This window comes from Opisthocomus hoazin, chromosome Z (assembly GCF_030867145.1).
Source record: "Opisthocomus hoazin isolate bOpiHoa1 chromosome Z, bOpiHoa1.hap1, whole genome shotgun sequence".
Classification (NCBI taxonomy): domain Eukaryota; kingdom Metazoa; phylum Chordata; class Aves; order Opisthocomiformes; family Opisthocomidae; genus Opisthocomus; species Opisthocomus hoazin.
Genome location: NC_134454.1, coordinates 56,587,876 through 56,656,348, shown reverse-complemented (window position 1 = coordinate 56,656,348; position 68,473 = coordinate 56,587,876). Strand labels below are relative to the sequence as shown.

General features: G+C 42.2%; 1 protein-coding gene across 1 annotated transcript; it reads right to left on the bottom strand.

The window, feature by feature from the left end:
- Nucleotides 1-7,944: 7,944 nt before the first annotated feature.
- Nucleotides 7,945-37,405, bottom strand: MARCHF3 (membrane associated ring-CH-type finger 3). Its single transcript, XM_009935165.2, has 4 exons — nucleotides 37,368-37,405; nucleotides 28,452-28,659; nucleotides 13,300-13,509; nucleotides 7,945-8,245 (listed from the first exon to the last, which is right to left on the bottom strand). Exons 1-4 carry the CDS (start codon nucleotides 37,403-37,405, stop codon nucleotides 8,087-8,089), a joined length of 615 nt encoding a protein of 204 aa, XP_009933467.1. The 3' UTR covers nucleotides 7,945-8,086.
- Nucleotides 37,406-68,473: the final 31,068 nt, after the last annotated feature.

Sequence of the window (68,473 nt, the reverse complement as noted above, 5' to 3'; positions counted from 1 at the left end):
TATTCCAGTAAAGACTTGTTTGGGCCAGTTAGATAGGACTGTTAATCTCTCCAGTCAGTAGTAAAAGAAAAATACTTTGTGTGTAGGCATTGGGAGTCTAATTCATAGTAGGAACCTGCCAATATAATCAAGCATGCTTGGTGATAGCTTTTGTAGAGCCTTTTTTTTTTTTTGACATCAGGATGATGAACAGTGCTGTAACTCTTACCTGAATGTGTAGCTAGGAGCTGCTACTTGAAACTAATTTTGTCTGTGAAGAGAACTTTCACTGAGTCTTGTGAATATTCTGGTAAATGAGTGCTCTTGTGATGGATGACAATGGGAGAAGTGCTGATTTTAGAAGTATTATTTTGCTGTTGCAAGTATTCCTGTAAACTAGCATGAAGAGCGTTGGGAAACACAAATGACCCTTCTGGGGAGTGTGTGCGTGCATGTGTGTTTGCTCTAAGCTTTAGAGTGAAACATCCTACCACCAGGTGGAGATCTTAGTATTCAAATACTAAAAAAAACCCACCAAACCCAATGCCCCCATAAACTTCCTACGCTTCCCTGCAAGTTCCATGATAACTTTCGAAAGTTTCTGCTTTACTGAACAGAACAACATCTGTTCTGCCTCTTCCCTGTCTTGCCACACTGAAGTCCAGAAGTGCATTTTGATTACTGAAAGGTAGGGTGGACCTTTCCTTGCTGTACTGAAAAACAGCAGCCTGGAGCTTGTGGAGGGGTATGCATTGTGTCACCATATGCAGCAAATGCCAGTTTCTATGGGAATACTAATTTTTTTTCTCCTCTGTCACACAGTGTCCGAGAGCTCTTGTTCCTGTTAGTGTGGAACTGCGTTCAAAATACACCACCGCAGCTGTTGTGGTTACTGTCATAATCTACACCAGTCTGAGAGAGAAGAGGCGCTGGTGGATTTGGGAAAGGCACCTGGCCACTGAAAAATGAGCTAATTGGCTATATGCCTCTATATGTATATTATGTATATCAGTGTATCATTTTGATACTGATTTGAGGGTTTCCAGGGTGAAAAGGGTGTTTCATGGGGAAACTCCAGATCTGTGAAACAGTGCTTTTTATATTCATACAGCACTGTAAGCAGTATAGGTACTTCTAGTAAAAAAAAAAAAAAAACAACAAATTTGCTGCTGCAGAAGTGGCTACATGGTAATTGACTGTGAAGTGTTTTTCTCCAGGCAAAGAAAGTAAGTAGTTGAAGGGGAATACAAACTTCTAAAGCTCTTGTCCCAACTAGAATGACTAGTACTAACTGCTGATTTTTATAAAGGCAATGGAGGCTATGTATGATGTATGTGAATGCTTATGTAGCCTTTTCTGGTATATGATGGCTAACCTCAAGGAAACACTGGGACACTTAATTATTGATAATATTCAACTAGATCCATCATAGGATTATGGCAAATGTTAGCTATTTTACCTCAGTTTTTGCTTAGTGTGCATTTATTGCTCCGAGTCCTTTGCTGCTTCTCCTCTGGTTTCCTTTTACGGGTTTGCATAAATACAGTACTTTGCATGATTAACCCCAGAGAAAGAAAAGTTGCATTTTGTGGCATCGGTAAAGGCACATTTCATCCTAAGCTGATTCTTTGATAGGATTTTCCTACAGTTGTAATTAGCTCTTGTATGTGAATTTTCATAGCTGGTTTCACTGTTGCATTTTATTAACAGAAAAGATTATTGGCAAGCAAGTCTGACCTTCTCCCTAATGCAAGTCATGGAATGAAACTGTAATGTTGGTTTTCTCTGCCGCTAGCATTTTGTCTCTGAAGGTGGTCTGGCTTATTGTTTGTAATGGGATGTTGTAGATAGAATGTCAACATTGATTCTGTATTTTAAGAAGTTTTATTGGGAAAACGTTTTGGACACTTATGACAGAGTTGAAGAAAACCAGTTCTATAACGTTTCAACATCAAAGGGAGGAAAAAATGTTTTGTAGCATTGCCACAGTGAGGTGTAAGAGGCTGTCAGTAAAAAATTTGAGAAAGCAATCACAAGTACTAACAGACTTGGCAGCTGTTGAGAGATGTACCTCCTGATTTTAGAAAAAGATTTCTTATGTGGAAATGCATTTGGAAATTATATTTGCAATGTGGAGTAACAGCAATGAGGTAGTATGCAGTGTGGTGTCGTCATCAGTTACGTTACATACTATATGTCCATACTGTAGGCTTGCTTGTTTTATGGGCTTGTTTGATATTTACAAAGTTACGGGCCTCTGTTGTACTGTTTCCATTGTCTAATAGTTTTTAAAGATACTTTTGAATACCTCAAACTAGTATTTGGCAGTAAATAGGCAATACTCAGTTCTGCTTGCAAGGAAAATTCTTGTTTAATTAACCATCTGTGTGTTAAATGGAACTTGGTTTCATAAACAGTAACAGATGAAAAGCGTAACAGCGAATTTTTTTAAATTTACCTTCATTTGAAAGGGAGAGCTTTTCTTCACAGAATCACACAATCACAGAATGGTAGGGGTTGGAAGGGACCTCTGTGGGTCATCTAGTCCAACCCTTCTGCTGAAGCAGGGTCACCTACAGCAAGCTGCACAGGACCTTGTCCAGGCAGGTCTTGAATATCTCCAGAGAAGGAGACTCCACAACCTCCCCGGGCAGCCTGTTCCAGTGCTCTGTCACCCTCAGAGGGAAGAAGTTCTTCCTCATGTTCAGACGGAGCTTCCTCTGCTTCAGTTTGTGCCCATTGCCCCTTGTCCTGTCACTGGGCACTACTGAAAAGAGTCTGGCCCCATCCTCCTGACACCCACCCTTCAGATACTTGTAAGCATGTATTAGGTCCCCTCTCAGCCTTCTCTTCTTCAGGCTGAACAAGCCCAGCTCCCTCAGCCTCTCCTCGTAGGGGAGATGCTCCAGTCCCCTCACCATCCTTGTAGCCCTCTGCTGGACTCTCTCCAGTAGTTCCTCAACTTTCTTGAACTGGGGAGCCCAGAACTGGACACAGTACTCCAGATGAGGCCTCACCAGGGCAGTGTAGAGGGGAAGGAGAGCCTCCCTCGACCTACTGGCCACACTCTTCTTGGCCTTCTTGGCAGCCAGGGCACACTGTTGGCTCATGGTTAACCTGTCGTCCACCAGGACACCCAGGTCCCTCTCCACAGAGCTGCTCTCCAGCAGGTCCACCCCAAGCCTGTACTGATGCATGGGGTTGTTCCTCCCCAGGTGCAGGACCCTGCATTTGCCCGTGTTGAACCTCATCAGGTTCCTCTCTGCCCAATTTTCCAGCCTATCCAGGTCACGCTGAATGGCAGCACAGCCTTCTGGTTCATCTACCACTCCTCCCAGTTTGGTGTCATCAGCAAACTTGCTGACGGTACATTCTAACTCTTCATCCAGGTCGTTGATGAAGAAGTTAAACAAGGCTGGGCCTAGTACTGACCCCTGAGGGACACCACTAGTTACCAGCCTCCAACTAGACTCAGCGCCGCTGATGACAACCCTCTGAGTTCTGCCATTCAGCCAGTTCTCTATCCACTTCACCGACCACTCATCCAGCCCACACTTCCTCAGCTTCCCTAGGAGGATGTTATGGGAGACAGTGTTGAAAGCCTTGCTGAAGTCAAGGTAGACAACATCCACGGCTCTCCCCTCATCTACCCAGCCAGTCATGCCATCGTAGAAAGTTATCAGATTGGTCAGGCATGATTTCCCCTTGGTGAATCCATGCTGACTACTCCTGACAACCTTGTTTTCCTCCACTTGCTTGATGATGGCCTCCAGGATAAGCTGCTCCATCACCTTTCCCAGGATGGAGGTGAGGCTGACTGGCCTGTAGTTCCCTGGGTCCTCCTTCTTGCCCTTTTTGAAGATTGGAGTGACACTGGCCTTTCTGCAGTCCTTCAGCACTTCTCCTGTCCTGCAGGACCTCTCAAAGATGATGGAGAGTGGCTCAGCAATGACATTCGCCAGCTCCCTCAGCACTCGTGGGTGCATTCCATCGGGGCCTATGGATTTGTGGGCGTTCAGATCGCTTAAGCGATCCCTCACACAGTCCTCCTCGACCAAGGGAAAGTCATCCTCTCTGTAGGCTTCCTCTCTTACCTCCGGGGCCTGGGATTCCTGAGGGCCTGCCTTGGCACTGAAGACTGAAGCAAAGAAGGCATTCAGTAGCTCTGCCTTCTCTGCATCCTCCGTCACCAGGACACCCGCCTCATTCAGCAGCGGCCCCACATTGTCCCTAGCCTTCCTTTTGCTGCTGATGTAGTTGAAGAAGCCCTTCTTGTTGTTTTTGACATCCCTTACCAGCTTCAATTCCAGGTGGGCTTTGGCCTTCTGCATCGCATCCCTGCATGCTCTGACCACATCCTGTACTCTTCCCAAGTGGCCTGTCCCTCTTTCCACATTCCATGGACCTTTCTCTTCTGCCTGATCTCCACTAGAAGCTCCTTGTTCAATCATGCAGGTCTCCTGCCTCCTTTGCTAGATTTCTTTCTGAATCTTGAACAAGGAGCTCCTAGCGGAGATCAGGTGGAAGAGAAAGGTCAGCCTTTTCAGCCCTTTGTGCATGAGTGTCTCTCCCAGTAGCTTTTCAGATCAATTTCTGATGGTATTCATCACATCAAAGGCCAGTTGCATATATTGGCCACGATACCCCTTATGTACTGAGATGTCACAGTGCCCAATGTGATTTCCTACAGTGAAACTGATGCAAAGCTCTTTTTAATAAATGAAATGTAAATTACAAGTTTGAAGCCTCAGTCTGGCAGGACTATACAGTTGTGAGTAAAGAAAGAAAAAAATGCAAAAACCTGAACTGTCTTTGATCCAGCTCAGGCTGTGACTTATTCCAGCTGAACAGAAGGCTATGGTGTTTCTAAATCTTCAGTTACATCCTTCTGTATCAGTTTCTTCCACCCACTGAATGTAAAACTTCACTCACTTTGCATTGCATTCCTCATTAACACCGAGTTGTGGACTCTCTGTGGGTTTAACTCTACACACTTTGGATGGCAATCTCTGTCATCAGCAAGCAGGATGCGAAGGGAAGGAACAAAGCTGTTATGTCTGCTGCTTCTTGGAGGGTTTTTTTGGGTGGCTTAAGTTGCTGCTGCTTTTATCTCTTGCAGCTCAAAATACTGATTTGAATACTGCTCCTTCTATGTAACTTCTTACATGGAAAAGGAATGTAAATGGTAAGGCCAACTGCATGAGAAGAAAGCATGTTGCTGGGAAGGAAGTTGAGTGACATTTTTTTTTTTTAAAAAAAAAAAAGAGAGCTCCCCCATCCTTTCATTAGTTAATGTTTATTTTGTCTTAACTGGGAACTCTTCAAGGATAGCGTAACAAAGATGTCATTGTACTGCTAGGAGCTTTCCTAGCTGTAGCTGCTGCTGCAGTTAATCTTGTCTTTCACGTCTATTCAGATGAAAACGAGTATTACTGCTGTTGTAGAATATTTGCTGTAATGATCCAGTTTTAAAATTGTTAATTGAAATTTGGACTCGGTGTGGCACCAACAGCCTCAACTAATGGAGGAAAAAGCAATACTCGTCAGGAGGAGCCTTCTGTCTGCAAGTCTTTAGTTCAGAACAGAAGTGGGAATAACAGTTAATATCACCCACCTTCCTGTTCTTATGTTTTAGGAAAACCAAGGAGGAGTATGAAATGGGCTTTTTTCTATGGGTTTAATGCAAAAGGGTAAGTGTGTGACTGGATCTTTTCTGGCATTTTTTTTTTCCTTCCAAGAAAACGCAGGGGGACAATTGCTGGTGACTTCACCAGTCAGTTTTTCTGTATCTGTGCATCAAGCAGAGAAACTAGAGTAGTCATCTGTTTGCTAAACTGGGCCACACTTTCTCTCTGACTGCTTCAGTATGCCTTCTTTAGATTAAATAAGCTGTCTTTAAACAAAAAAATGAAATGTGAAATAACATAGTTGAGCTGGACTAAGGCCCTATGCTGATCTGTGTGCGTTTACCTTGCAGCTTGATTTGAGTAACTGTTTTTCTAGTTGCTACTTCATTCCGCATCATCCTAATCTTCTGTTTCATGAAACAAACCCAAGAATAGTACTTAATAACACTTCTTTTGTGGACCAGCTTTCTGTGGTATCTCCCAAAGAAGCAAAAGTAGCAACAATTCTGAGGAAAGAGCAAATGTGTCGGCATTGAGACACTGTCCGACAGTGTCCTGGCCCAGCTAGACTTGCTTTGTTTCTGTGCCCATGGCTAGCAGGTTTCCTTTTAACCTGGAACTCTCCGCTTACGTGCATGTTCCATCTTCTGCCTGCCCAAGCAGGCAGTTGCCTTTGGGAAGAGGGTTTGAAAAAAAAGCACTATGGGTTTTAGGCCGTCGCAGTGTTTGTGACATCCGTGCGTTCACAATCTTTTACAGCTCTGTCTAGAAGAGAAGCAAGTGTTCACTGCCAAACGTGACCAACCCCCGACCTTATTGTCAGACTAGTGAGTATAGATCTGCAAGTTCATGATTTTCTTACACATCGTGGCTTGCTGTGAAACTAGTTTTATGTCTGGATGAGGCTGCTCTTGCTTTATATGGGTAGTTCATTCTTACATCCTCATGAAATTGTCAGTTACAAAGAATACTGTTAAGTATCATGACTGTCGCTAGACTGGTCCAAAGACGGAATAAAGAAGCAAACAGATTGGGTTTTGTATACTAAGCTTTCTCCCATAAAGCGCACACAACATCAAATAAGCTCCTGTCTGATGGTAAGCACCCATAATATGTTGAACTATGAATTACAAATTATTAGCCTTCTTGCTATGTGTTCCTTTTTATTTCCAGTTTCTGCAGTTTGTAAAACAAAGCACATGGTGGCATTGCCATCTAGGCACATTTCTAAAAAATTAATTTATTCAAAGGGACTGTGTATCAATTTTGAATTCTAGTAACATTTGTTAATGAAATTTTGTGTAGTTCTGTAAAATAAGTCTCTCTACATAAGTGTGTGTCTCTTCTGAGTATGAAGAATTGCTGAATGAACCGGGCGGCAAACCAAGGGGAAACAGATAATGCCACCCAGGAGTAAAGTCTTGTCTTTACGGTCCAAATTCAGTTTGGTCACCGTAAGTAGGCTGTATATTACATTTTTTAAAAAGAGCCTTAGTCTCAGTGCTGCAACGAGAGGTCAGGGTTTGCATACACTCTGCTAAATCTACCTGTCAAGCTGAAAATTCTGCAGCTGTAAATAATGCTAATTTTTACACAAGACAAGTTCCTGCTTCCTAAAACATGTCTAATGATCTCATTCACTATGTAAGGAGAGTTTTCCTTATGAAAATAAGTCATACAATTAGAGTTAAATTCAGTGTAGTGTAAATGCAGAGGAAATTGGCTAAGTTTGAATTCACATCAGCAGAATGTGCACTTCAGTGCAGAATGTTATGCCTAATTTCTTGCTTCTAAGTGGAAAAAAGTACAATTATTTTTTTCCAGAGTGCTGTGTACTAGAATACTTCCGAGTAGGAAGATTATTACAATTTGTGTAATTTCTTTCTTTTTGCACATGCGAAATTTGTTACTGAAGAATTTTCCTGTCGGAACTTCCCTGCCACAGAAGAAACAGAGATCATTTTCTAATCACTTTATATCATTTAAATAATGTAGAACTCATTACATACAAAATTTAATAATCCAAAATATTGGTATAAAGGACCTGCAAATAAACTCAAATGGAGGAATGACATTGCTGTGCTTTAGAAAAGAAAAAGCAGCAGTGGTTACTGTCCAGCTATCTCAAGAAACAGTCCTGCAGGAATGGGAAATGACAAAACAAAGCATGTTCAAAACTTGTTTTCCATTGTTCATTATCATAGTTTAATATGTTGAACAACAAAAAGTTTGCATCCCTTGATGTGTGTATTAACACGAGTTTGTAGAATTCCATACAGTATCTGCTAAATAAACAATTTTGGCAGCTTAGCAAATATCATATGATTGCAGTGTCCATGATCTGAATTCAGTGATTTATTCCCCTGCAAAGAGTTTCTAAATCAGAGCAGCACGCTCCTGGGTTCTGGACGGTGTCGGACCCCAGTGAGTCTCAGGAAAACATCTTTTTAGCGCATGGCCCCTGTGCAGAACTACCCAAATCAAACAATTGTCTCCTTCGAGTTCCTTTTGAGGGACTGCAGGCCCAGCAGGGACTGCTGGTTGGAGGGGATGTTGGCAGGCTTTGGAATTAGGAGTATCACCTGCTGGTTGGTCCGGCGCCATTCGTTGTATAATCTGCAGTGATACCTAAAGGATACCTGGGGAGAGAAGAGAGACACACTGTCTTTAGAGTCACCGCGGTCCTCCAGGGAATCAGCTGGGGTTTGGGGGGAAACACCTTCAAGCGGAACAAAAAGCTGCTAAGCAGCTTAACTGGGGGGGTGTAAAAATGAGCACAAAGTGGCAGGCAAAGATGAGACCTGCCATGTTCCCCAAGTGGCCACAGCAGAGAAGAAAAGCAGCCTATGCCCTACTTTCTGCTGTTGCCCACCTCCCATTCCCTTTTGTAATAACATGAAAAATCTGATATCCTGCCTGTGTCTTTCCCAGGAGCTGGTTACTCCCAGCCACGTGCAATGAGGATGAGTTTGGGGTACTACCACGCTGCAAGTTGTTAAGCTGACAGAGAGACAGTGTAATTGGCTGGATGGTGGAGGCCTGCAGGTAGCTGACAGGAGTGCAGACACTGACAGACAGGGTTGTGTGCTCTGCCTCGTAACACGTCACTGCTGAATGCGTCAGATTCAGGATTGCACAGACGCTACAAGGCGAGTGCGAGACATCTGCCAATGTGTGTATCTCAGCTTAGTCTGTCTTTGAATTTTTTTTATTGTCAGCTAACTGATGTCAACTGTAGTGTGGTTCTGCTGTTAGTGGAAAAGAAGTGACTGACTGCTATGGATGTACCAGATAGCTTAGCTCTATATGTTTTTAAAATAGTTTGCTGCTTATTTTAGTGACAGCCAAGGGTAGTGGGAATTATGTCTGTGCAAGATGATGTACACGTGCAGTTTAAAAAGCAAAAACAACAAAACAAAACAACAGACCAACCTGTGAACCGCCCTGGGACCTTTTGGATGAAGTACGCCCCATGACAATTATTGTGTTCTTGAGCTGTGGGCAGGAGCGACCCATGCAGCGAGCACCGGAGGAACCTTCTCTCGTCAGCGGTTCTGTCTTCGTGTGCAGCCGGTCGTGCATCACCAGTTTGTACGCAACTGTGCCACTTCTGTAGGTCAGTGCTATTCAGGGGACAGAGGGTGCCATAAAGGCCGGAGGTAACACACTTGGTTTGCGCGGGTGGCGGGAAGGAAGATGCTGCTGACTCGGTCTGCAGAGAATTGGCAGTGCGGTGGAAAGGGGCTGTGCTCCTCACCTTCCTACACCTACAGCAATGACAGGCCGGCTGCCTGTGCAGCGTGAAGGGATACTGAATAATGCACATATCTGGGAGCCTATCCTTCCAAACCCCTTTCTTATTGCAAACAGGGTGCTTTTAACTAAATAATTTGTTTACCTTTCTGTAAAACCCTGCTAGGGACAAAAAAACACTTTCTGATTTCTTTTTATGTTATCTTTACACAGCTGTCTGCTGTTAACGAGAGAAACCTACAGGGCTTTTGTTCACTAACCATTTGCCCAGAGACAGCTCTTCCAACAGATGAACTGATTCCCCACCTTTCCGTCTCCTCTGCTCCCCGTGAAGGTAGAGCAGCCTGCATCTTCGTTCCTGTGGAACATTGTATCTGAACGAACATGAGAAATCTCTTTTTCAAAGGCACTGCAGTATAAGCAGAAATCATCTGGTAGAGGGAGGGCGGGGAGGGGGGAACCCCAAACACCTGCAGAGACGAATGCCATGCAAAAGGCAGTGGCTGCTTCAGAGGAGTGAACTACGGTTTAGGTTTTCAAGTAGCATCACATGAGATTCTTGGAGCAATTGCTGCATTGTTAAGCCAGGTTTTAACCTCGTGTTTGTTTAAGGCATTTTCATGGGATATTCTAGTTAAGTCTGACAGGTTGTTTACCATGGGTTCTTGCCCGGAGGCAGTTCCCAAGTGATGTCAGCTACTGAACGTCAGCAGAGCTACGGTCACCCACCCTGAGCTGTTACACTGGATGCAAAACTCTCCAGATGGCGAACAAAGGCCAGATTTACACTGGTCCTCGGCACACTGAACTCCTTTGTTCGACTCTCCAGTAGGACAGCAAGGGGGGGGGAGTGTCTGTCTTTCTAACTTACTCTGAATTAATTCGGGCTAGCCCGTGTTTAGAACCAGCAGTTACGTCATACTGGAAGCTGTAGGGGCAGATCCTGTTGTACTCCAGCCCGCTACCTGATCTTACAGGAGTCAAGATGACCTGTGTGTAAACAAAAACAGAGTGTGGCCCCGAATTCTTAGTTTAATAGCAATCTCTGGATTGTGTCTGAAGCTGTCTTCTTGGGAGAAGCAGGCTTTTTTTGTGTGCGTACATCAGTTACAGTGATTAAATGCAGAGGAAAAAAAGCAACAGTGTTTTACAGAATATTTGGCTGTTTTAGGGGAAGGGATAAAATAGCTTCTTGGATGCTAAAAACAGCATCTCTCCTGTTCTCTCCGGGAGAACTGTGATGTGTAAATAATCTATATGCCAGCTTTTGCCTCCAGAGAAAATAAGCTGATTTACTGGAAGTAAAATGAAGTTTTAGTTTTCTCAATTTTCCCAGGACCTAGGGGAGCATTATATCACATGTTGTGTGTAATTTACCCTGCAGCACTCAGTATATTCCCTGCACAGCCGTAACTAAGTGAGCAGTACAGAATTCTTCCATTTCCAAAAATTAAAGAGCAGGTGCTGCTGCAGCACTTGACAGGGTTAGCACTTCTGCGTGTGGGTCCGTTCCCCGCTGCAGGGCAAGGGGAGCCCGGAGCCAACCCAAGGCAAATGCAGGCTGGGGCTTTCCTGCATGACCAACGGGTCTCTGGCTGCTGAGCAGAGCTCGGGCATGTCCTCTGTGTGCAGGGTGCTCGGTGCCATTTGTAAAGTAGCTGTTTTAAATCTCTACCTTGACTTTGCAAATATGCCCTCTGAGCAGGTGTGTGAAAACACCGTCGTTCACGCCTACTGACCTCATCTGCAGACATACTTAAACCTCCTCAGAACTCCCACGTCCCATACTAATGCTGTGGGGGCAATGATGGCACCTTCTGGACCGTGAAGAGAGCCCAAAGAGAGCCCAAGAGTCCTTCCCACCACGTCTCCCTGCCGTGCCTGCTGAACTAACAAGGGTTACTGTGGCCTGAAAGCCTTCCTGCCTTGCCCTGCCTCATGAACACAGTGCTTCATTAGCGCTTCATTAGCCCATCCACCTCCTGCTGCTCTGAATAACAGATTAGAGTGGAATTACATCTTACACTACTCAGCAGACATTAAAGATTCTGTGTTTCAACTCTATCAACCAAGGTATGCATTTACATCAGGCTCACTATCACCATATTCTTCAAGTGCCTAGAACACATTTCTCCATATGCTTTTGGAGGGGTAAGAGTTATAAAGTGAATAGAAGGGATTTTTGTTACTTCCAATGCAAATACAACAGACAGTGTTAGGGACTACAAATGAGATGCTGCAGAAGTCTTAATGAGCAAGGTCAGATATGTCCATGTGTCATGAGTAATTAAATCCAACTACTTAGCCTGACTACCCTTTCCAACTTCCAGCTGTTTTTGGTGCTTGTGAATTACGTGTGTTAGGTAAATCAAACAGTGTTTGGCTTTCTAAGACAGTCATACACAAACGAAACTTCAACAATCTTTGCTTGAATACCTGACAGACGTATCTACACACAGTACTGCAGCACATACAAGTGCCACCTCACTGCTGGAGTAAATGGCCACCCTGTGAAAGGGGAGTGCTGCTGCTGCTGCTTCACAGAAAATGGAATTAGAAACAACAAAAACAGAAACTGCAGGAGACTGAGGCAAAACTCCGAGCTTTCCCTACTGTCATGCGCTGCTAAAAAAAGCCTGCAGTCCTCCACGGAGGAGACAGGGTTTCACTGTTATGAATGAAGTGAATGAGATGTTACCTTTCATAGCTTTCTTTGAGCTAGTTTTTAGGTGGTGTGGGCTTTTTGTGTCTCCCCTCACCTCCCTTTTTCCAAGCTTACTGTGGGCTCAGCACAGGGGTTTCTTGCTGTGGACTAGCTCTGTTAAGGCAGTTCTTGAAGTGTCACCTCCTCCACAGCTGGGGCTGACCAAACACTGCTGGAAGGGGTCAGCCATACCCACAGAGGGGGAGAGCTGGGTGCTGGCCCGCGGCATTCGTGGCCGTGCCAGCACCACAGGCAGGGTGCTCTTGCCCCCACCCAGGGCAGTGCAGGCTCAGACGAGCTTTTCCTCCCACACCAGCACAGCCCTGCACCGTCGTGCAAGCATCACGCTGTCGGTGTGAATGCTCCCCGTCTGCGTCCGCTGTTCTGCTCTCCTTCCTCCACCAGCGCTGGAGAGGTGACATCTCAGACTCGACAGTAACATGGGGTTTTCAGTGAACGACTAGATCACAGCTTGATAAACACTTGTTCTGGCAGCTGTCCTCTGGGTCCCCTTCATTTCTGCTGGGCCAACTGTTTGTTGGTGTGCTGGGGCCAGTAACTGATCTCAGTTTAACATCTTGGCACAAAACAAGCAGCTTTTAGGACGGATTGGCATCCAAGAGGCAGCACACCTGGGTGCAGGATGGGAGTAAGGCAGCAGTTTAATCTGCACTGCACAGGCAGCTGCATTTCTACAGACCTGGGTGTACGGTGTGTTCTGCCATGGACTTGCCACAGCGCCACGAGCACGAGGAATGGCAAAAGCATGGGATGCACCCCCATCTACCCCTTCTGAATTTTAAAATTGGTCAGATCTTGGATTAGAATAATATCTGAGTCCTCTTGTGGTAGCCAGGTTGTTCACCTAAAGCTTTTTTGGGCACTGTGTCTTCACCTTCTGCATATTATTTTTGATGAAATTCCCTCCTGTAGCATCTGTCTTGAACTCCTCTATGTTAGTTCCTTGTTTTCATCTCTGGTGTCTGGGATTTGGGAATTACTGACCCCAAAGGCAAACTGTCTTTCTGGTTTTCCAGAGAACTTGAGTGGTGTGGAACCAAGAGGTTTCTTGCAGATCTAACTTAAATTTTTCAGTGCAGAAGTTATCAGTGCAGAAGGTAAATACACGCAATGCTGTGTACAATGGTCCACCCACTCTACAGCAATCTGTGTAATTAATTTTCTAATTTGTTCCTTCCCTTATTCCTGTGAGTTGAATAGAAAAACAATACTTACTAGGGTCCAAAAGAGGTAAATAGTGAAGAGTGCGACAGTGAGTGCAATGAGGCCAACAGCTTCTAGCCTGCTACTAAAGTGCAGATGGTCCACTGCTCCTCGTAAACACAACCAGCCAGAGACGGTCGCCAGCGGAGTGATAAACAAAAAGCACACCATGTCTCCAAAGAGAGTCCGTTTCTCGTGCTGGGCACCTGGGTTCCTCAGCCACTGTAGGCAAAATGAAGACAAAGCAAGTGTCAGCACAGGGAGGACATTTTACCCAAGATGAGCTGCTCGCTTGCAAAATGCAGACCTGCCCCTTCGAGGAGGGAACATGGACCACACGCAGGACGTGGCTTTGGCTGTCCCTGAAGAGCTCCCATCTGAACTTCTCCTCTCGCTGCCTGCTGGTGCCCACCTTTAGCCATGCGTACCTACTTGCATCATTTACTCAGCTGTAGTAAAAGCTGCCTTGAGAAGGAGAAGCGTTTTGCGTAGCGCAGCCCCTGGGACTCAGCTGCTGAACTGTTTGAGAAACTCCCTTCTTAATGTGGAAAGAATCACATGCTCTCCTGACAACTTCAGAGTGCAGAAAATGTTTGTTAATATTTTGTATGCTATTTTAAATTTTTTTTTTTTACCTTCTGATTGTAACATTGGCAAACCCATCTTCAACTTGCTTTCAGATATCCGCATGAAAGCAGAGTTGAATGCATGCAAGGTTACTTTTATTAAGATGATATTAATCTTGCACAACAGAGTGCCTGAAAGTCAACTGCTGACGCGAGGGTTGATTGAACAGCTATCAAGCCCACATGCCCATGTTTCTATAAAACAGGGTTTTAGCCAGCAGAGGTGAAAAAAGTTCAGCCTACAACAGTACACTGAGACTTTTCAATAAAAAGTCCTCATCACTCAAGTTAATATTTGAACAGGAAGACTACCAAGCCCTGCAATTTTTACCAATGCAAGCCACAGGATTTGGTCAAAACTGCTCTGCGGCACCCTTTTACTTTTTTGCTTGCTCTTTGAGCTGACAACCGTGTGCGTGGTACTACCAAGGGCAGCAAGTATTGCTTACCGTGGCGCTGGGGAACCCCAGCCAGCCTGGGGGCTGTCCACGTTACGCTGGCCGCTGAGGGCAAACCCACCACGCGCGTGTCTGCCCCGGGGAGCCCCGCTCTGAGCAGCGGAGGCGAAGCCGGGCAGGGGCAGCAGCGGTGGAGTGAGCTGCGCAAGCCCGGCTGCCTGAGCGGATGGAGCTGGGCGCGGGGCAGGCTGCCGATGCCCCTCACGGGCCCTGGCTCTGAGCGCAGGGGACACGCTGAAGGCAAGGAAAGCTGCGCTCCTCGAGGGAGCTACTGCGTTATCTCTCATCAGAACAATGAGAAACCAAAGCCACTGCAGCTCTGTGCCAGCGGACATGGATAAGGGTCATGCATCTTTACACTGTCTGGCCCTCTCGTTCCTCCCAGCCTATTCTATGTGGCAGCAGAAGTCCTGTCTCTTTAGCTCCAGAAACTAAGGTTGGGAAGGCAACTGCATCCCTTCACCAGTTAAAGTCCTTTATTCCCATTCACCTGGGTCTTTTTTTCTTTTCCTTCTTCCCTGTTACAGTTCTACAGCAATGACCCAGAGGAACAGCAGGGCTCAACCATTTTGGCAAGAGAGGGCAAGGCTAGAAGTGTTGTGCAAGGTAATGAATATTTCTCATCTAGGTATCCAATGCCTCTGTTATTTTCAGAACCCGCTTCATCTTTTCCCACACCATGAAAACAAATATGGCATTTATGTCTCCATCTTCTCATAGGGTAAAACAAGAGTCAAGAAACTGAATGCAATCAGTAACAGGTAGTCACTAATCTGGCACTAGCAGCAAGATGCATATCAGTAGACAAATTTACCTCATACTCACCATCTCTCAGATGGAAATAGTAAATTATCTACTTCACAGGATTTTTGTGAGGTTTAACGGCAACACAGTAACTCAGCAGCCTAAGATCCATTTTCATGTATGATTTGGGAATTTAGGAGAACACAAAGATAGGTTCATAAACATATTTTTTGCAGGATGTAGGCTTTTAATTTGCTTGAGCACTTTTACAATCCTAAGGAAGCGGGAAGTGCTTCGTAACTGCCATGTACTACTACAAGCAAGAGGTTGCAAGGGAAGACACTAGTTAAAGAGGGAGGCTCAATATTGGCTTTTTCCTTTTCAAGCAGCATCTTAAGTGCAAGATTATTTAAAACACCAGGATACTGGGTGTGGTGGGTTCACCCCAAGCAGCAGCCTAGCACCCACACAGCTGCTCGGTGCCCCCCCCCAGCTCCTCGGTATGGGGAAGAAAACAGGAAGAGGCTGCAAGCAGCACTTTCTGCAGTGGAGCTTGCACAACATAAGGAGACATATATGTACATTTGAACAGCTTTTTATTTTACTGTATCTTTATAGAGAACGCTATAAAGTCATGTATGAAAGGCTCACACCACTTTCCTTGGAGCTTTCATTCCATTTACTTAAAAACACCCCCAAGGGTGCACGCTTAACGGTTCCAGGTTATATTTGGTTGCTTCTAGACAGGACCGATTGCAACCTTCAACTTGTTCAATTTCCACTAGTCCCTGTAATGTGAAACTGCCAGGAAAAAGAGAGGAACTGAAAGTCCCTAGTAGTGGAGATTCTGCTTTTAAAGGTGACTGTGAAAAGTTTTTGTGAAAAGAATTTGTTTAAAAGGTGCTTCACAAGGGAATTCCTGAGCACCTGCACTTCTTGATCTCAATGGGAACTGCAGCTGTTCACCACTTTCCCAGGCCAAACCTTAAAATGCCAGAATCTCCTTATCTCAGCGCTATGTGGTGACTGTCCCCCTGTAACTGGGTGGTGGAGAATGCACTGCAGCATTTCAGAGTCAAATTGCAGCCTGTTGTGATCCCTTTGGCATCCATGCAGCTCAGCTAGTGCAAGAAATACTGTTTATTGATCTGAGCAAGAAGGAAGCACAGCAAGAATACATAAATGCGAGGAAGCACACCCATTAAGGCATGTGTTGTCGTCTCTGCTCTATGACTTTCATGAGGCACAGTACAATGCATTTGAATTAAGACAACACTTTACAGTGTGCCCTCTAACTTGACTGAAAGTTTGAGCAAACAAAAATGGTGTGAGACAGTTTCACAGGCTGATGGCTCCTTACCCTCCTTATGTCTTGTCTGACCCATACAAACAAAGAATCAAACCCAAGCAAGCCAGATATTACATGAGGCTAGGACAGACGAAAGCAGCATTAAATAATAAATAAACCCCCCACCATTCTACGTCTGATCTTAAAAGCTGGAGAAATTTCAGTAGCCAGTTCTGAAGTGGAAGTCAAAAGCAATGTATAAGTAATTTCAATGGCTGTATGGATTTCAGTCACAGCATGTGTTTTTGTCCTGAAGTAGTATATATGTGTTTGTAAATCTGCTTCTGTTTAGATTCTAGGTTTCAGTCTTTTGTTTTGGAAATATGCGCTGTCAAGTTACTTTATAGCTAAAAAGCCAAGTCAGCAAATTTTTTGTGAAACTGAAACCCACACAATGATCCCAACAAAGCGCTGAGCTGTGCAGTAGGGACTACCCTGCTGGCAAAGAACGAGATGTAAGGCCAGATGCAGCTGTTAGATCTGCACTATGATACTCTGAAATCTGTCCGATTAAAATGCATCAATGTGCTGAATTATTTCTGCAATAAATTGAGACTCTCACAGTAATAATTTCCATTTTGGGAAAGAAAAAAAAAAACAACAAAAAAGGGGTCATGAAAGAGGTCATGTTTGAAGTAAAATGCTGGCCTGCCTGGCAAAGTGCTATTTTATCAAGTGCTATCTTAAAGTGAATAGTGACTCCTGTTCCTGATCCACAGGTGCAGAGCCAGAGTAACGAGATACAAATTGACTTTAGCAATGGCAGCAAGCACGAATTCAACAACAGGTAAGCGCAGCGCCTGATGCACAACCCAGTATTGGCTCGTGACTGACACAAGCAAAATAAATGCTGTGCCGGGATACTAATATACCTGGTGAGAATCCAGCCCCTCAAAGAAACCTGGGGTCCCACCTCGTCTGTCACAGCAACACACACCGAACTGGGTCTTCTCAGAGGCAAAACACATCACAAACCCTGAGCTGTGGCAATCAGTCTGGGCAGGGCAACATCTTCAGCCATGCGTCTTGGCTTAGCAAACATGTGCCTGAGCCCGCAGGCAGCGGTGAGCACTCCGCTGAGACACACCGGTGAGCTCCTCCTGTGCTCAGACGGCATCGCTTGAACTGGAAAACAGAAAGGGCATCAAGAAAAGAGCCCGCACCACACGAGGGGACTTCAAAAGCTTGACTCATTTATCTCAGTGTCTTGGAGATGGCCAAAAGAAGGGAGAACTGAAGGGGCAGATGGGTGAAGGGGAAGTGCGACTAAAGCTAATGGACAATGTTGGCTTAAGAACAAAGGGATAATAGTTGGCCATAAATAAATTTAGGGTAAGAATCAGAAAAAAAATCCCAGCCTTCAGAGGATCCATCTCTGGAAGAGCCTCCCGAGAAGAGTGGTGTAGGCTAAAACTCTCAAAGCTGACAGGGTTTTATGAAGGGACTTGCTTACATTTTAAAATCGAATTTTTGATGTACTGCATCTGATGTGAGAAAACAGTGTTAACACACCCGAGGCTCCTCCACCTCACACGCTGACATCTGTAATACACATACCAGGATTTGTTGCAGTTACTTCACACAGCAGAGTTGAATTTAAAGTATTATCTGCCCTAGAAAGATTAAATTGAGCTCTTGACCTCCATCAGAGGGTCTCCAAACTTCCTTCAAGTGAATGCAAACACTAGTGCTCAGGAACTTCATGTGGCTTTGCAACAGTCCCTAGGACACTTTTGGTCTATGAGCCTGCTATTGGTTTCCAAAATTTTACCTGATATTTAAAACTGTACGTGAAACCAGATCTATGAAACTGCCCAAAATCCACTTTCAGTGAGAACGTAGAGAGATGTTTATCTGACATTGTCAAATTATCTGAAACTTCAGACTCCTCTGACACGAGCGAATGGGCTCCATTTTCTTTTAACTGCTTTACTGCATCCTGCCTAGGCGAACGTAACTGGAGAACTGCTCATCTGAAAGGGGAGACAGGCTAGGGCAGCCGCGTGATGTGCCAGCGAAGGGGAGCTTGGCATTTGGAGAAGGAAATCATCAGAACCAGCAGTAACTGAGGACCAGAACACACTGGAGAGGCTCAGACTGGGAATTTATCTAACCCACCCAAAACAGCTGCCAGCAGAAAACTGCTGTAAAACACCTCCACAAAGTTTGAGCTGCTTCACTAATGCCAAAGGCCAAATCCTGGAAGGACTCACTTCCACAGGTCTAACTTCAATCAGATGACTCACAAATGATAAGTAAAGTATGTGTATAGTGTTTTCCAGATTAGATCCTAAGGCTACAGCCTGTTTCTGCTGGGAAGCCCTTCTTAGTTCATTACATTTTCCTTGGAAAACTGATTTTACATAACTGTTGCTGGAGTTACACCAGCAGCAATGAAGATTCCACAGAGTATGAAGCAAATCCACCACACTGCTTTTTACTTAAAGGTATTTAAATAGTTATAACATATGAAGCTGAGGGGAGAAGACAGGAAGGAATTGTCTTCCCTAAACGTGTTTCCCTTTGAACTAAAAATAGCTTATTACACATTGAACACATCAGTTCATTTTGTTCTTTTCACGCTGATATAGCTCTGCAGTGAACCTTGATGAAAGCAGTCTGTACACAAGCAAAACTGCTAGCAATTATTGTCATTTCGGGTTTCATGCCAGCAGTGACCAACAGGAGAATTTTGCCTTGGGCTTTAAGCAAAGAAAGACTGATATTGTCCAGTTTTTTTGAATGAAGGACATTTTTAAAGACCAGAAGGACCTTTCATTGGCAAAAAAACCCAAAACACAAAAACCAAAAAGGTTATATCTGAACAGTTTTGTTCAAATACTTTTTTACTTGAAAAATTTGGTTTAACCTTTTTCAGTTAAATGTTTTGAAACTAAGCCTAACTACATGTAACTCAGAGTAAAGTCTCCCAGACCAGAACGGTATGCATGTTTGTTTTCAGTGCAATGAAACATTTCGGGTGACTCAAAGCTTTTCTAGGTTGTTGTTTTGCCAAGGAAAACAAACATTTGACAGTTACTTTTCAGTTGAAAAAATATTTATTTTTCAGTTTTTGGTTTTCCTGCTCAGATGAAACATCCAGTTACTGGCACAGTGTTACTATCTTCAGTGGCTTTTGGGAAGGCCATGGTGACAGCTCACAGAGATGTTCCTCTGGTCCCAGAGACAGAGGCCTGTCTATTTGACAGCTAGAAACTAAAAGATTCAATGTCTGTAACTTCATTATGCTAATGTTATGGCCTCTTTGTAACTGAGCCTGCTCTTATTTAAGTTTAACCCTTATTTTAACTCAAGTTCTAGGGAACATTTCAATTGTGGATGTCTGAATGAGCCAAAGCTGATTTTTGAAATAGAAATGAATTTTATTTGTATATTTTTTTAAGTGAAAAAACTACATTATTCATTGTAAGGGTGCTGTATGACACACCTTTAATTTTTTTTGTTTAGTAAACAGAATAAACTACAATGCAGACAGCAACCAACCCTAGGTGGCAGGTAAGTGTAAGGAGACTACTGCAGGCTGTTGATATCACATCGTAAGTGAACTTGCAATCTAGACCTTGGGTAGTCTGCCAGCTGAAAAACAGGAGTTTGATATACAGTGCTCCACCGAATAGCAATACTACAGTGGCTGATAGCTGTGATGTTCAGTTTCTGGATTATACAACTTTAATGTCTAAAAAGAGGATTAGTAATTCTCTGATGGTGAAAGCAAACAACAGAGCTTGCTAAGTCATGCTATAAAAATTTACGCAATTTCTCGCAGGCTCAATTAAACAATATTGCATTCTTTAACATTAATGTGGCTTACTGCTATTCTGTTTTCCTACTATCCACTTTTAGTTCATATTTCGGGTGATGCTTGTATCAGGTAAATGATTTCAAGACGAGCCAAGAAAAAAATTTTCTGGAACTCTAGGAGAATCAGTATTTCCTTTGTTCCGTGTGTTTTTCAAAGCTCCTGTTCTATTTAGGATGAATGTATTCCCAATTAGGCAGACAAATGTACGGATTCAAGAAAATCAATCAACAAATTTCACGTTTTGCATTTCAAATCAAAAGAATTCACGTTTTGCATTTCAAATCAAAAGAAAAGCAGGTTTGCTACTGGCAACACATATTTCAACATATTGCAAATGTCCTGATCTACAAGATCAAATATATGGAAATTAAAGACATGATAGATAATAAATGTGTGGTAGCTCTCCAGAAAGACAGATGCAATAAACTTTTTCATCTTAGGACTTTTTTCTTCCTAGAAAAAGAAAACTTTGTCTGGCTCCTATTGGTAGTAGGAAATCCTACCAGTAGGACAAAGATGACAACCAGGCAGTTTAGAACTGTGTTACAGAATCATGATGTTCAAAGAAAAGTCACCAATACCATTATCTAAACCAAAAACAGCTGTACCTTTGAAAACCCGCAGCATTTTCCCTCATCTTGCTGGTCCTTAAAGAATAGCATTTGGCCTTTTCCAGAGCAGCTGTTTGCCCTCCGATTGCTCAGCTTTCTCCTGGGAACATTCCTCAACATTTTTTGCCCTGGATTGCCAGTCATTTAAATTTAGGAAAGACCAGTTACAGATGTGATGGCTTGAAGGCACAGTCTGTTCACTGGCAAGTAATTTTTGCTTTTCCCTTTTTTTTATTTTTTGGGGGGGGGGTGGGTGTTGGTTGCTGTTGTTTGCATTCTTGCTGTCAGTACTATGAGAAAGATATGTGCTTGGGAAAAGCCAAGCACTGTAGCAAAACTCTTCTGCAAAGAAAATAAAATAACTATTTCATTTATCTTTAAAGGAGAGACAACAGCTTGTTTTGGTTTCTGGATTTTTCCCCATTAGGAATGATTAGAGTATGGCATTTTAGGTGTAAAAAATGCATCTTGAATAGGTTATGTTTTAAAAACTATATGTGTTGGGGAGTTTATTGTTTATTTTTGTAATACTTTCCTTAACTCAGACATACTTCTACTGGAAATCTACATGGCTGCTTCAAATTCCCCAGTGTGACTTGGGTCTTGGTGGGGGCGGGTGTGTGTGCATTTTCACAGCTGAAGACAACTAGGCACAAAAGCATCTCCATCACCTTGCCCTTCTTATTTTGCCCTTTTTGGGTCAACAAAGGAGGGAGGATGTACATACTTAAGTTATCTGCTCCCAGCCCTAATGTGCTGTATTGACAGTTGCGGTTCTTCCAAACTTGGATTTATGAAAGTTTTCCTTGTTGGTGACTACACCGAGTCACCATTTTCCTTCTGGCTGTAAGAGTGATCCTTCTACAAACTACATGCAGCAAATCTGGTGTCTCTTCATTACAGTAATTTAATGTTAATTACTTGCTTCAATGAGCAGTGGAGACGAAAAACAAGTAAAAAGAATCCCAACAGATAAAACCAGCATGACTCAAAGTCTTGCACAAAAAGTAAATTTATATTTCAGTGTCAGGCTTCTGGAAGTTATAAATTACAATGTAAGATCATCTTAACTGCTTCATGCATAGACATAGGTTTTAGGTTTTTTTTAAATTTATCTTTTTTTTTTCCTAGCATGAGCTCCACAGCCAGCAATAAATTGGGAAAACCTGAAGTTAATTTCTGCCCAACGTTGTGATGATTATCCTAACTTTTTCACATAGTCATGTTGTTTTGGTTATGAGTTTTACATTGTTAATTAAGTGCTATCTGTTTGTTTGTTTTTCTGTTTAATTGCAAAAACAGAACCAAGAGATACCAAATCCTGGTTGGTTTAAAGCATATAAATAACTTACAAGCAATACAAGTGTGACTTTTAAGGTCACATAATGTTCTTACACCCTATTTATGTTGCAGCTGGTTGTTTTCTAACAACACTTCATTGTACATAAATACGTTTGTACTGCCATGTTTTGTGTCTGTTTCTGTACTAAGCCAAGTGGAAGCAACATAGATGCAATATCAAGATTGAAATGAAAATGATATACAGTACTTACATAAAGCTCGCCTAACCTTCATGCTGAAACATAGCAAAAGCATCTGCATGAATAATACCACATATTTTGAGAGTGGATTTCTTTCTGTGGATTGGCACCATTAAAAAAGCAGCGTATATAAAAGTGGAAGGTCTACAAAAGTCATGAACTGAAACTACTGCAGTCTGATCTCACTGTGTTTGTTCCAAGATCCTTGAAGGTTTGCCACAAGGCACATCAGGTTTATGCATATCAACCACCATATTACAGACTTTTCTTTCTTCCAGTGTCCAGAGTGTCTGCTACTTCAGCCTGGGTCCTCTGCATTAAATGTAGCCAGGTTCTCACTGGCAGTGGGGTGACCAAGACATGGGAGAGAGAAGTAGGGCTACTCAGAAACAGTTGCTTTTTTCTTCGAGGTGCATCATCCCTAGGCACATTCATAATGAGGGGTCCATGTGCCCAAGTGCACCTCCCACACACCTCTGACTTCCAGCAGACTGTACAGGGGTGCTGCGCATCTAGCACACGGTAGAAGAGGCCGGTTCAGACCTTACCTGTACTTCTTGAATCGAATTTTGCAGCATCATGAGCCCTGGGACTGACAGGAATGTGCATATACTGGTATGTGCATATACTGGTAATGTGTAAATAGACAACGTCTTTTGGATTGCTGGCACGTAGCTCCTTTTAACTGACTGTATGGCTGTAGCTGTCTCCAAACAATGCCCTTCTCTGAAGGAGGAGCTCTGAAATCAAGCGGAATGGCTAGACTTGCTCTGCTGATGCCTGACAAGCGCCTCATAGGCAACATGTTGTCTAGCAAAAATGTGACTCCAAATGGTAGCTCCAAAGATATTACAGAAAGCTTACACTCCAGTAGGTTATGTCTGGTTGATGTCAGTGCTTTCAGTTTTCTCTGCCACAGCTTGCCAGATGCTCTGAAGGGAGATGAACAGAACGACTCAGTGATCTTTAGTATGAAAAAATCTCTTCTTCTATCACAATCCATCTCTTGCTCCTTTACAACAGCATATCACGTTCTCTCCAGTGCAGCTGTTGTGAACAAGTTCACAAGTGACTGAGAAACAAGGAAGCCCCGGGTCCCAATGGGGATCTGAGGAGCATCAACCCAGCCTCTGAGCAGAAGTGCCCCCAGAAGCAGGCTCATCTGGAAGGAGTGCGACAGTTCCCAGTTAGCTCACTCCACAAGCAAGGCAGTGCAAGCACTGAAAGTCAGGTAGGGCACGAGGGGGCTCCGCACTTACCTGCAGCGCATTCGCCACCCATTTCACAAAATCTGTGCAGGTCCAACAGAAAGCAGTTCTTACTGGCAACTGTAAAATCACACAGGGCACATCTGATACATGTATGCCAACAGGATGGACACAAGAAACTGTAAAGAAGACCATCCTTTTGGGTGACCAACCTTTGACAGACACCTGTGGAGAAGGTGAAATGTGCGCATTCCCCAGTGTGTATTTCTTTGACTTGATGAAGGACAAGTCACGGAGCACCTCCAGCCAATGCAGCAGGAGGCAAAACACATAAATGGTGGATGGCAATAAACAAATCACTTTCCTTGAACGCTGAAGGAGGTGTTAATCACCACCATAATGCCAGATTCATGATTCAGAAACAGAATTCTTCTGTAAAAATAATCCGAGTTAAAAAAAGGAATGGACCAAGAATGTCTGAAGCTTCACACATGCAGCGTTCAGAGGATGGACCTACCTGACAAACTGTACTACCCTTCCCGGCTGGTTTTGGGCATCAAACAGTTGGTAGATGGAACATTTCCTGGGAGATCTTTCTCCGCCAGACAACCAAAACATGTCCTGTGACATAGATAAAGGAGTGTCTTCTTTATGAAGTATATAGTTTGAAACTCAGATGACCAGCAAGAAGCATATGGTGGAGAAAAGATATGAAGGATAAAAAGGAAATGGAAGTCAAAATTAATGCTATTTTTCCTTTACTTTTCCTTCCAAAAGAAATCCAGGAAGAAATCGGCTGCTGTGCATAACGTAAGGTGGGGAGAGAAAGCAAAGGTGAGCTACCTGCATTTTCCCATCCTAGGGATGATGTACGCAGGAGGTGGGACACAGCTGTAGGTAAGTTCCTTGTATCTGAGCTAAAGATCTCCTGTTTGAGTGCATGGGCCTGCATCCTTAGTGTGAACATGGGCAACCACTTAAAAGAAGGTAAAAAACCATCTTGCAACAAATTTTTATGGAGCACTTGCTTTCATTTCGTAATGAACTAATAGCAAACTACAGCACGGCAGGGGAAGAAGGAGAGGTGCTATAGCTTCAGTAGCCCGTTCCAATCAAATCGTGAAGCGCAGCAAGAAATCCTCTGCTGCTTTCGTAATAATGCACACAGAAGAGGAAGGAATACGGCTGAACAACCAGCCACGTCACTTACTGCTCCATTCATTTCAAGCCCACTACTACTGCAGCCTCTCCTGGGTGCTAACAGCAGGAATGAAGTCAGATAGGACACTTCTAGATAAAGCAAGTGAAGCATCTCAATTTGTTTCCGTTGAGATTTCCTTCCCACCTACGGCTAAGCCACTAAGATGCGGTGATCAATTCAGTGAAGGGATGAGGAGAAAACACAACACCGTGTTCTCTTCTATGTTTTGGTCCCTCTAAGGAAGTGAATAATACGTCTTTGAATAGTCAGAAATACCATTTTTTTACTGATGGAAAATCTCTGGGAGAAAAGATGAATATGATGATTGCTTCAAGCATTTTTATACTACTTGTCACTGACCAATGGACGGCATATATTCTCTGCACGAGATAGGGCCTGCTGAGGACTTACTGTATAAGCTTCTATAGACTACGCTCCACAAATTAATTTATGAGTACAATAGTCTCTCTTGACCTGCCAAATGCGTTGGTAAACTCATCATTCACCTCCACTGAAAGGACCATTTACCATTTCCATTATCTGTTTCACAGGAATCTTTGCAGAACTAATTATCTTACTAAATGAAGAGAACTTTGACTCCCCGCCCCAAACACACAAGCACATGATGGTGTTAAAAGCCGCTGGCCACTCTGGCTTGTCACTCGTCCAAACATTACAGCAGGTTTTTGTGAAAGATGGTCTGTATACCCTAAGTAATACAGAGAGACAGGCAAGACAGTGCTTTTAGGAGACAGAAGATGAGGGAATCTGGCAACTTGCATCTGCTTTAGTTATGCTTTAGGAACTTTCAGATTTGCTCTAATTATTTGCATGATGAGATCTTTGGATTTCACAGCATTGTATATTAGATAAGTGCAAACTTTGGGGACAAACTTAAATTATACTAACAGAAAACTGCATGTAATTCTTGATTACTGCACTAAAATACCGTGGGTATGGCAGCTGAGAAGCCAGAAAAGATTAGGTAGTAAAAAGAAAAACATCATTTAATGGTGTGCACTACGTTTCAGAAGTGTTCTTGCACCTGGTTCTCATTTGTCCTCAGCTGAGAAACAAAAGACGGCTTTATTATTATTGTTATTATTATTGTTGTTGTTGCTATTATTTATTACTGCTTTTGCTAAAAAGAAGCCTCATTTCATGAAGGAAAGATCAAGCGAACAGACTGCCCCAGCCTGGCCAGGATTGGCTTCACTTTCAACGTCCTCCAGTCACCATCAGCTCTGAACAATGTCACATCCCATTTGTGCAAAGCAGGCCTCATGAGAAGCTGTTGCAAGGCAACAGCTTGAAGAAGCTGGACTCTAAAATCAAACGGTTTACTTTGCACTAGCTCAGCAACGCTTATCGTTCTTTTCAGAAGGCAAACTCAGCGTGGCTTTGTCGTCGCACCAAAACTGTTACCAAAAACTGCGTGGCGCAGGCTTAGAGCAGCTGGATGAAAGAAGATGTCACCATCTTCACTGGAGAATGCTCAGTCATGAAGATTTTAATGCTCAGACACCCTGAGAACACTCAACAGCAGTGCTTCTCAAACTGGGACCAGCTTCTGGAAGAAGCTGGAATCCTGCTAGAGGCACCAAACAACAAACCAGAGGCAACTGAACACTTCAGAAGACTACAGGTCTTGTGCTAAATACTGTGTCATGTATCTCTTTTTTGCTGATCCTAAGGAAGAATGCAGATGTCCTTAGGCTTAGACACAAAACGCGCATGCCTAACTTCATCCAGCATAAAGCAATTTTGGTAGACTTCAACGAGAACTGCTCACCCCTTCTCTGCACAGGCCCCTCACCCACCTCCCAGCAGTCAGGTTTATCCTGTATCCTGGAAAACAGCAACTGTGAACTGGGATTTGCAAAGCCACGAATCCAAAGCTGATGGGCTCTAGTAACTATTGTATTAGTATATAAGGTATTCACTTGAGCAATAAAATGATTCTGATGAAGCACAAGGCTGGGGTCCGTGAAGTCATTCACCACATATCCTCTCATCTGTGAATAAAAGGAAAACAAGATGCCCCTCCTCCCTTTCATTTTCAACACCGTATCTGCTTCAACCAGTTCTGCTGCGGTTTGCAGGTACAATGAAGATGCACAGGAAGGACACGAACCCAAGCTTAGCATGTGAGCACCTGTGTCACCAACTGGTACAATAACATGCTTCTCATTACTTTTGTAAAATGTTACTATTTGTAATTCACTTTTAATTCCAACACAAACTATAATTTTAAAATATGTTTCCAAATTAAAATAGGAGAAAAGAAAGATCATTAACAGTGTAAAGATAGTTATCTTGCCTTTTTTTTTTTCTTTTCCTGAGGACAAAAAAAAAAACCTGGCAAACCTCATGCAGCCACTAAAGTATCTATCGTTGGCAAAACTTGAATTTTAATTGATAAGGGAGAAACAATTGTCCAATTCACCGTTAAGTCTGGTACACAGGCAAGAGGAGGCCAAAAGGTCACTCACAAATGGCTACACATGCCGGACACCGAGCAAGAACAATTCCTTCTTGTGGGCTTGACGTAGAAACCAGGTTTCTAAGGCTCCTCGGTTTGTTACCTCTCTCTCAAAAGCAAGAAAAAAAAATATTCTTGACTTAATATGCTGAATACTGATGCTTGTTTCGCATTCCACAGAAACTGTTACTTACCTCCCTTACATTCTCTACCAAGTTGGCTGGTATACCAGGAATTCACTGCACACTGTTCCCCAGATCTTCACTCATGTTCACAGTGAAGCAAATCCATCGATGCCATTCTTCTTACTTGTTTTGAATAGGTTCAAAATAAGGGTTTTGTTATTCCTGCCCTCATCTTGCCAATCCCAAAACTCACAGCTTGCTTTGGCTTTGGTGGAGCTGCATAGGCTTTGCGAAGCCTATATAAAAATGATACCCGTAAATGTAAAATTTCCACTTACTAGAGCAATTGTAATTAAACTAAACTAGATCCTTGCTGCTTTGAGAAGATAGGAAAGCTATAAAGAGGCTCCTCAATAACACTACTTAGACAAATCTGACTTGATGTTTTTGGGGGGGATAGGAAAGATCTAAGATAGAAAGACTCCCAAACAATGTTAATGGACAGCTCAGCCTTGGGAGGGCAGAAGCACCAAGCTACAGAGATAAAGAGGCACCAACAGGGCAATGAGACCAGAGCAAAACAACCTGGAAGGACACAGTAAACTGATCTTAGAACTGCGTTTGCGCAGAAACAAAGGTCAACCAGCAGACACTGTGATGAGGAGTATAAGCCTTCATCTTGAGACCCCAAAGACCACCCGAGGATGCTATCAGACAGGTGTGAAGGACATTAACATATGCTGATTGGTTCCTGGAAAATCCATAAATATGGTATAATGAATATGTATACTGTGATTGTATTTAACCTGAAATGACAGGGTGTTTGGCGTGCACATTTGGAGGAGAGATCCCCCGTGTGCCCGGCGCCGCAATAAAGAATAACTGCTTAATAGTCTGCCGAATATTGAGTCTTCAGTTCCAGCTTTTCACAGCATCAAAAACAAACACAATTTGTTCATTAAAGCCAAGCTTTTGGAGATGTGCCACAGGTACTGACCTCCACCAATGGCCTGGGTTTGCGCTCCACTGCAAACCTGAAGTGGCAAAGCTCACAGTAGCTGGTGTTTGAAGATGACAGCCAGTGCTCCAGGCAGGTGCGGTGAATAGTCCCCAGGGTCCCTGTACATTCACAGGGGGAAAGCAGGTCTTCCTGACTGCTGCCCTCATGGCAGATCCTGCACATTGGCCGGTCATTGAAGGGGCTGCTGGAGAAGGAAAAAAAATTGCTCATCAGTATAGAGGGCTGTGATGTAGCCTCTCTTCCTCTCTGTACGTCACGAATCAACAAGGTGGGAAGCATTTGCAGCTCGCATACTTTGCTCTGCAGTTAGTACACCAAGCTGCTGGGCTAATGGCCACAGGCACTTTGATATTCTTGTTTAAAGCATTTCTTCTGTGGGGGGAAGAAAGTGGAGAGCAAAAAACACATCAGAGTGGCAGATGGGAGACAGGCAACCGAGCAGTTCTGCACCTTTGTATTTCCCACCTCTTCACAGTGCAGCAGAGCAGCCACTTCAAGAAATCTCTAAATGCACCAGGCAAGTATTAAATCTGTCTCAGCTGGAGGTCACCTCTTAAGCTAGTGATGATCTGTGCCACCGCTCCTTACCTACAGGGCAGTATCTCTTATGCTAAGGATGATCCCCTGACCTACAGGGTAAGCTGTTCTCAGTGATCAACAGGAAAGGACTACTGGACCTGAAGCAGCAGCACCTTGCCCATGGGAATGTGAAGGCAGGGCCACAACCGCAGGCAGGCGTGTGCGGGCAGGAAGCTCCTGTCCCTGGGGAGGGTTTCCCTTTTTTCAGGACAACATCCACGAGCAGCTCAAGGAGCGATACTAACGGCACTGGAAAGCATGACTGTGCCAAACACATCCCTCTTATATTGCTGCCCGTGAATATTTCTCCTGCATTGCCTCCCCCAAAGCACCCACCTTCCTTGTGGCGGGGTGCTAACGTGCCAAAGGAGATGCGTGCTCCTCCTGCCTGTGAAAACCTAAAGCATCTGATTTTACATCCTGAGATTCTCTGTTTTACAGAGGAATCTTTTGGGAAAGGCAGTTGCGCTGCTTCCCAGAGTGCTTGGGCTTAGTGCCGTGGGAGGAAAGCAGGAGCAGGTTGCAAGCATCAGTGCTGCTGAACCATGGATCCACTTCACTGCAGCTCCAACTCACACCCACCCAACTGCCAAGCTGAGAAGACTGATCTCTTGGCTGAGGTCTTGGAAAAAAAAACTCTCCCTACCACATACACTTCAGGTGGTCTCCTCAGAAAAGCAGGTTTTGTCACTGTCTCTGACAAAACCTCGTTAGCGGATAGCATATGGTGGCACACAGCTGTTCCCCCTGTCCCTCTCCCAGCTCTTTGCAGGCTGTCCCGGGTAGACTTCACTCAACTGTAACTGCAGGAAAGTGTAAAAAAACCAGCCCGCTCCTTTCAGTCTGCCTGGCAGAACAGCATGAAGCTGTGCGTGATGCTCTGCACACACACCTGAGCTGTGCACAATGCATGCGGTTTAGAAAGTTGCTACAAGTCAAGAGAAAAAGACCTTTTCAGGCTATCAGACGGCACATGCAGCAGCAGTTAATAATTTCACTCTTCACACAAGTGAAGCAGTGGATTGGATTATGTTCGCTGTTTTGTGAAAATCCTGGGCTGCTTTAAGATCTGTGCAGTACTTCCAGCTTCAAACCAGTGAAGTCGAACTAAATTTTGACCCAAGTCTCAAGCTGGGATACGGCCAAACCCTGAGGGGTCCTCTTTCTTGCTTCTAATGCAAACAAAGACCTAACCCTAACCCTAACCCTAACCCTACATTTTAGTTTTAAAATCCATTCTGAAACTGTTTAACAAGAATATTCAGCAGCTGAGCAGCTGCTTCATTAAACTTAAAAAGCTGAGGCAGTGCCATGCTTACAGACCCATGCTACAGAATTATGTATTTCTTTCCTGGTTGCTTCACTGACCTCATTAAGTACAACAGCGGGTTTCTTGTTGCGTATAAAGTGACCATCCAAGCCTTTACAAACACATCCATCAGCCACTTGATGAGTTCAAAGCATTTGCTGAAGCATCAGATGATGTAACTAAATGCAAAGCTTTAAAGCACACCAGAAATACTGTAGCTATATCCTGGCAATGATGTTAATTCAAAATTCTGCATACAGTACTGCATTGATGTCCCACTTTGGCATAGCAAATACATGTTATCCCTTTCTACCTAACTCTTTTTTTTAAAGAAAGTTGGAAGTGACAACATATTTTCCTGATTTCGGAAGAATCATTTTCACACAAAATGTGCATGAAAGTAATACAATTGTAGAATTAAATAATATGTGCTTTAATACTGAACCCTGTGGTAAACAATGAAGATTAATTGCCCTGAGAAGCACAGAGATCCTAAGCAAATCTGAAGTCAAAGCTGACATTAAGGAATTGTAAATCTCAATATCCATAAACACCCCAAGTCAGTATTTACTTGTATGTACGTATTATGTTCTGTCAGAACATTTTTCACCTGAAAGAGGTGGAAATCTGTCACAAATAACAGAAAAGGAAGAACGAAGAACAAAAGCAGAAGGATGTGTTTAGATAGTATTTAGGGAGAGATTAGCCAGAATACAAAAATTTATTTCAGATGCCAGAAAATTCAGAGAAAAATGGCTGAATTTGGTATGATTGACGCATGTTTGAAGAAATCTAGTAATTAGCTCTCGGTTTTTTTTCTGTGTTACTGCTCTGACTCCTCTTGCATGTCTCTTACCTATCCAAGATCTATTTTAAGACTGTCTTAATCCTGTAATATTTAAACCAGATCTTTTCCCTGTTCTAGTTTTTCTGCTTTGCCTTTGGTACCTCTCTGTGACTTCCTCTTCTCACCTCCGTGACACCAGATCTTCTGGTGGGAGGTGGCAAAGTCTAATTGTCTTTCAGAGTGATTTTCCCATTTCAGCACTATCTTCCAACTGTCACTGATACGTGTATAGTTCTTGGGATATTTCTTCACTTTCTTGTGAAATTACTTCAATAAGCTTTATAAAAATCCCATTTTCAGGGTTGTTTAGTTATCACAAATTGAAAAATCATGAGATAAGAAGAAATCCTTTTTTAGTCTGTTATATATATGCCAGCTTATATATATATATCTCTCTATGGATTTATGGGTATCAGAGTAGAAGTAAAGATACTGCATACACATTCTTTGCACCATATGTGTGGAAAAAAAAAAGAAGCTGTTAAGTTCTCAGAGCTGTTCTGTGTACCCAGAAATTTCAGATTCCTGGCTGCACAGAGGTCAGTACAGATTTTCCTGGTGGGAGGACACAGTGGAACAGCATTCTATTAGTCATTGATTAGAGTGTCCTAGTTGTGATTTATTCCTTCCACTTTATTCACTGGCTTATGGAGTAAATATCCCTCGGCAAGAACTGCAAATCTCACATATGTTCTGTTACTTTTGCATTCAGTGCTCTGGTTTACAGACATGAAAAGCCAAAGTCTTATAATAACAAGTCTACTTTGTTCAATTTACACAGTTACAGATGCAGAAGATCACAGTAGTTTGGGGTCATTTACACTATTTCCTCAAAAAAAGTGCAGGCACTATACAGACAGACTTAGTAAATTAAACCTAGCTGTCACTGTGAAGCAAGAAATTACAGAAGGGAATGAGATGCAGTGTACTCTAGCAAATTATCTGAGGTCATAGAATCATAGAATCATAGAAAGTTTTGGGTTGGAAGGGACCCCTAGAGGTCATCTAGTCCAACCCCCCTGCAGCGAGCAGGGACACCGCTGACTAGATCAGGTTGCTCAGAGCCCTGAGCTCATGTTGGAGCTGGGTAGAAGATCCACGTGCATCCTACATACTTTGCCCCATAATAATTTCTAGAATGCTATTCTAGCAAATGTTAGGGATAATGTACTCTCTTTTTTCTCTCCTGATCTGCTGGACTTACATTTTAATGCTACCCCCAGCATTAAAATGTAAGTCAACATCACCTGATTATCTTGCCTCTCTTTGCCCTCTCCTCCCTCATCTTTTAAATCATTCCAAAGTCCAGACTGTTTTCTAGGGCTTCAGGAGTTGTTAAAGAGGTATCTGGAAGTATTTTTCTTCTGGACATTATATGAATGAATGCAAATATTCTGGAGAAGTGGCTTAAGCCCACAAACAAATGCCACCAAACAACTTCAGTCTTTGTTTCAGGGACAAGCTACTTCCGGGCTTAGTCAACTGCTGATTATCGCTAACAATAAGTCCCCACTGAGCCAAACAAATGTTTCTTTATATGCTGCGAGGTATTTATAGCATATCTTCTTTCCCTTGCTTGTATTTCTTTTTATGAGATTTATAACTTCTGTATCAAGAGAAACCATAACTCAACAAAGTGAGCAAGTGCCAGTGAGCAAGACACTGCTACTCTTACTGAACTGCACTCAAGTATGAGATGTTAAAAACTAGCATTACTGCCCTGAAAAGCAATTTAAATAAGCCATATGTATTTACAGGAAGCACCTACAACTGGAATCCTTGTTGCTTTCTTTCCTACTGTGTGTGAACTGACCTAATTTCTTAAACCCATAAAGCATTATCATGCTGATGAGTGTAATTATCACAGCAGACTTTTTCAAGCAGTGGTGCTTTTCTGCTGAAGCTGTGAGTGGCTTAGATTTGCATGAGTCAAAAAGATCTTATACTTCAAACAGTGCGCTGTTAAACAAATATTCACGTAGAGATTGTGTGTGAATCAGTCAGGTTTTTTTCAGCATCTTTGCTAAGAATAGCGCATATTGCATCTTTGGTAGACATACAGTTTCAAACTTGGAAATTCGTTCACCTTTCGTATTCCATGTTCCTACAAGTCACCCCATTAGTTTCAAGAAATGCAACTCAAGTATGCAACAGTCAGCTTCAAGACAAAAACACGCATGAAAAATCACTACCTTCCCATCTGGAGGCATCTTCCTAAGAAATATTGTCTCATTAAAAAAACACAGCCATTATAAAAAAAAAAACCCAGCTTTCAGAGATGTATTTTTGTTTCCTATTTAGGTACTTTCACATGGCAGAAGAATATTTCTCTTTCCACTCTATCCACATGCCACTGTTCAAGATCAACATTACAATCCAGTATCAGTTAGAAATGGCAAACTAGTTGTCCCAAAGGCCAGGAGTGAAACCTAGCCACTTACTGACACTGCATGACTTGACAGGGCCGTGTCTCCTACATGGGCCCATGATCGCCTTAGTCTGCCTAACAGATTCTGCAGGTACAAAGCAGTCTCTTTTGCACAGATTACTCTAACAGTTTGGCCCCCAGTGACTTGTGTTCATGGACAGATGTTTTACTCCAGGACAGGTCAGCGGATTTGGAGCACGGATACAATTCCGCATTGTACTGCAATCTGGAGGAATGGTGCACCTCGCAGAGAAATGTCTTCCACCTATATTTCTTCTATCAATCCTAGTTTGTTACTCAGAATGCAAACAGTTGCATTCTAAGTAACGAACAAATTACTGTTTGCGAAAGTTGTCTGCAATATAGTTATCAGAGGCTGTGTGAAAAACATGTTCTTCACTGGTTTCAAACCTATCAAACAAGTATTATTGTGTATACTATGCTTTGTTTTTTGAAATGGAGAATAGGAACCCATCTTTCTCTCACAGAGGTTTAGAAAATATTTTTATGCCATCCTGCCTCTGAAGACAGTCCTTTCTTTTAGTAGTTTCTCAATATAAAACATGTCTGTCTTCCAGTTGTCCCGATTTTGCATGATTCTTATAGAGATAAACCACTATGCATAAAAGACCTCTACTTTAATTAAGCTATTATTAGGGGTTTAGTTACAGCACGACAGAAGTCAGGACTGGTTGGCAAACCTCTGTGAGCCGCTAAATACCTAGGTGGTTAAGCTAGCTGTGACTAAGCTCCATCCCATTGCAGCTGTGTTAAGACATTCCAGAGACTAAAAGTGGCATTGCAGTGACTGAATGTCTTGCTTCTTTGTCTCTCAGATTCACGCTCCAACTGCAAAATGCAAAAGAACCTCCAAAATTCTCAGCTCTAGAGTACTGTGAAAGTGCCTAATTTTTTACTTGTTAAGAAACAATACAGGCTACTGTGAAGATGGCACAGCCAGAACCTTTCTAAAAGAGCAGGACACCCTGGGGCACCTGAACCTCTTATTTTAGTAACTCTGACACGCATAAAGGAGTTTTCTGCACATCATTTCCAAGGCATTTATAGCTGGAATTGTTCTAAACGTTACTTAACTCTTCCCTCCATATTCCACCACACAGAGCTGCATGGATTCCCTCCTGGTTTCAATCCCACTGAGGCTCCCAAGTAAAGAAACTGATGGGGTGACTGCCTGTTCCAGCTGTAGCCCTAGATGCTGTCCACCAACATGGGGGATAGATCCGTACATTTTTCAGCATGTTTCTTTGAAATCAGCTGGCAACTATCAGCTGATAGTTACAGCTCAGGAACCTTGGGCCATTGGCCCAGGCTCCTAACCTGCAGCTCCTGTCCCCAGTGGCATGCATCTGGCCATGCCCCATCCCTTCTGCATTTGCCTCCCCAAGACCCCAGATCAGCAGCTACTCTTACTTTTCTCTCTGGACTCGGTTCCAGTCCTGTTGTACGATCGTGTGTGTGTGCCAGGGTTGTTCTTTGAACTAAGACTTTACAGTAGCCAAGCCCAGAACTCGTAATGGGAAATGCCAGCTCTTCTACAGCCTTAGCAGATGTAAGGATCAGTAAAACTGGTACACTTGCTCTGTTTGTTTAAAAATAAAGAAAATAAAAAGGTACAGAAAGTTTCAGCAAAAATATCTTAACTCCACAGGAGGTCCACATAAGACTCTTAAATCCTCCAGAGTAAAAAATTAATTAATTAATTTCTGCAACTTGAGAAGATTAAATAATTCCTACATCTGATAGTCACACATGGCTTAGTAAACAGGAGAGTATACAGGAGACACAGAAGACGCTGCCTAACCCGTTCACTATGCAGGTGCAAAGCACTCACTGGCATTAAGCCATCAGTGAGAAAGGCAGAGGGGAACCGGCACCAGCGCACAGCAGTTCTGGGACACGATGACATGAGGAGGATGTTGGGGAACATTTTTGCTACTAATCCATAAAACGTGGTCAACAGCATTCAGTTTGTAACAGCTACAATACCACCACCATACTCTCCCAGGGAGCTATGAGGGACAACTGAATGCTGCAAGAGGAAGATGCAATATTTGTTGACCAGTTGAGAAGGGCAGTAAACTTTACACTCCTAGCAAGATTTCACTTTAAAGCATGTCAACATATAGAAAGTTGCACAATACCAAACCCCACTGATATTAGGCAATTTTAGTTTGGCTGTTTCAGTCCGCAGCTTACTAATTTTTCATGCTGTAGATAGCATTTTCTGCTCAGCTCGTCTGACTGCAGAAAGCTCCAGGGCCTCTTAAAAGCTACCATGCAGTAGGCTGCATGTAAAGTGTAATTTTATAAACAACTACATCAAAAAACTGAGAGCTAGTCTGAGGCAGCAGCACAAAGCAATTCAGCATGAATAGTCCTTAAGAGTCTTCCTATACTGTCCACCCGTAAATCAATGGTTTTTTTTGTAATGTACTGAACCTCGAACCACTTTTCATGAGAGCAATGGACTACTTTTTGGCACTGCAGACTTTAATAAATTGCTTTATATGTCTCCACAGCCACTAACTTAAGTCTCTTGCTTAGATTTTTCTTCTTTTGTTGATTGTCAAAATGGAAGATATCACATGATAATACATACCATAAGTACTTATGTTGGTGGCATTTTAGTCTTGCATTAACAATAAAAATGAGAAGACACAAATACAGTTTACAACCGATCTGGAAACAGTAACGATAACTTCTTTTCTTTTCTAGTGTTGGTCTTTTCTAGTGAAAATGTCTTTCTTCATAGGAGTTGGAACGCAAGAGTTGTCTGTCTCATTTTTTCTAGAAGACTTTTTGGTTTATTAGACAAACATGAGGAAGTTATCATTCAGCATACTAAATGGTGCTGTCAACAGATTTCCCGTCCTGAGCTGAACAAGCTGCTTCCAGGTTTTCTGGAGAAACGTGGGTTGCAGAAAACCACTATTTCCACAATTGCCCTTTGCATGAATGGGCTCCCTGCGCCTGCAAAGGCTGGTAGAACACAGGCATAAATAAAACAGCCTAATGTTCTTAATTGTACCCTTACTAAGCATAATCCAGGAAACAATTGTGTGTTTCTATATATGCTGGCAATTTTGCCTTTGTAAATTCCTGGCAACACGTTGGTATTGCGAGCCAGACTCCCAGCATTGCCACTAAATCTACACTTGCCTGTTGCACGCATGGGATGTACGCACGAGCTCTGCTGAAGTCCGTCTTTTTCTCTGCCTACCCAGCACTCCTTGTAACTCTGCTCCAGCTGCCCCAGCCCACACAACCGGCTGTTGCAGCTTCAAGCCTGGACTCCATTTGCCAACACAGGTTCTTCTGGTCTGAGGGCTCCCTGAGTGCCCATCTCCCTGGAGTGGGACGTACACGGGCTTCCGAAGGCACAGTTAGGGAAGGAGGATAGCAGTGTGAGTGGTGAAGGTTACTCTGGAAGGGGGTACAAAAGACACACTGCTCCACGATAAGCATCCTCAGTGAGGAAGGATGTAGTAGTTTTGCTGACAGTCTTGAGTGGAGGAGTCAAAATGATGAAGTATTTTCCAGTTTCTTTACCCAACATCCTCTCTGCTGCTTGCCCCTACCAAAATTTTTTACTAGGCTTCCTTAACTGAGAAAGCTGAGAGTACTTGGAACTGGAGGCTAAGGCTTGCCTACACCTATTGCTGGGTGACTACTCAGGCTGAATCCCAGCAAACGGAGGAAGGCACTCACCTTAACACATTCCTAAATTCCCATTTTTTCATTACCATGACCTCTTCATACTCCCCCCCCCCTTCTCTCTCCACTGCTGCCCACCAACTTTCTGTTTATTCTGGCCCTGTTTAATGACAAATTTTTGAGGACAGTGAGATGAAGCTTCCCCCAGGCAACTCCTTTCTCTTCTGCCAGCCTAGCTGTGGCTGTGCCTGGGGAGCAGGTCTGACGTGCACCAAGCCTCTGCAGGCTGCAGCCACATTGCTTGAGTTACCTCTCCAGAAGAAACCCAAAGCTACCTTTATTAGGAGACCAAGTCTAAGGCTGCAAAATGATGATTACTGCCAGAATTATGCTAAGTGCTGGGACAGTGCTTTTCTCCATTTCTTTCGATTAGTGGGTACGAACTGGGAAGTGTGACTTCCCTCAGAAACAGTGTGGCTTAATGAATGAATACAGGTCCTGAGGTCTGAGCCAGAATGAATCTGAAGAGTGGCTTCCTCCAGGGGGGTGTGGGGATGGTACTACCCTGAGTCACTGTTCCCAAGTGATTTATTTAAACCTTATGTCATCCCAGGACATGGCTTAAACCGCAAGTGTTTTCACACTTAAGCACCAAAATGCAATGACAGAATTAGTATCTACTTATTTGCTGGAAGCTTACAAGTTAAGAGGTCTGGAAGTTTGTTTTCACACTAGAAAGTAAGTTCTAGTTTCTCTTTCGTTTTCCTAGACTAGATCACTTTATCCAGACGAGACAATGAGATTTTGTAACCAAATGCCAGACGTGTGCTTGCTTCTTGGCCTAAAACCTGTACGATGAATCTTGCACCATGAGAACAATTCTCTTCAACAAGGGCCAAAGGACAAGGAATCCCAGGTCAGTCTTTTAAAGCCAGGATTCATCTCTAAAAATTACTATGTACTTTATTCTGAAGAGCAGCAATCTTTTTTTGCACAATATGTATTACTGATAATGCACTTCCTTTAGCACAGGAACTATAAAACTTTCAGCAATCCCTTTCTCTGCAAGTATCTAGGATTTCATCAGAAAACCTGTCACAATTTCCAACAGCAGCAGTACTAACTGCATCAGTCTCTGGACTCGCTTCTGCCTGTCTCCTATTTAGATTTTTCATCTCTGGTGCTTGTCTTATCAGAAAAAGCGTAATCCAAGTGCACGGGATGCTCCTTCCACACAGCACATCTCGCTGCACCCTCTGAGACTCACACTACGTCTGCACACTTTGGGGAAGCTAAGGGCCCCAAAGAAATGTAACAGAGATCACACCTGCTACTCTTTGATGTTTTATAGCTCCCTATGTGAGGACCAATGTCTCTGTAAAACACAAAGTATTAAATACAAATGTGTCAAATACAAAGTCTTAAGAGAACAAATCAAGTCAGACCCAATCCAAACGCCCTGCATTTGAAGGAAATGTTACTACTGACCTCCTCCAGCTTTACAAGGGGCTCAAAGTTACTGCTCAGCAGCTGTAGGACGAAGCTCAGGGGAAAATGCTCCAGGTTAAGTCTTTATGTACTCTCAAGGCCATATTTTCCCCAGGGAACATTCAAAAATAGCTTTCACCACTCACCACTCTCTCTGTGGGGCTAAAAGGAGGGCTGCTAACATCGCATGAATTACAGCCTGTCCCACACAATAAATCCCTAACTGTGCTTCATTTTCTACTCACACAGGTAAACATCCGCGGAATTCAACTGATGATTCCTGACCAGGTAAGGTCAAGCTAAAAATTACTTCCTTAAACTGTAACTGGTGTAAATATTGCTTAGCTTCGTGCCTGGGGTTTAGTAATGAATTCCTGTTCATGTAAAGCTTGTGTAAATGAATTATTTGACAAACGCGAGTAGTTTGTAAACCTGTGGTTTTACATGGCTTACAGTCATCTAAATGTTCAGTAAGACTCACAGTAAATCTTTAGTAAGACTATGACCGAGCAACTTCTCTGTACCATGTGCTTGCACAACGGAGAACACAGGCAGCGCTGATGGGCAGCCGAGGCAAAAGTCTGAAAACTGCAGGGCAAACAGAGCCAGGGACAAAAAGCAAAATGTTTTTAGTTATTAAAGAGGAATATTTGGGGAAATATCGTCACAGTGTTTCTACAGAACACTTAACTAAAACGCTCATTCTTTTGTTCATTGCTGCTAAGTCAATTATTTGCCCACTTTTAGTATATTTGATTCTTCCAGCCATCGCAGCTGAGACTGCAGTCAAATATGATCTTACTAAAAATACCACATTTATGGTCCTCACCATTGATGGAAAAACAGGTGAACATATCAAAATTAAAAAATTACACTAAAAACACTTCCAAATTAAAAAAGTAGAAAACTAAAAATCTTTATCTTATTAATAACTTTATATTTTAATTCTAGAGTTTAGGAATATTTGCTATGCCAGTCATACACTTTTTAACAAAAACATCATTAGAAACTGAAGGAATATGACTTCTCCTTAAGATTTCAGTTTTGAAATCAAGAAAGAATTATTATCTTACGCTGAATATCTCTGTTTTGATGCACGATAATTTAACCTGAAATCATTCAGATATTAATGTATATAATTTTTTTTCCTTAATCTTACTCTGCATAAATATTTAATATTAACATTTACTCCCTGTACGGAGCATGTCTCTCCTTCCTATGTGATGAATCCCAAACATCTTACCCTGTGAGGGCTTCCAGTAGTGCTCTATGCAAGGTATTTGCATTAGTAAAAGCATTGTCTGGTACTCTTTATTGAAGCGTATGTGCATTAAGTACAATGGAAATTTAAGCCAAAGGAAGTGAAGGCTTCTACCTCTTGTCCCTTGGATACCGTGTTTGTCAGTACTACAGTGAGACTGCAGACTCCTTTCGGTAAAGTCTTCTAATGTTTTATTCAGCATTGAATCAGCTGACAACACTCTGTAAATACATGAAACAGCTTGTATGTGATGCTTTGCCCCAAACACACATATTTATATGTAAAATACATGCTTTCTCTTATTCTGTGACTGATCACCCCATGTGTTTCTGAAGCTGTCATCTAACAAGCCCTTCTCCTTTACTAAAGAGAGGTTACTTTGTATTACTTTATCTTCTGTTCTAGTTGGCAGTAGTTGAGATTTTGATGTTCACTGATGAGGGAATTAGTCTTACAAAAATACTGTTCAAAAAAAGAGAAAACATTCTTTAAAGAAAAATTATGCAAAATTCATCTCTTTTCCCTTTTCTATTTTTACCGTTCAGACAAAAGCAGCTCAAAATACTCTTGCTGCATTTTGCTCCACACAGGAACATACACTGATCTAAGAACAAAAAAGAGTTTATTTTTCTCAGCAGGAGCAAAATATAGATTCTGTGGGTTTCTACAATGTTTACACAAAGATTTCCCTCTGAACTTGAATTCTGGTGGGAGTCAGTCTTTCATCAAACTCCAAGTCTTGCTCTCTAGAGATCACTCCAGATGTGACAAGCACATGGGAATATCGTGAGTTAATTAAAACCACTGATGGTTCCCTACACTAACTAGTTTTACATGCATATGTGTTGTGCTGTGTAAAACTACCTGCTGCGGGGACCGGACAGTCTCATTTCTTTCCCAGCAACCAGAACACCAAGAATGGTTTTAGTCATTGAAAGGTAACTTGCCCCTTCTCGAAGATGAAGCATGTCTGTTGAGCCCAATATGTGTAGGGACAGAGAACAATATTAGAGAGAAGTGGGCTGCTACCTTGCCACCAACATGCCCTGGTTTGGAGTTCATCCTGCGTGTATGGATATGATGAAATGACTCTGGCCAAATTCTGTAAGAAGGCTTCACAAAGCATCACTGATGGCACAGAAAGCATCCAGAAGCGTGGAAATGCCAGAACGTGGCTGAGTATGTTGGCAAAGGGCAAAATAACTAAAGAGCTCAAAGTTTTGCCTCGGAGGCAAAGTTTTTGTCTCATTGTTTTGAGACTGCTGTGTTGCCAAAGGTTAATTACATTTCCCATACCATCTGGGCATTGTTCTCAGTCATGTTTGTCCTTAAATCTGTTCAATTTTCCATCAAAAGCATCCCCAGTGTTTTTACTAGGAAGCTTACATCCTTCAACAACTCCCCTTCATTCCTACCTCCTAGCTTATCTTTTATTGCAGCTGCGGATGCAGAATGAATTCCTCATTATCACATCATTCTATGAAACATATGTTAACACTCATGACATACTTGTCTATCTAATATCCTCCAGGCATACAATTTATTTGTAGCCCTAATGAAAAACATTGATTGAAAAGAATGACAAAAATTAGCTAAAAATAAGCCAAAGTCTTGTTCAGACTCCTCCCCAGTGCAGCTCTTCTCCAAAGATGAACAGTACTATCCTTGTAATAATTAAAACACATATGTGCATCTAATACTTGTGAGATCTGCCTGTTCTGACAGTCATTATCTGCTTCACGCACCTTACATTCCTGGCTGCTGACACAGCCAGTGGATGGACTAATTATGGATAGGTACTTGCGACCAAGTGTTCCCAGAAAGTAAACTGAGATCATCTGTCTCATTGCATACAGCCATCGGCTCATAACTGCCAAGCAGTGCTGAAAAAAGCAAAACTGAGGTAGAAAATTCCCTGTTTCAGACCCAAAATGCTGAACAACCTTGGCCCCCACCAGAGCTCAGGTGTCCTGTTGAAAGCAAAGCAACAGGAGCCTAACACTGAACGAGAGCAACTGCTTGCAACAGGCCAGTGCAGGAGGATGTAAGGGAGTCCAGATGTTGGGGTTTTTTTGTGCAAATGAAAGGCAGTAACTGACTCATCACCATTCAAGTTTTCAGGGTGGAAAAAAAAGACGTACCTGCTTATAGTCCTTAACATGCTGTGCTCCTAACAATGGATGAACAAGTGAACAGTGAAGGTCTGTCAGCCACTACCCAAATGGATGAAGACATCCTTGTATCATCTGGCTTTAACTCACAGACATACACAAAACGTCAATTCCCATGGCACAACTTGAGCCATAGTCACTCGAGTTTGTAATTTTTCATTATATCACTTTGATTTATTTAATAGAAGCTTTCAAATCAAACTAAGCGGATCAAACTCTGTCTGAAATCTGTAAAATGAGCTAGAATACAAACAAGTGGGTGAGAGAGCAAGCGCAAGCAAGAGCAATATGCACATGTATAAAGCATCTCAAAGGACTGAGAGAGCTGACTGTTAGTTCCTAAACCTTAATGGCAGCAGAGTATGATTATAACAATAATGTCCAGTGAAGTACTTCCAGTTCTTCTTCCCTACCGCACGTTTTGCAGTTCTTGTAAAATGTGGGCTGTTCATATGGGTAGCACCTGAATGACAGGCAGTCAAACAGCAGTTAGGAATTAACTCTATGTTGTAGGCCACAGCTGAGAGTCACGCTAGCCTTGCAGCTCCCAATTACTTCCAGCCTAAGATGTGTCCTTAGAAGCAGGATTACCATAGCTCTGCAACACAACCCCATAGATACAATCAGCGACCAACTGACTGACCATTCCTGCGCAATGAAGTCAGCTTACAGCTACAAAGTTAGCTTTAAGGGCTTTATTATGCATGAGTTCCTCCTGTGCTGTTGAAAATACTTTGATCTCTCAGGTTTTAGCACAACCTAAATTTAAAATAAGCTGCTATCAGGGAAATTATCCTTTTATGTTGCAATTGAGCTGCATGGATTGAAGGGTTACAGGCACAGGTAGGAGGAAAGTAGGAATGGGAAGATTAGCTACCCCATTCATCTTCCTGCCTGCCCATGCAGTAATCACAGAAACTACAACTTCAGCAGTCATGAAAGAGTTGCTCTGCATTTTGCTGGGAAGTGAAAAGAAAGAGATAGGATTCAATTTCCAGCTTCTTAAGATTTTATAATCTTCAGGGGTTGGCTCTAGAAAACAAAGCTTATTCTGTCTTATTAATAGTCCCATTCACACTCAGTAATTCTCCTTCCCCTGCCGCACCGGTATCCCTGAGACAGGAGTTAAGCCGTCATACTACAAACTGTTATTTCTTTTGTGTGCCTCAGAAAGGGAGCATCACAAACAACACTCTAGGTCTGTCTCAAAGTCAAGCTCTCAGAGTATGCCGGGCTTGTTGCTGGCTCCTTTGCTCTGGGTAGCAGCCCATGCAGCCATCTGGGGCCCGGTCAACGCCCAGCATGGCTCCTCATGAAGCAGCCAGGAAGATACCCCCCCCTGCAAGCTTCGCAGTCCAGCTGCCCGCTCAAGACTTGGTCACATTCAGCTGCTGCTGCCCACCGGATTGTCATGACCTGCCGTGCCTAGTGAAGTGCCTCAAGCAGGATGGCCTCCAGCGGCTGAGGATCCACGCCAGCACCTTCTTCAGCCCACACAACCCTTACATAGTTCACCTCAGGAAGACTCAGTCTGAGGATCACTGCAACAGTTCATAAGGTCTCCAATGGCATCCACAGAGGCTATTTTATTCTGTTTCACAGAGACCTTGAGCTCAAAGAAAATCAGACCTTAAACATTAATTTGATGGTTCAAATAGCTCAGAGGATGAGGCTGTAAGGCTGTGCTCATGTGAAGATACTATGATGACTTTGTCAATACCAAGAGCTTAAACAAGCCCTGTATATTTACTAATTCCAGCTACAAACATGAACTGGTACAGCATTTTATTTCCAAATATTTTAGAGATAAATGCATTTGATGCTTCTCATGAACAGCCTAGAGCAGATAAGCAAACAACTAACACTGACATTTGTGTCAGATTTAGAATTTTATTTTATTTTTTAAGCTCTCAGGAAACCAATTATCTAAACCCTGAGCTAGTTAGCAGAAAACTAATCTTCCAGTCTTCAACCCAGTGAGGCTTGAAAAGCATCTGGCTGAGGCAGACACAAGACTGCCCTTCAGTATGATAATGTGCCAGCCACAGAACAAATTCTTTCTGGTTTTGTTGCTCCAGCACTGGCAAAAGTCAACCGCCAATGCCCACTGATAAAATTTCCACCAGTCAATCAGAGCCGCTACTGGAGTATTATGGAAGAACAGGAACACACAGCAGTTACACTACACTTTGCATTTTCAAAGGATTACACAAACGCTAATAAATGATAGGTCAGATCCCCGATTTACATCATCAATATTACTCAAATTCAGCCGAAGGCCATTTTCTCTGATTAAGGAAATGAGGGGAAAGAAAACTTCCAAAAGGCCTCAAAATGATGCCAAGGCAATGCCAAGGCAAGTTCTCATGCAGCTCACACACTGATAGGAAGAACCACGTGGCTAAGCAAGGATTGCAAACTATTGCAGCTTTGACCTCAGCTCATACTGCTGTCTCTCCGGCATAAAGCACCAGTCAACTACAGCGAGAACCGGGATACCAGAGTGCAGTTTTAATGACAAAAGAAGAGGAAGGTCTATTGCACTTCACCTGCAGTCCAAATATCTTGGATTATCTCTTCTTCCTTCATGTCACTGGTGGCAGGTTAAAGGAAGAATTAAGCATCAGTGAGGAACACCAAGCTACAGGTAGGCACCACATACTGACCATCCCAAAACAGCAGTCACTATTTTTGAGGGTGCAACTTTAAACTCTTACTAGGTGTTAACTCTCCAAATTGCACATTGACCTGTAAGAATCCCCGGTCAGTTGTCTACAAAATAATGAAAAGGAGAGCTGAACAACTGCATCTGTCTCTGCAGCTGCATTGTATCTCCTGACTGTCCTCAGACCTCATCCCCACCTGCTGCTCCCCCCAGCAGTTTCTACTTAACTGCCTGTGCAGATGTTTTGTTCCCCAGCACCAAGACCATTAGCTGTTAGCATTGTCCCTCCAGAGAGACGTAAGAAGGAAGTAAAAGGAACGATGAAGACAGTCCCAATGATAACTGGCAGTCACTACAAGTTGTTACAACACAATCATTGGATAAAAGTTAAATTGCAGGATGAAATCCCATTCCAGGGCTCGAATATGGTACAGTTTTTCCATCCTAGTTTTTATAAAGGACCAAACCTCAAATGCTTCAGACTGCCTGGGCTATAACAGCTTCATGACACTATTCATTCATTTCTGTTTACTGTCACGTCCTAATAAATATCACAGTCAATAAAAGTTCTATGCCAATTGCCTGTATCCTTTGGCTCACCTTTTGCGAATTTTGCCTATTCACCATCACTGTCATCATTAAGCCAGAAAGAAGTCTCTTTTGCTTACTTTTTCACCGTTTATGTTGAAGAGACCACATTTACAATTTTTACGTGTTAAGTTTTTAATACCTGTCCAGTTGTCTTACCACAGTTGTTGCAAAGATTGGGCAGACTGAAGTAAACTTAAGAGAACATAAAAAAAAACATTGGTCAACTGTATCTAATGGAGCTCTTCTCCCAGCTCCCAAAGGGGGATCTGTGCATGGACATTTCTAAGGTGATGAGCTTGAAAGCTGGGCCAAGTGACACCAGTGGCCATCTCCTTTCCCACCTTCCATCATGAAGGAAAGCATGGCTTCCTCTTTTGAACTGTTCCTTCTAAAAAGATCCGCAACATTTGAGCAGCAGCTTATCAAGGTCCTCTGGCAAGTTGCATGACTCACAAGTTTATTTCATGGCTTTGACTGTTAATCCACACTCTAGCAATCCTTGATTTTGCAGGGATTGCCCCAGGGCAAGACATATCTCCACACCTCCCACAGAACAGCAAACATAAAAAAACCCAGTAAAATTGAATAGATGTAAAAGAGCCCGTCAGAGTGCTCTGTTCAAGCCACTGTGCTTCTCTCCATGTAGCCATGATAGTTAGACAAGTTATTTGGTTCTCAAAACTCAGCAGATTCATTCAATCTTAAAAAGAAAAATAAATTTAAAAAAGGGGGGGGGGGGGAAGATGCTCGCTCCTCATGCACAGCTTAATCTAAATACACAAACACACTAAAAATACAAAAAATGTTTGCATGACTATCCTGAAAGTGGTTTGTGGGTTTGAGAGTCATTTAGTCTGGAATAGAAATAACTAGAGAAACGTTAAGTAGCTAGCAGTTCCATGGGACGAGCAGTCACTGTTCATGGCAGGAGCTGTGGGAAATAGAATGTGAACATGCCATAGCCAGAAAGATCATTACATAAATCCTTCAGTGCACTATTCTGGAAAACAAACAATAGTGAAAAGTTATGGATGAGTATAATACATAATGATAGGATGATATCACAGCTGATTTCTCTTGTGCACAAGCGGTTGAGTTTCTGACTTTGTTAGGAATGTTGATAGCCAAGATAAAACACAGCAAAGATCTGCAAGAATCAAAGAAAAAGGATCCAAAATCTGACTTGAGCATTTAGAGATTTTTTTACAAAGTGTTAGACTAAATATTTTGTCTTTGCTTTGGTAATGCCAGCAATGGATTAATCACCACTAAATACTGTTGAATAATTAAAACCAGATGATATTTCTGTTCTCTTTTAATAACATTTTTTTCTTCCTCATTTTTTTTTCTTTAAAACAAATGTCTACCAGTCAGTTAATTAACACTAATTTTTCTAGGATCTGTTCAGAACAGGAATACACTAACTCTTCAGGTGAAAGTAATTTATAGCCTACAGTATCGTAAATTTTGTTTTTATTTTGTCCTTGGCAGAGCAGTGTCGCAATGACAACCAACAACTTGGAGCCGGTCGGGTTAACAAGATTGTTCATTTCCTGATTTCTGCTAACAAAAACACTCACTATTAAAGAAAAATGAGTGGCAACTATTACCGATTTTATTATTCTTCCACAAAGAACAGACACTACCGATAACCAAATCCTCAGTTCAGTGAGCTGTTAATTGATTGAAAGAATAAATCCCAGATCCATTAAACCTCTTATTCTCTACATTGTGTTTCTTCACAAGATGTTGCTGTGAAAAGAATTCAGTTCTGAGTAAGCCTGAGAGGGCATCTCAGACATATGTGAAGGAGCTGCTTTGCCACATAATCACAGAAAGGCATTTACAGAGGAAAAGGTTGAGTCCCTCCCATAAAACTTAACATTTGGGCATAAACTGACAGTGTTCTACCCATTTCACGGGTGAGTATGGGGATCAGTACACTTTGCCCAAGTTGCACTTGTGCATTATCTCACTGCTTGTAGGGCTGCTGCGTGCGATGACCTGCAGATAGGACTTGGCTATAGTCAGTGGGATTTTCACACAGAACCCCTGGACCTGTTTTTACAACACAGTAACATTTGCTTCCTTATATACTAATCAGTGGAAAATCACATTTTATTTCAATTAAAAGAGTAAGAGAGGAAGAAAGGCAGTTTTCTCAAGCCAAATTGAGTTTTATGCTTCATATTTAGTAGTTTTTAGAAGCACTTAGAGTTAAATTATATGGAAAAATGAGACACCACATTAGGACTTTTGGTCACTTTAAAACAATGCCTATATTAATTCATTTTTTTCAGAAGACAGGCTTTCCTGGAAAACTCAGGATAATCTGGAGAGCTGGAGCCGTGACTGTTGCATCAAGTTACTAATTCACTTCAATTTCAGAAGACCTTCCTGGAATCTCTGTATGCTAAGTTTTATGAAAGCATAAAGCAATTCACGTTTGTATACCTCTGTGCATGCTTAAAAAGCAGACAAAACAGTTAATTTAGCTTGGACTACAACTTCTCACACACAGCTTTTCCTTTCATACCTGATAAGGAGGTATCAGCTTTATTCCACCACTGGTAAGCATTGTAGCTTAGTGCTTAACTTATTAAGAAGAACTATATATTTTCAGAGAGAAATTTACTTCCTCCCAGTTTGGAAGGTTCTTAATATTCTGTATGAGAACTTTTGTGTTTGTAAGAGCCTGTTGGAAGTAACCTGAGCTTTGGCTGTGGGCAGAGGCTGGGTGTTGTCTGTGACTTTTGATCTCTTTCACCCTAATGCTTGGCATAGTTTTTTTTTGGGGGGCTAGTCTTAATACTGCATCTACCAGTATTTTATTCTTAAACCCATTCCTGATGTAATCCAACATTTCTGTCCTTCTGCCAAACACAATTTTTTAATGTCTTTCACTTTATTTTAGTCTCTCTTTTTTTTTTAAAAAAAAAAACATCCATGTATTCTCAGGCACAGTATTTGACCTGATTGCATATGTAAGTGTTTACTTATTTTCCACAAGGGCTGAAGTTAACAAAAAGAATGCTATTTTTAATTTCAGACTTTAAATTTTTAAATAATTGCATCCCTAGGCACCATACAGCAAAATACGGAACAACAGACATGTTTGCTTCCAAAGTTTATTGCAGCCGAATGGGGCCCAGCAGCTTGGTCCTGTGACATGCTGTTGGACTGGCCCAACAACAGCATCAGCCACATATCACCTGAAAACCATGACAGCTTTTTTTAAAGCTCCAGACTGGGAAAACCCCCGATTTTTGTAAAGTGTGTGACAGAAACAAAGCACAACAGCAGACAGTGAGGTATGCTCAGCAGGACAGAGTTTAGCCAGGCACAAATCCAATAAAGCAGAAGAAAGAAACAAAGAAAACCATCCTTTCGTGGTGACCAGCTCAGTATAGAAAGTCTACATATTTCACCAGGAGCTTTCCATCTACTTCCAGCAACTCTCAGGGCTGTTTTTTCCTGTAGGGATGCGGTCTGAGCACCACAGCAAGAAGCTGTCAGCCATTTGCTTTCCTAATTTAAGAAACACCTATACTGAGCCTTGGTATTACTCTTCAGCACATCTGCCATCATAAACATTTGAAATGGTAAGTCTCCTAGCAAACACATTTGCTGTCACTAAGGCCTGTAATTAAGGTGATAGATTCAGCACTGCCCCTACTCTGGACCAGGTGTGAGGGACCCAGTAAGACATTCAGGTATCTTAGATACACCACACATTAACATGTACCTTAAATGTTTTCCAAAAGCAACAATAACAGCAACAAAAACTGCGTTAATGCAGTTTCCACATGCTCACACAGCTCTGCCCCACAGGACATGAAGCCACATCCAGATTGCAGGTGGTCAGCTCCTCATCCATCCTCTAGATCCAGCCATCGAGGTGATGTCTAATTTTCACAGGCTTTTTCCATGCAACATATCTTCTTTCTAAAACTCTCACTGAGGCCTCATCATCTTACGTTATTAACTTCCCTTCTCTTGGAATAGGTAGAAAGTACCACTTCTGATCCAGCACCCACAGCTGACCTCTGAATCTACGGACTTTAAGGCGAGGTTTGCCATGGACTTCAGCTGGGCCAAGATATCCTTGCTGTTAAGTAAGGCCCCATTGCACTGGCCATCACCATCTTACTGCATGCGAACAGGGACATCTCTGCAGGCTTTTGGCAAGACCAAATATTCTGCAAGCTTGCAGAACGAGACTGGAAACCCAGTTCACAAAATTGCTAATTAGAAATGCTAATAATCTTGACAAACAGAATTTACACCAATTAAACTTAGTTCCTTTGTGCCAGCTGACAAAATTACTATCAAGCAATTTCTCTCTGATTCTTCACTTGGTATTCAGCTATTTTGTGTCAAATATTTGGTGGCTAATTTTACTTTCACTATCTCAAACCTTAGAAATTCTAAGTCAGCCAGAAATGGGTCATACCAATATTGAGGCAGACTGAGCAGTTCTTTTAACAGTTCAGCTGAGATTACAGAATGCCAGAACTGAAATCATGCTGTTCCTACACTACTGATTATTTGCCACAGCTCTACATAGCAGGACAGAGATTTGCAACAGCAAAAATTCAGCTAACCATCCAGTCAATCATACAAAAAAATAGTTAAATTCAGCTTACTGCTCTTTTCTTTTGCTCTGTGACTGTTTCAGTGGCATATGCATACCACAAGGACAGGCGCTTTAGAGACAGTGGAAGTGCAGGCTGCAAATGCATCTGATCAGCGAAGTAATCACAAAACACCTGGAAAGCCAGCAATGTAAATGATATTTGTAAGCAACCTGCCAGGCAGGAAGTCAGCACTTACTACGTGGATATTTCTACTCTTGATAATGGAAAGGAACTTCATGTTTCTTCAACTGTACGTCCACACAAATACAGAACTGCACATGTTCCCAGAATGCTGGCAATAATTAATCATAAACACTTCTAAGACTGATAAAGCTGAAACTCAATTCATAGAAAGTATGTCTGTGACATCGTCCTAGCTGTGGAATTAGTAACTATCCAGGTCACTCATTTCAAGGCTAGGCACTTCAGAGCATACACAGAGCTCAATGCAAGTGAACCAAGTGCTGTTACTCAGCATTTCTGCAGTACTCCACCCTCAGAGAGGACAGTGCAACTGCTTTCTAAAAGGTCTTAAAAAACAAAAGCACCTTACATCGCTGTGAGCTTGAAATGAGAGCATCTGCTTTGTGCACCCAGTCACCTTCATCTTCCCAGCAGATACTGTCTGTGTTTGGGACAGGGACAGAACAGGTAGAAACAGCTCTTGGTGGAGTAAGAGCAGCCTGCACAGGGGCACAATGCCCCATGAAGAGAGACAGCAAAGGTCCGCTTACTCTTTGAGGAACCTCAAAGTGGGTTCGGTTAGATGTTGCTAAAAAACAAAGCTGCTGAGGAAAAGATGGGCTGCACTATTGCAGCAGTGGCTGAAGAACTTCCCTGCAGTGAGACTTGTTTCTAACCCTGGTCTTGCTTGGGGTAGATTAAGTCGTTGTAGGGAGGAAAGAAAGCTTACTACAGAAAAATGCCGAGATGTGGAGGGAAACACAGTGTTTACAGAGAGACAGCTACAGTTCCGAGCTCTTACATAGCAAGACATACTGACTCATAGCTAAAGAAAGAACATACTCAAAATGAGGCATTTTAAAGAGGAAGGGTTACCAGTGGATTATTATCAAGCCGTTTTATTTGCCTCCATCACTTAGAGGACTGGATCTCTTGGATCTAAAATGGAAATCTGCTTTAGTGTAGTGTCTTCATATTCACTTACATAGTTGGGGAAAAAAAATTTCTTTCACTGTCTAAGGCTTTATGGCATGAACTTCAGCAGCTACTTCACTAAAAACAAATCTCCATTCTCAAAGCACCAGTTTTTCACCATTTACTCTAATAGTGGAAAGAAAGAAAAGGAAAGGGAGGAAATGAAAGGAGGAAAAGTCTGCAAAAAAACCCACAAAACACCAGGAAAAACCCCTCACACATCACAGTCATGCAGCCATTTTACAAAGTTACAAATTGATAAGAGAGCTCTGACTGAATGCATGAAGGAAATGGATCATCATGTCAGTGATACACAGCAGAAGATTTCAAGGTATTAGTAATGACTGTTTTGTTATAATTTAATGTATCATGAGACCAGCAGATGGAAGAACAGACTTTCACGTGATGCATTACCCTAGCACGCTCGAAGTGACTATTTAAACTGAAGCCATGGAGACAGCTTTTTTGATCAGCTGGCTACCCTTTTTCTATTAAAGTTTTAATACACGAAAAGCTGACCTACAGTTTTACGATATCTGCTTTGATTTAGAAATTATAATGTAGTTCCAGAATAGCATTGGAAACTATAAACAGCACTATTGCTTGACCATCCTTAAAAGGACAGAGATGACTTAAACTTATCCGTATCTTTCTTGCGAATGCACTGCTTTACTAGAACATCCCAAGCCAATTCTGCGAAAGCACAAGTGCATTTGTTTGTGTGACGCAGAAGAAAACACCAAGTGCTTGTAACCCATTTGCTTATTCCCACCCTCGATAAACAGCTTCTCTGAACTCACAGCGGTAAATTCAGAAGGTTATTTGTTTAGCATCTCCCACAAAACTGCAGAGATATCTTGTTGACTAAACATAGTCAAGTTACTTGAGAAATCCCTGTGGACAAAGCTGCCGTCTGGGGGCTTCTGCTTCCACTACCTGAATTCCAAGCACTCACACAAAGCTTTAAGTGGTTTGGTGTTATAGCATGCATTTATCTAACAAAACTGAGTACAATGTATCCAGAAGACTTTTCCGACAATCCCAAACAAACTCAGAAGCATTAAGTTTGTATCCGCATATCAGTACAGAGCCATACGCTCACACTAACATTGCACAAAACCCTGCGTCACTTAGTCTCGTACAACACTGCACCCCCAAAATACCGTTTTCTCAATATTATCATAGGGCCAAATAAAAGAGTTCCTATTTATGTTGTGAACATAGGAAACTACTCACTGTACAAAATTCAAACCTATCCTCTCCTACCTAGAGGTACCATTTTCTCCTGGCAGAGGATGTAATACTCTTACATGTCTGACACTTTGGGCTTGTGTCTTCTCCAGTCCACATGAGCTTCAGGAAAGTATCCAAGTGGGAGCTCTTTATAATGCTGAGCAGACTAAGTGGTTACCAAACACCAGATGACAAAGGACACCTCAAAAATGAAAAGGTATCTTCAGAAGTTTAGTTTTTCATTAATGTCTACAGGAAAAGTGTTTCTTGCCCATATTAAACAGAATCAAGAGGAGAGCACGTACAAGTCCATGGAGACTCTGAACTAGAAAAATCAGCATACCGAGCTTGTTTCCTTACCCACCTTCCCAAATTTTGAGCACTTAAGAAATGTACTTTTGCAGTTATGCATATTGCATGAGCAGAGTGTAATGGAGCCTTTACTCTAACAAAATGCAGACAATAATTAGATAGGTGTTACAGAGGTAGTCAAATTTACTTAGACTTATACATCACTATTATTTCTCTGGTCTTCAGCTTTGAACTTTCAAATGCTTCAGCTATCAGTAACTGTGATATTTGTCTTTTAAAGCTACTACATTTACTTTCACAGAATCTTGACAGAATTAGTATGAAAAATTTGCAAGGAGATGTCAAAGCTTAGCATGCCTAAGAAAAGAACACTTTCCACTTCCAGAAACAGCTTCCTGCTTTCTCAAGATACTTGGTAGACTATGTATAACCCATTTTCTATCATATACTGAAGGTTTAAAAGAACAAATACAAACCCTGTGTACAAATCCTTTGCTCTACAAACCACAGTCACATACTTCAATATCTGAAAAGCAATGTATGTAAAGCAAAATCTAGAAGCAGTCATGACCCTGGATTTATTTTCCTTCCTTTCCTCTAAACCCAAAATGAAAGTTCCTGTGCTGTAGCTCCCTGTGTACCTTTGGATGTCAGCAGTTCAAAAACAAACATATGCTTTCCTGGTAACTTTTTTTTTTAAAATTTTGTCCATGCTGATTCATAAATTAAGTACCTTATAAACTTGGGAAAATGTACCTGTGAATCCTCTGCAATGACTAATTGTGCATAAAATCACAGAATCATTAAGGTTGGAAAAGACCTCTAAGATCATCTAGTCTAACCGTCACGCCAACACTATCATGCATACTAAGGGATGCCCTGAAGTGCCACATCTACATGTTTTTTGAACACCTCCAGGGATGGTGACTCCACCACTTCCATCGGAGACCTATTCCTGACCACACTTTCAGTAAAGAATTTTTTCCTAATTTCCAATCTAAACCTCCCCTCATGCAACTTGAGGCCATTGCCTCTCATCCTATTGTCAGTTACCTGGGAGAAGGGACCAACACCTGCCTCACTACAAACTCCTTTCAGGCAGTTGTAGAGAGCCATACGGTTCCCCCCTCAGCCTCCTCTTCTCCAGACTGAACAGCCCCAGCTCCCTCAGCCACTCCTCGTAAGACTTGTTCCCTAGACCCCTCACCAGCCTCACTGGCCTTCTCTGGACATGCTCCAGCACCTCAATGTCCTTCTTGTAGTGAGGGGTATTCTCTCAGCCTCATCACAAAGTCTCTTGCCTGTCCACAATTCACCCCCAAAGCCTCACAGCACATTTTGGAACCTATTGTTACAGCCTGCTGTGCATCCAGTAGCAATCAAGGTGATCTGTCGTGCTATGGACTGTGCATATCACACAGACAACCACATGACAGCTCCAAGTTACAAAATTCAAGGAAATTTAAAGTTGTTTAACACCTTTTTTTCAAAAAGACTGCAAACCCTCTATTCTTTTAACTGAGGCCATAGAGGATGCATTCCAGCAAACGGAGAGACTCCCCTGCTGTACGGAGCTCATCTACTGTTCACACTTGTCAGCATAACTTTCAGTACTATCAACAATACAATACTCCTGACTAGTGGGCCCTAGGACTAGTGAACAGGAAGACAAGGACTAGTGAGTGACATGGAGACTCATGACCCCAGTTCCTTATGCACCTGCAAAGTAAACTCATGAAGCAGCTAGAGTCATCTCGGCTACCATTCTTATGGGCGTCTTCCCTGCTCTTCATTTAATGGTCAAAAACCCTTAAAAGAGTTGCAAGTTTAGAGGCTTCCTTGTGATTTGTTGAGCAACAGAGTGTAAATCACTTCTTTCTTTAAATCAGAAAGAGGTAAGTAACTTACTCTGTCACCTTGGCATTTCTCACTCCTCCTTCTGCCTTTACTTTTTTTTGGGCGGATGGGGGTGGAGTGGCTTTTCCTCAGTTGAATTCCATGTGTTTCATCTTTTGCGTTTAGACAGACAGAGTTTTTGCACCCTCTCATTTCCCCGTTCACTCCTGCATGTCAAGCTTAGACTTTGTCTCCATGTGCTGCAATTCTCTTTTGCAGGATATCTTCTCTTCCTCTCTTATCTTCAACCAGCTATTCTCTCCTCCCATTTCACATACATGCTGTACACACAAGAGCTAGAAATGGTAGCATTTAAGAACGAGGGAGCTCAATCAACTCAACCAATGAGAAAACAGAGGTTTGCAAACATTTGTAAGGCTAAGTCTCTTTCTCAGAGTTCACACTGTATCCATGGATTTTTTTCTGTAGAAATCTCTTTTCCATAGGCCTCCAGCTAGGAAAATTTCGTAGGAAAAATTAAACCTCCGACATTGTGACTATTGCAACAGAAACCATTTCTTTTGTTGTCCCCTCACCCTCTTCCATCACGAAATCTGGTTGCCCCAGGAGTGGGAGGACAGGATATCCATGACACTGCCTTTTCCCAGGTTGGTTTTAATCATTCTCCCTGTGAATTATTAACAACAAACAGAAACTTGCAGCTTCTGCATCTTTTGCTGATCTTATTTCAGCTTCATGGTAGTTCCACACCGGTCGTGTCAGAGGAGGACACAATTAGCTGGAGAGACAGGCAGGGGAATGACTGGCCTCTCGTCAGGCTTGCTGCTGCCATCGTGTTCCTAACATGCAACTCCTGTAAAACTTCATTGTTCCTTCGTTAATATCTTACAAGGATGTTGGGAAGGAATGTGCTGGGCTCAGAAAGGAGTAACTGCCTGATGGCATCACACAAGAAAAGCCCTCTCCGCAAACACAGAAAGCATTCTGACAGATCTTTCCACATTAAAAACTTATTGCCCCTATTTTCTTTTTCCAAAGCTACGTGTGAAAGTCAGACTTTCAACACAACTGAAAGGTTCTGCCCCTTGTTGTACTAACGACAAATGTTAATGCTTCCAGAGAAAACTGACTTAAGGTAAGACTGAAATTAGCCCCACTTAGGACTGACACACCAGGCTGCCAGTACAGATTTCAGCCCATTAAAAAGATGCACAAATGACAGGAAAATGTGTTGATGCACTCAGTCTCTCTTTTCACACAGAAAGACCCAGCTTTATCACCATGAAAATATTTATCTCTGCTTTTAGAAATACTAGAAGTTTGACTTCTCCATTTCTGAATAAAGTAACCTCAGCAAGCTAAAAAATCCTACTTTCACCACAACATTTTAAAGATGAAACCCAAACAAGTAAGCGGTGAAGGATTTTAAACACTGGGTTTGGACTTAAATCTAAATAGCTTCTAACAAAAAATGAAGGTCATATAGAGCTGTATGAAAGACACTCTTCCCTGTTCTTGCAAGCACAGGCTGACCAAAATCTTACTCCAATTTATGAAAATTTCAATGAACCCTCAGGGAGAATAAAAAATACAAGAGGAGACTGAAAAGAAATACCATATCTATGCCCTAGATGCTTAATAAAAATATTTTCATGCATAGAAGGTGATGAGACACAAAATGCATCCTTTTTTCTCCTTTAAGCTCTGTGTCTGCATGTAGAGAGAATTCCACTTTTTTTCGGCAGTGTGTACTAAAAGTCTGCTGCTATCTCCTGCCAAGTTACTCCTCCTCCTTGTCCCCACCAAAAAAAAATGCTGCATGAGGACAAGGACTTTATGGGCAATCAAGAATATTCACATTTCAGTTACACAGTTCTGTTTTTTCAATACACTGGCACATGCTGTAAATCAGCTTAAAGAATTTTAATATATGGTTTAAAGATAAATGTGTGTGTGTGTATACACACACACCACAGCTTCTGGCAGGACCCTAAAAAACTGGGAAGAAATCAAGCTACTGACTTTTCCTTCAACCTAGTGAAAACAGAGACAACCCTTCCAAAAGATGCACCTAGAGATTAGCTACACCTTCCGACCAAATTAGTCCTCCACGCTTAGCTTCACTCTGCCTACAGTCCTGCTCTAGGATGCAGGAGTTATCACAACACTTCCAGACTTCAGATAAACTATTTTACAAACTGCATAAAAACATGAAGCATTGAACACTGTTGGCTTTGATTAGTTATTTCATTCTTTATCTAAGGTCAGACACTTAAAAACAAAGGCAGGGAAAAAACAACACAGAAAATCAGCATCAATTTACAATTTTAATACTGAGTGGTGGTTAAAAAGAAAATGAATTCACATTGCTTGAAAGTGGAGTTTTTAATTATTCATATACACATTGCTTCTTTTTTTATGAACAAATACTGGACTAAAGCCACCATTTATACTTTTCTGCATAATCCCTTCATGAAAAGTAGGTACAACACACTGCCATTTAGCACTTGTCAGAGTGATTACAAAGATGCAGGCAGTCTCTGAATTACGTGTCATACTTTTATTTAGAGGTACTTTTTTCAGTTCCATGTGTCTGTTTTTTGCATGTTTCCTCCCTTCCTTAAATTAGACCAGACTGCTTTGTATAAATAAAATATGATAATCCATAGATGCTAAATGCTCAAATGTGAATGTACAAATATTGCGATTAATTTCTCAAACTCTGACAAAACTTGACAGTATGTTTCTTCAAGAAGCATTTTTTTATTAAAAAAAAAAAAAAAGGATTTACTATATCTGGCTTTTGATTCACATTCCTACTGATTGTTTGACAGCAGTAGGGCAATGGACACATGGGGGTGAACACAAGCTGTTGCTTAAGGGAGCAGTACTTTTTAACCCCAAGACTACAAGTGACACCATCTTATCAAACACAAGAAAAATAAGCTTTTGAAAACAGTCTCGTAAAAAAAAAAAAATTCCAAAATTTCTCTTCCCTTACAAAACCAGAACAGACCCCAAATCATGGAGTAGATTCAGGTTCAGATCATATCTAAGACATGGATAATACTAAGGTCCAAGACATTGCTTTGGGCCTTTCCTGATTTTTTTTTTAATAAATTCAGCACATAAAAAGAGAAACTCAGCCACTGCTGTGAACGTCAGTGAATGACTTCTTGCTAAATACTGTAAATTGTACCTGTAAGAAATCTGAACAAATCATCACTGTATTAGTTGTGGTTTGGCACAGCTTCACTCTGGCTGCTTATTCCGGATGGAGCACAGGGTTTGAAGAGCTGCCAGTAGAGCTGATAAAGGCAACCAAACCATAAAACGTAACACATGGTGGAAGAAAAGAACTCTTTTCCCAAGTAAACACTGTTGGCAACAGCACAGCATCCTCACATACACTTTTAAACACCCTTATTGCATAACACTTCAAAAATCTTTAATACGGTATGAACTTCTTTCTTAAATAACAAAAATTAACAGCTGACAGCTACTTCCATTATTGCTTTTCCCCATATTCATTAGTTCTGTCTTATGTTCCCTGTTAAACACATTCCCCAGAGTGACAAATGTGCCTAGCAGAGTGCAGGCTTAACACACCAAACTAACATAACTCTCCTTAGATTTTCCTGTGTACTAACGACTGTTCAGAATTGATTTATAGTTTCTGCCAGTGGCATTTTATTCATGCTATGTGGAATACAGAGAAGCCATATACTTAACTGCCCGTGATGCACACCAAACTGGGAGGAGTGGTAGATACACCAGAAGGCTGTGCTGCCATTCAGCTTGACCAGGACAGGCTGAAAAATTGGGCAGAGAGGAACCTGATGAGGTTCAACAAGGGCAAGTGCAGGGTCCTGCACCTGGGGAGGAACAACCTCATGCACCAGTACAGGCTTGGGGTGGACCTGCTGGAGAGCAGCTCTGTGGAGAGGGACCTGGGAGTGCTGGTGGATGACAGGTTGACCATGAGCCAGCAGTGTGCCCTGGTTGCCAAGAAGGCCAATGGGATCCTGGGATGCATTAGGAGGAGTGTGGCCAGTAGGTCGAGGGAGGTTCTCCTTCCCCTCTACTCTGCCCTAGTGAGGCCTCATCTGGAGTACTGTGTCCAGTTCTGGGCTCCCCAGTTCAAGAAAGATGAGGAGCTACTGGAGAGAGTACAGCAGAGGGCTACGAGGATGGTGAGGGGACTGGAACATCTCTCCTACGAGGAGAGGCTGAGGGAGCTGGGCTTGTTCAGCCTGAAGAAGAGAAGGCTGCAAGAGGACCTATTAAATGCTTATAAATATCTCAAGGGTGGGTGTCAGGAGGACAGGGCCAGACTCTTTTCAGTGGTGCCCAGCAACAGGACAAGGGGAAACGGGCACAAACTGAAGCATAGGAAGTTCCGTCTGAACATGAGGAAGAACATCTTCACTCTGAGGGTGATGGAGCACTGGAACAGGCTGTCCAGGGAGGTTGTGGAGTCTCCTTCTCTGGAGATATTCAAGACCTGCCTGGACAAGGTCCTCTGCAGCCTGCTGTAGGAGACCCTACTTTGGCAGAGGGGTTGGACTAGATGACCCACAGAGGTCCCTTCCAACCCCTACCATTCTGTGATTCTGTGAAAACACTAACAGTTCTAGAAAAAACGTTTACTCAGCACAGGTTCCTCATCCAACACCTACAGTGTAATGAAATGGCTCTATTCCTGCCACTGAGCCAGACCCATCAATACAAGCACGTGATTATTTTTACCTCTGCATATGGCGCAAGGCTAATTACTCCACCTTTGACTCTTTATAGATCTACTACAAACTTCCAGTCAGAGATCCATAATCAGATGTAACTAAACACCATTACATGCACGCTATTGCTTACTTACAATTCTAAAGCCTAGGATTTAAAAGTGCTATTCTTGTTCCTGTAAATAATTCAAAACTAGTCACGATCCCTTCCAATTAGTATTATTATCTCCCTTTTGGTAATCAGTCATATACTTCAACAATTTGGGCTGAGTGACCATTAGCCAAGCTGCATCAGAACAGATTAGTACCCAAAATACCTGGGGTCACACATGCTAGAGCAGGTGCCCTCTGTACTGGAGTATGCATCACGATGGTGACACAAGACAAGAGACATAGAAGGTTGAGATTCAGGCACTGCTTCACTACTTAAAATGACACCTTTTATGAATTTATACTCAAAATGCCACAAGAAAGTAATTGGCCTTGAAAACTTGTCAAATACTGCACCAACCTTTCCATTTGCTCACTGCAGTGGGATAAGAAATTTAACAGCATGTCCGTCTGAAGTTCATCTTGCACATGTGCTGAGTGGAAAAAATTAAACCTACAAACCAAAAGCCTAACCCTCCCACATAAGGATTCAGTGTATGCTCATGACAGACAGCCTTACAGAAGAGAGTATCATTACTTCTTTACCTGCAATGTTCCTCTCTTCAAGTACAAAGACCCAAATATCTAACCGTAGTTCTGGGAGCCCACCAGTCGTTCGAGGTAGAACTAGTGTATAAAGGAACATGTCCCTCTTGACAAAAAGTAAGTCTGCTGGGAGAGCTTTCCTTCATCTACAAGATTCCTCTCTAGCTGACCAAAGCCCTACTTTGTGATGACAGAGTCTTAATTTGCTGTCACCGTGAACAGATGTACTGCAGATGGCTGGAGTTTTCCATACATAGCAGTGAATTCTCTACGGAGGGTAGCCTGGATCCATGACCACATTAAATGAAGCAGACATTATGTTTATATTCCTACTCCTCAGTCTGGAAAGGTCTACAGATCCATAACTGGATTTTATCAGAAGCAGACAGCTATAAAGGACACTTCCCCCCCGCCCCCCGATGGATAATGAAATAAATTCTGCTTACTGCACTGTTTCTGACAGGATGAGGCACTAGTATAGACTACAAAAAATGTTTACTCATCAGCCTTGAAATATTCCAGAGTAGGTTTACATCTTACCAGTCTGTTCTCACAGTGTGCACGTGGAACCCAAAAAACACGTCAATATCTTTCGTCAGCATCTTGGTTTCTTAAAGAGGCACACTGTTAGCATCTGCTACCTTGGATATTCACCGTCAGATTTTCCTCAACCTTCAAAGACTTTTTGTCTCATTTCAGCTAAACAACAGAGATAAATGATAAGCTCTTTCAGCTTGCATCCATTTATTTTTCCGGGTGTAATTGAACAGCTTTTGTACAATGCTACAGAGCTCTGCTTACGAGAGTCGAAGACGTTAAGACCACAGTGCTATCTCCTGTTATTTACCGTATATGCAGTGGATTTCATAGGTGAGTGCCGTGTTCATCTGAAGAACCTCTTTTTCAGCATGAAAAATGCAGTGCGAAGGCTCTGCAAACAGCATTTCATCCTAGTGCTCACCTTGTCAACATGAATTACTGGAGTTAAAAGAGAGAAGCTGGTAGCAGCTGATGTTAAGAAGCCCTGAGGGGTGTGGATGGGGAGATCACCAAGGACAGGAGAGAAGAGGAACACTAAGGGAAGCAGTAGAGAAAGCAGGTAATAAAGCAAAGCAGATACAGAGAGAAAAGGAAGAATGAAATGGTAATCAACCAGCAGTAACTCATCATTGTAAAAGCCAAACTAGAATTCAGGAAAAAAAGAAAACAAAGTTTTCTTCTGGAATTGAGAATACGTTTGTAAGACTAAGAAAATAAACCAAGGGCTATCAAAATTTAAAAATAAGGAAACGCTATTCTGTCCTTGTTAATGATCTTTTCAAACTCCTTTCTGAAGTGAAGCTTTGATCACAATCATTTTATGTAGAAGACCGAAGCAACCTTGAAGCACAATGAACTGTGCAACTGCCTCAGCATAGGAAAGTAAAACACAAAGCTAGAGAAAAGACAAATCCCTACGCCATTTGGTTATAATTCAGGAAAATCTAGTGATTGATAATCACTGCTGAAAGGGATAATAATCTATGAACAGATGTGTAGTGCAGGCTACCTGAAGTAAATCAGCATACCTGGTACAATTTTAGAAGATATCCTGAAGGAGTCTGGTCCTTCAGCCATCCCAGACAAAGAACACTGCTACTGTCAGTTTACTGAAGTTAGCATGCAGACCTACCACACCTTTCTAGCAAAGGGTATAAGTACTAAAGTATTACTCAAATCATCATTTTAAGGCAGTAATTTTCATTTTACAAATTAAAAAAAACGAAGTAGAAACAAGTATTGCCTGGCTTTTTCACCCTTGGACACAGAATGAACGGCAGCAGCAGAAACTGGAAGCCCTGGCTGGCAATTTTCACCTTTTAACTGCTAGGCTGAACTTGCTCTTTCCAGATGCTGTGCTGCCATAGCAGCAATATTCAGTAAACTGAAGTGTAAAAGTAAGTTAGTTTATACAGTAGCAGGGGTCTGCCAAGTTACAAGGACATTTTGGCTTCACTTTCATCAGCTGCACCTCAGAGCACCAACGTACCACACATGCCCTGCACTGTGCTTCAAACAGCATAACCAAAAACTGGCATAGGATCCCACTCAGATCAGTTGTGAAACACATGTTACACAGTCAAATCTAAAGCATCTCTAGACAAAGCCTTGCTTTCAGCCTGAAATTTTACAAAGCACAGTTCATGTTTGCTGCTGCTAAGCTTAAACTCCAGTTCCCATGCCAGACTGTCCGTACACAGTTCCTCAGATTCCTTTTGGGATGAAACCACACATGGCTGATCTGAAGCCCCTTTCCACAAGGAAGGTCCAGTTTCAGAACTGAAAGAGGCTAGTGAAGGAAAAATATCCACTACTACACTTTGTGTATTAGATAGAAATTCGCAAAGGCTTAGATTCTGTCCTGGCAATTTCCTTTGCCATGGGGAGAGGAAGGGAGAGAGGGCTGAGAATATTTACATACTACAGGTTAGAGGAGAAATGTCTGCCTTCTGCTGTTCCCCACAACATGTCTATAAAGCCATGACAAATTGTGGGGAAGATCAGAGAAAGTCAGAATTAAACTTCTCCTTAAGGAATAGGGCAGTTTCGTTCACAGATCTGTTCCTGTACTAATTAACATTTTTCTGAAAGGCTTTTTCTGCCCGTGATTTTCTACCCCAGTTTAAAAGCCCGCGTTGCCTATGGTGCTAGGCTCTCTGGTGGCTGCTCCAACACGGCGCACAAAAATGAACAGACACGAAATGGGAGGAGTTTCAGGTTTTGCTTAATAGAAAAGTTACTGAGGTAAAAGGTGCTCATATCCAGACAACTCACCTTTTATAGTGCTACAGTGAGTATTTATGAGATAGTGCTGTTGCTTAACTAAACTGGACTGTCAGCTCTGATTATATATAGCTAATGCTGAAAACTACTGGACAAGTGGTCAAGGATAGCTCTTCCAAGCAGAATCACAGAAGAGCTGAGGCTGGAAAGGACCTGTGGATGTCACCTTGTCCACCCCACCCTGCTCCAGCAGCAATATATAAACTGTTTGCAATTACCCTTCATGTGTCATTATTGGTCAGCAAGTTTCCTTCAGGCTTTGTGGCAGGCATTTATCTTCCAGAAGGATCTGGAGGAGGAGAGACAAATTTCAGAGGACAAAGTCATGAACAGCTTCCCACATGTGGTGGCACAAATGAAAACACAGACATGATTACAAGAGACTCATCCAAATAATGTAATGCAGCAGGTCTGAATGGTCAAACAGATGACAGAAGTGGCTATAACATACTACAGAAGACAGGTATCAAGGAGGTGAAGTTATGCAAGACTTTGAAGTGGATTTTAATTTGGTTCTGCAGAGACATCCAAAGAGGAGGTGGCAAATCTATGTCAAGGACTGCTGTGGCCATCGGGAAGAACATGGTTAGAGCATTCTACAGTTAATCACCTGCAGGACAGGGGTAGAAAGAAAATCAACACCCACACAGAACATAGAAGAAGAATTAAAAACCCTGTTCTTGATATGCAGTACAATTGAATGGGAGATCACAGTACAATTGAGCAGGAGATTACAGGTGCTGCCTGAGAGTCTGACAAGCCAGACTGAGAACAAGGAGAAGCAAAAACCACCGCCAGATTTGCACACAAAGGAAAATATAACCGGTCTAATTTTTTGTGCTCAGTTTTCTGGAGACCCTCATTCAGAAAGCCTCTGAGAGATGCGCTAATGAGTAAATAACAAAGGGATAAATGTTACACAAGGAGAGACAGGTTTAGTTGTTACTCATTAGTGACAACTACAGGGGTCATCCAAATTAAGATGGTGGAAGGCAAGGGACGGGACCACAAAGGTCTCAAAACTGACTCTGCCTGCAGAGCTGGGTAGAAGAGCTCTTCTCTGTGCTCTGAAGTTTCAGTCTCTATGCACGCATCAGCACATCCTGATGGTGTAACAAGTAGTCCCCCAGAGTCCGCCACACTGGCCAGTCACCCTGGGGCACCTCTACCACCTCACTGCAGTACACCTCCTGCCTGCAAACAAAGTTTTCTTCATAAGGAAGCCATGTCTGTCCTGGACTGCTGACAAATAAACAGAGCCAAGGGAAAAAAGAAAGATGATACTCTGTTGAAAGAGAAGACATTGGGAGGTCCAGAGAGGTCCCAAGAGACTCACATTGGTATGATCAGGAAGATAAACATCATTCTATGAAGCAGGAAGAACCAAACAGTAAGAGTTGCCTAGAAAATGCATTGAAGGCCTTGCTTTAAAATGGACTGATTTCCATTAGGATTTGGTGGTGACACCAATGTCAGAAAGTAAAGTTTGGAGACTTCTTCCATGTGATCTAACCAAACTGTTATCTCTTGGTTTAGTATATTCTTAAAACAAAAAGCACACAATGTTTCAACTTCTAAGTCTTCCCTTATCTGAGGAAGCAGAGAGCGTTCAGTCATTTTTAACTAATTGTTCTACTTTGCCATCTTCATCTACTGTGGCACAAATTTTTCAGCATGAAATGCCTCTGGCTAATGATAGCAACTCTGTTTCTAGGACTGGGGACAATCTCAAATGCATCAGCAGGTCAAAACAACCAAACTAGCTCAGACAAAACATCCCATTGAAAAAGTGGGGGAAAATGTAGGTGCTAATGTAGCTTAAAGAGATCACTAACACAGCACAAGCTACCAATCCAATCAGTCACTCTTTCACAGCAGCCTCATATCAGGTATGCGAATTAAGGCTCTGGTTTTTGCCTTCTGAGCAAATTCGTAATAGGGAAATAAAAAAAAGGAGTTGATTAAATAGCCACAGTTACTCAAGATTGCTGCCTCCTTTGTAAATAATATGTGTCACTGCAGTATACACAAAAGGAAGAACTTAGTTATTCCTCATTAGGAAATGCATATTTACACTATGTAGGACAGCATTCAGATTAACTCATCTATTTAACTACTTGTCATCCATCACTCACAAAATCATCCTCACTTCACAAAACAGAAACAGATTTTATCTTGTGTTTACTGGTAGCACTCAAAACAAAGAAAATCAAAGCTTAGTTTTGCCTCCATGTTCCCAGGGTGACTCCCAGGTCCTGCCAAGGCCAGCAAGATCCCAGACTGCACTGGATCACAGGACAACACACAAAAATCTGCACGTGCTTCTCATCTCACAGCTAATGACCTTCACATCTGCATTCAAGAAGGAACTATGAGACGTCTCCCTTACCCAAAAGAAATGATCATCAATATCACTTTCTGTTCCGTTAAGAAAAAAATATCAGCAAAGAGGGTAGCATCCTCCTGGGAGACAAATCCCGTCACCTGCCCCAGGCTCCTGCTCCCAACTCCTTTGCACAGTGCTGTGGTGGGCTGACCCTGCTCAGCAGCCCAGCACTCATGCAGCTTCACTCACTCCCCATCCCACCTGCCTCCAACAGGGCGGGACAGAGGACAGGGAGAGCAAAAGCAAGAAAACTCATGGGTAAACGTAAAGACAGTTTAATAGGTGAAGAAAACGTGTGGGGGGAAGGGGAGAAAGAAGTGATGCAAAGCCAGTCAGTCATCACTTCCCACAGCAGACGGATGCCTAACAATGCCCACCTCGGAGGGCAACACCCCTACTCCATCCTCCCTGCCCCAGGTTTTATTGCTGGTCATGAAACTATATGATATGGAAAATCCCTTTGGCCAGCTCAGGTCAGCCATCCCCCCAAAAACCTACAACCTACTCACTGCAGGGGGCAAGGGGAGAGAGGCAGAGAAGACAGCAAAAGCCTTGACAACGCAGTTCTAGCCACAAAACCAAAACATAGCACCTTACAGCCTGGTATGAAGAAAGTTATCTCCGTCCCAGCCAGACCCAGTACAAACATGAAAAGGAGTACAAGGCAGCATAGAGCCCCACTGCAGCTGACACGCTTACAGCAGCCCCATCCCAGTTTGGATAACTTTGTCCAGAGAGCCCTCTGGTATCACATGCTGCAGGTCTGCACAACACATTGAGTGGTGCAATGCAGTGGCAGTCCACACAGGAGTTTCATGGGCAAAGCACCATTGACCTGCTTCATATTTTCTCCAAGAGAAGCCTGACTACCACAGACAGACAGCAAAATCCCACAGCTGCCCAATGACCTGTACCAGCATCTTGCACATCACTGGTTTCTGTCGGACCTCAAACTCGCTTTAACAGTCCTGAAACAAAACTATTGCTTGGAGAGGGAGGGAATTCCGGGTCACGCCTCTAGACCAGACAAAGATTATGGATCTGAAACTTAACTAAAGGGTCACATGCCATTAGAAGCTTCCTGACAAGAAAAAACTCCCCTGAATGCTCCCTTCAAAAGGCTGCAAGAGACCAATTTGAATCCTGATGCTGAAAGTGAAAAGTGTTTAATCCAGACAACTGTACATGCAAGTGTGAGCCTAGAAGTTTCTGCACGTTACTGTAGGAGCCATCTGCACGGTGTACTGTATTTACAAGCTTAGGTTTTTTCTGCTCAGGACTTTCAGTGAGTGCATGAATGCGCACTCGCATAACACGTTAAAATTCAGTCATCACTGCATGACTCTATCTACTCATCCAAATAACCCCAGGCTTTTTGAGCATATATTTAACTGCTTAATCTAGCATGACGGGATGGTTCGTATCAGTAACCAAAGCCAGGTCTGTCTGGCACCAGCAAATGTACTCCTGTAAGCAGATGGGAGGCAGAAAACCTTTCATGGTGCTCCAAAATTCTGCTAAGTTGATCTGAAGCTTCCTTTCTTTTTTCTTTCCTTTTTTTTTTTTTTTTTAAGAATTACTATTTTCAAAGATAAGTTGGGTTAGTTTTTTTCCACTACTTAGAGAAGCTTGAGAATTGTCCTATAGAAGGCTGAGGATTCCCATAGATCTATGAAAGTACTTCTCTCTTGCCTCTCCCCTTTCTGGCTCACAGATCAATTTGCAATCCATTATGGAACTTAAATATAAAAATATTTTTTAGCAAGGATATCTATTTAAGACATTCATATATCTTAAAGAAAAAAACAGCTGAATAGTCATGGGATTCTCTGACTAAAGAGCGAGCAGACAAAACACTGACAAATTATTTACAGTCATCATGTTCATCTTAAACACGAGCCAGGTATTTGGGGTGGGCAACAGAAGACTAACAGCTAAGATTAGCTAAGTGAAACAGTAAATCAGGCAAGCTGGGAATTTAAGTAAAAGCAGCTACATAAGTTTTACCTGATTATATCTAAGTGTTTTTTTCTCTTGACATCATATTCCATACTTTTCATAATGAGAAGATTAAACTAAAACTATCTCTAACAGGGCCACAGAATTATTTCAGATGATAAGGCTAAGCATTTCAACAGCGTCTTGACTTCCATGCATTAACTAATCACTTTTAAATGTATTCTCAGACAGGGATACTAAGGCTCAGCTATTTCACAAGGAAACAGAGGCAGAGATGAGAAGACTTAAAATCGGAGAGGGCCCAATGAAGATTCTGCTGTAGAGAGTTGGTCAGCCGCGGGCAAACCTATGCAACTCTTTATTTTTTCTCACTATAAAACTGAGCTGTCTGGAGACAACAGGGAATGACTGAAAAAAAAAAAAATCTTCCTAAAGTTGTTCCTAAAGTTCTCTCTAAACTGAGAAATTCAGTCCACATAGCCTTTCAGATACGCACAATGGGCAACAGCAAGGGTGGCAACATGCATTGGTTTGGATTCTGTGCTAAGCTGTAATGTTTCTTGTCTCATGTTACACTACTGAGTAACCACCTTGCTCCACTTTTACATGGGATTTTCAAAAGTTAAAACTCAGATCTGAAATTTCAAAACTGCATTTTACATCTCCTCTACTTCTTGGCCAGAGACCCTCTATGACTCATATCAGCAAAATCTTCATCTGAGATACTCGAATCGCTCTTGTAATTTGCTTTTGAATCATTGAAACTCTGGGGATGTAAATGATGCACAATAATCACAGATAGATTATTTCTATTGTTTACAGTTTCTTCAAAACATGTAATGAATGATCTTTACCATTATGAAAAGTTTTGCAGAATGGAAGAGGAAAATAACTGTTTTGTGACAAAGTTTTTCCACAGCAGGGAAAAAACTTACAAAAAGACATTGTCTTCAACTTCTTATTCAAATTTTACAGTGGCTAACATAGTAACCAATTAGTTCTAATCTCCATCCGATTTTATAGAATGCCTCCACAAGAGCTCTTAACACAAAGCTAAGACTCAAGCACAGTGTAAAGATGGTGAGAATTCTGCTAATATTCTCCTCACAGAGATAGCATAATTGCATTTTCATGTGTTTTTGATAAGAAGTATTACGGGCATAATGTTCAAAACTGTCTTAAAA

Coding starts and splice junctions, on each gene's coding strand:
- MARCHF3 (XM_009935165.2), bottom strand. CDS start 37,405: ATGGTAATGAAAAAATGGGAATTTAGGAATGTGTTAAG. Junction 28,660..37,367: donor GAATTTAGGAATGTGTTAAG/GTGAGTGCCTTC, acceptor TTCCTTCTCCAG/CAGCCCCTTCAATGACCGGC. Junction 13,510..28,451: donor AACCCAGGCCATTGGTGGAG/GTCAGTACCTGT, acceptor TTTTGCCTACAG/TGGCTGAGGAACCCAGGTGC.